Below are 72089 nucleotides of genomic sequence, written 5' to 3' on the forward strand. Positions count from 1 at the left end.
CAATGATATAGAGGAGGGCATATTATTGAGTTGTCATTCCTAATGCGATTAAGATTGATTATAGTCTTCTAGAAGGTTCTTTTGAATCCTAATTTGATTAGCATTGATTAATTGACTTTTAAGAGTTTTAATTAGAATAAAAGAAGTGTTTTTAAGGAAATTACAGTTTTACCCTCTCGTACGCTTAAATTTTATCAAAATATGAAAACGCATGGAAAAACTGATTGCAGCGCCGTACGACACGTCTGTCGCCTGGCGACAGCCCTGTCGTCTGGCGATAGGCGCGTGTTTGGCGACAACGTCGTGTTTTATTCTTTTCGAATGATTCGTTCTTTATCATATCCGGCTGATTTTCTCTATAAATAGCCTCCTAAAACCTCCGTTTTTAATCATCAATTCTTCTCATCAACTATCACCAATTCTCATAAAGAAATTCTTGATATATTCTATCTCTCTTTTCTAAACTAGCCTTTTCTCGAACAAAATTCCGCATTCACAAGATCTAGACACACCTAACCCAATTTGAAGTTATCTTCGCCTTATACGTGAAAGGTTTGATATTTCTGAGGGTTTGGTCCTAAATCTCTATTTCAATTATTTAATTTAATTATTTGATTTTATATTTTCCTTGAAGTTACTAACGTGTGTATTTTGTTATTAGAAAGAGGTACGAGACATCCAAGTAAGTGTTTTAATTGTTTAATTGATATTATGATATAGAAATCATGTTTAGTTTGTTATTTTGATTCCTAGAATCATGTTAGGATGTTTTTCCTAGTATCATGTTAGGATGCTTTTTCTTAGTATCATGTTTAGGGTGACAACAATAAGTTCCTAATACCAATTATGATTTCTACGATACTTCCTACTTTCTTTCTTAATAGCATGTTAGTATCATGTTAGATTAAAGCTTTGATTTTTAATGTTTAGTGACATGTTAGGGTTTGTTATTAATCTTGTTACTATCATACCTATGATCTTGCTATTAATATTATGCTTTATTTTTAACATAAACATGGTTATGATAATCGGGATTATTATTATTTTGATGATGATTAAAGTTATTTTAATTATGATTATAATTGTTATAATTTATGATGATTAAGTTGCTTGATATTTATTGTTATTGCTTGATCACACCTTTTATGCATGTTTAAAGGGAATTAGTACTTGTAATCACGCTTAATAAGATAATTAATAATCTTGTTTGGGTTAATTTGATTATAATTCAAGTGATTGCCAATAATAGTTTTGTTTGTGCATTTAATATTCAACCAACATAGATTAAACAGGTTTAGGGTAAACCTATTAATTGCATGTTAGTCAGAAAGTGCACATGAATACGAGAAGAATAAAGTAGAGGCCTATTATTAGGGCAGGTTCAATCTCTTTTAGGTTGGATTAGTACCTTCATCCCCGAATTTCCAGTCATGGTTCCAGACCTATTGGAGTTAACAATCTCCTGGATCTGTTGATTGGCGACTCTTTTGCTCTAGCTTTCTTCCCTTTGGACGCCACCGTGCTTAATTGTATGATCACAGTGGGGTTTAAGTTTGGGGTAATGCTTGAAATATTCCCTACAGTTATTGAATATTCAATATAAAATATTAAACTGTTGATTTCAAGAGCTATTAAATATTCAAAAAGACTTGCGTGGACCTGATCCACAATAATATTATTGTGGACCCGAGATTTATACACACGCAATTGACATTATATTAAACATAGTGACCCTTATTTTTAACATGGTAACCTTTATTAAAACTTGTATACGTTTAATATTATTGTGAATTTGAATACGATGTTATGACCCTAATTTGAACATAGTGACCTTTATGATTCATATTAACCAGTATATAAAATATTTTATTAAAAAAAATTAACCGACCTTTTTTTTTATTAATAAAACACCCATATTTTCTCTAATACTAGTGGTCCACAATAAATTAATATGAACCAGGTTCATTTAAGGATTTGTGACATTCAGTAACTGATCATTACGTGATTTTGACATATATTTCCAAATTAATGTCATTTTAGAAACCAAAAGGATTATCTAATGCCCGGACGCGTTCGTTAGCAAGATCCTTAAAATATTATAAATTCGATAGAGCCTACAAAATTGTCACTATATGCAATTGAATCAATTGGAGCTGATCGGGGTTTCTCAAGCGACCAAATAGTCATTTGTATTAGCAAGTGAGGCTACTTTTGTGATTAGGTTTGAAGGCTGAAGTTAGCGATAGTTAGCTCCTTCATCCTTCTTTTACTTAGTCCTTCTTCCTTCAACCCCCACAGACCTTCAATTTTGTTTTCCTTTTCCTATCAATATACCCACCGTTGCCCATACCAACACCATTATTTCCGACACCAGCAGCATCTTAGTCTCCACCGACATCGATACCGACATCTTCTTGTGTTTATAGATGTGTGTAAAATCAGGAGGGTTTAAACTAGCTTACTTATGAAACAACTAGCAGAACAAAAATTTGAGTGATTCTTCTTTCTCAAAGGGATGTAAACTTCAATATTCCTTTAGACATGGTATTGGCAGTTGCCTCCAAAACAGAACCTGTAAAAGAAAGTTGTATCTAGTGGTCACTCGCAGATTTGTAGAGGAAGTGTAGCAGGACACAAGGAAGAGCAAATTATGCTGTCATGGAACCTAGGCTTTGGAATAGCAAAAAGACCATACTATTTTTTTTTTTTTGACGGGGACCATACTACTCTTTACTAAGCGGCAAATTAGCAAAAGTTTGCCAAAGTCTAAGGTTCATGACGCTAGTCGATTTAGGGATCTTGAAATTGAATAGGTTAGTCACTTTCCTTCGTAACTCAGCTTGTATAGTGCTATTCCTTCCACTGGGGGAGGCAATTCAACATTGATAAAATACCTTCCGCAATTTAATGTTATTTTTATGATTCCCTTTGAAATCATCATATAAAACCAGACAAATTATACTTACATTAATTCTACACCTTAAATTCAATTCAAGAATCAAATCCTTAAAACAAAAGACACTTCTCCAAATGGTCCTCTCTATAGCTTCTCATCACCTTCTGCTTAAATTATTCGGCACTAAGAAACCTCATGGTTAACCCTTCTTTGTTTCCTGATTTTCTGACTTTTCTCCTAAAATCAGGAAGGGCGGCTGTCACACACTCCCGCCCCAACCCCAAAATGGATTTCACCTTCAACTTTCAGGTACTCCCCAAACAGCAAGATAGCAGTTGAATCAGAAAAGATCACAATATACGATCCACTACAACACCAAGATGAAATATTATTTACGCTCAATCAGGCACAAGCCACCCTTGAAGCACCTGCAGATACAAAATACAACCCACAGTAACACATGCAAAATTTTCACCACACCAGAACAAAATCTAGGAACATTTAGAGTTACCACAATGAAACCTATTAATGATACTTCACGTCTTCAGCAACTGTTTGCAATAAGAATGTTTTCCAAGATAAATCAAGGTTTCACTGCACAACTGAAAGTTATGTACATAGCACAATTATGACCAACACCTGAAAGATATTATCATAACTAAAATCAAATGAATTTTTCAGGTGAAAGCACATGGATTCGGAAAATATTAAAGGACCTAACTTCATATATAGCGACACGGAAGTTGATGCGCAAACCCTGGTGAATGAGTATATTCATTCTAGGGCTTACAGGTTTCTACCACAACGATCACATACATCAGTTTCCATTGAAGTAACATGTTCAGGCTTTTCCTTTTGCATCTTAGGTAGATCAAACTCAAACACTTCAGACAGTGCCTTGGTTCCAAGTTTAAGCTCATCCATGCTGCATGTGTAAATTGTTTATTAGGCAACAGCCTGACAATACCAATATATTGGGAAAAAAACATGCAGATAAACATGTACAAACAAGGATAGCAACCCTAGGCAAAAAAGAGAGCTAAGATAGCAGGGTATGCATAACTACGTAGTATAACAAAATAAAAGATGAATATACATTTTCTATTACAATATACAAAATGAAAATACAAAAATCTATAACAAAAGTCTAAATGGAAGGCTAAACAAATTTCCAATGTAAAGTGTATAAACAATTGAGCACATCAGATAATTAGTTGAAATAGTCTAGCAACCAAACTATTAGAGCATCAACACTCGTGGTATAATTTTATACCACGGTGTAAAAACTCAAAAAATAGGAAAAATTGGCATTTACTACCAGCGAAAACACCCCGTGTCGCATTACAACCACACAAATTCTCAACTGTATATATTGCTACCACTTAACAGATTCCGTTAAGATTTTGTTAAGTGGGCCCCATATTTCATTAAATAATAATTTAAATTATATATAAAAAAAACTTTAAAAAAAAAAAAAATTTCTCAAACAACTCCCCTCCCCTTCCCGGCGTCAGCCACCCTCCCCCCTCCCCTTGCTAGCGGCCAAATGTTTCCTCGAGACCAGCGAACCCCACCTCCTCCATTTCCCCACCTGCTAACCACCCCTAACCTCGTGGTCGGTGCACCGACCCGCTGCTAAACCACCTCCGCCGCGAAACTCCACCAAATTCTTCATCGGCGGCGCTCCGACCTTCCCCCCACCCCTACCTAGCCAACAAACCCCAATGTCCTTCTTGTTGCCCCGACCACCAGCCCCAAACCACCAGCCAATCGAAACCCTAAAATTCGAAATCGAAATCGAATTCGAAATCCTAAACCACCAGCCCCAAACCACCGAAATCGAAACCCTCATTTAGGGTGGTTTGGCGCTGATGGTTTAGAATTAGGGAGGGGGGCGATTTTCGGTGTGGGGAACAGGGAGGGGGGCGATTTTCGGTGGGGGAAAGGGAAAGGGAGTGGTTTCCAGTACGGGGTGGGGGTCGGCAAGCAACAACGGGAAAGGGGGGGGGGTTGTCTGCGTAGGTGGGGGAAAGGGAGGGAGTGGGGTTGCGCGCCGACAAGGGGATGTGGTGGGGTTGCGCCGGCGCCGGCAGGGGGGAGGGGGTGGCAGTTGAGGGGAGGGGCTGCAAGGTGGTTGAACGAAGGGGTGGCTGCCGTTGTTGTGGAGGGGTGGAGGGGTGGCTGCCATTGTTGTGGGCCCCTCAAACAGAAACAGTAATGGAGTTAGTCACTGGTAGTTATTTCTACAGTTACGGAATTATAGCGGTAGTAATATAAAATATTTTTTTAAACAGAAATCTGATACATGGTGCTTTTGTTGGTAGTAAATGTGAATTTTTCCTAAAAAATATGCAATTTTTTACTATATTGGTGGTAAAACTATACCATTTGATGGTACATACCATCCCATGATAAACAATTGCTTTGGTCCCCGTAAAACATGAACCAACCATGTCACGCCATATGGCCTGGTTATCATGTATCTTTTATTTTTTTTTTTCAATTGCATTTTAAGAAAAAATGATAAAAGTAAAAAATTATGAAAAAATTACCATTGTTCATCATTTTTCAAGAGCTATACATAGACACCCATATTGATATAATTTTATATATTTTTTCGAATTCACTTTTTAATACATAAATTGCTTATTTTATTTAATTTAACTTTACAAACATTAATTAGTTATTTCCAATAATAAAATGAAATATAATTATAATTAAATTAAATGTATTATTAATACAAATAGGAGAGAGAAAGTCTGGTGGTAAACTTTTTTTATACCATGGGTGAGATGCTTTTTGGAGAAAGTATATTGTATTGTGGTATAGATGATGTGGAGGAGTGAGAAAGTGGTAGAGAGAGAGGGATAGTATAATTTTTTATACCATGAGTGATGATGGTCTTGGAGCACACAATCCCAAAGGCTGCAGCAAAGTAGCAAATCATAGGTGCATTCTAAAATCTCACTAAGGTTATAGATATCTTTAAGATGTCAGAAATGTGTCAGAAATGACCTGCTCCTTTCTTTCAATTGATAAGTACCAAACGAGCATAGCAAAAATATGTATGGCCATTTCTTTTAGGCTTCTTCTATTCTATTTTAAGCTGCTATTTCCAAATATAGTCTCAAGAATATTTTTATTTATTATTTTTTTTTTTATCTAGGCTATGCTCTAGTTTGACAACAATTATCTTTAATTGTGCGTTGATTATAATCATAAAAAGTTAATATTTTTAAAATAAATATTAGATGTTTCCAACAAGATCTCATTTGAATATATATTTTCTTGTACTCCCTTTGTCCCTATTTTTTGCACCATTTGACTTTTCACGATCTATAAGGCTCATCTTAAAACGTATATATCTTCATTTTCATACACGTAAAAATAATAAAAACGCAATATTAATATATACAATTAGACGATTCTTTAATAAAATCCTACATGACTCTATTATCTCTTAAAAATTAACAGTAATATATGGACAAAATTTTCAAAGTTAAACCCAAAAATGACAATGAGGCAAAAATAAAGGAACAGGGAGAATATGATATTGTAAATCGTGGTTGAAGTTTATAAAGTTTGATGTTTAAAACAGAAATAGTGCATCTTTTGTGTCACTATGAAGTATATAAGAATGAAAAGGTGTGAAAATACGACAACACCACCACCAACAACAATAACAAGCCTTAATTCCAAAATGATTTAGGGTCGGCTGACATATATCGTCATAAGGAACCGTCGGAAAAGGAAAGAGCACAGCAAGATAATTGATAGACTCAAAGAAAAAAGACCAAAATGACTAATGCATAATTAAATAACAGTACAAGGAAACAAGGTATTAGAAAGCAGTTTGTAACAAGCACAATTATACATATAGAACTGCCTTCAAGCCAATGACGATTCTATATATATACATATATATATATATATATATATATATACATATATATATATATATACATATATATATATATATACATATATATATATATATATATATATATATATATACATATATATATATATATATATACATATATATACATATATATATACATATATATACATATATATATATATATATATATATATATATACTAATTTATCCTTTATCTTAGATAGTTTAATCTACTAATTTATCCTTCTATTTGATTCAGCCAACCCCTCATCTCCCCTCGACCATACACCAACCTGAACCCTGCCATGACTAGCCGAACCCGACCCAACAAAAGGGCAAAAACCGCTATCCACCCACCAAAATCCACCACCTAACCACAAAAAACCTCACATCCACTAAAAAAATCCCTCCCCCACCCCCCAAACCCTTTTCCCAACCTTCGAAACCATCACCCATCATTTAAAATACCAATGACACAGAAAAATACCACCTAACCCACCAAAACGAAAGCCTCCTTGACCTTCATTCCCATCTATATTCTCTATCCTTCCTTGAAGGGTGGTTTAGTGGTTAGGCTGCTGGTACGGCCATCCAATGTAGCTGGTGGATGGGGTGGTGGATCTAAATAGAGGGCAACGTGGTTGGTGGTTGTTAGAGAGAAGATTAATCATTTAAGCCTAAGTTAGCCATCTTAATGGCAATTGGCGGGCTCTAGTTAAACATGCAAACTAGTCACTTGAGAAAAGGGCCAAATTATATCCACCAAGAGGAATTTGCAATAACATGAGGCCATTATATTGAATTTCCCCAAAAAAAAAAAAAAAAAAAAAAAAACGAGAAATGCTTAGCTAGGAGGAAAAGGTGGAAATAAAAAATGAAACAATAGAATTGATTATAGTTTCAAGCAAATAAGGATTCCTTGATTATGATTTCACAAACACTACATTCTAGTTTACAATTAGATTCTATGTTACTAAGACTCTACATTTCATCTAAAGTACTCGTGCTCTAGTACCAGTGCTAGACAATTATGGGTATGACACTTGGACACTTCAATTTTAGTTCAAATTCATGAAATTTTTCACAAGATAGCCAAGTCGGACCTGTATATGTATTCGTACCCATCATGGGTACCCATGTCCAAGTAAGATAGATTAGAGTTCACATATTAGACCACTATGAGCATCAATAATGGTTTATAGCTACGAACTTGTTAAATAGCTAACTAATTTCAAAATTTGCTCTAACTAAAATTTCAAATTTCAAAAGACTCTACCTAAAATTCGCTTGGGCAAGTTAATTGCTTGAGAAATTGCCAAAAGATGAGGAACTGGTACATAAATGAAATTTCCTTCTATTAGCTACTTTAAATAGCTAACCATTGGGACACAAACTAGCTACAAAAGAGTTAAGTTAGAAATCTTACGAGGCATGGCAAGCTAATTTAACAATTAGCTTAGCATTGGAAATGCTCTAATATATAAAAAATTCGAGAAGAAGAGAATTGCAAGAATGCACATTTGCATCAAATTATAATCATATGAAGTATAATTAGATCACAAATGAACATAACCAATAATCAGGGAACTCTACCCCCCATTTTCCAACCTGCTGCAGCAAACCAAAGAAAGGAACCATCCCATTGGCCCATTTTCGAGAAAAGTTGACTTCTATGTCAGCTTTACAAAAGACAAAGAATACCCAAACTTTAAACCATATAAATTTTTCGTATCCATATTGTTGGAAAAATATAATTACCTTATTGAGAGTGGAGGAGTTAATCTTATGATTGTGTTGTGGGTAGGCTTAGCAAGAACACCTCTCTCCTTTAATTTGAGGCATATATCATAAGCTGATGCAGGGAACAGAGCTTTGCTATTGAGTTCTACTGCGTTAAAAAGACCTTTTCCACGCACTTTTACAATGAAGTTAGGGTACTGCTGTTGAAGCTTATTTAGCAAATGCCTAAGCTCCTCTCCTAACTCTGCAGACCTGTATCAAGAAAATGTATAATTAAACAATCTACAAATGCTTTAAATGAAAACACCAAGAATAAAACAATTTGTTAAAGACATTAATAACTGCATATTATCTCGACGACTAATTTAGTCCATGTAAAGGATATACATTTTGCCATTTTAAACCACTATGCTGAAATATTTCGCTAATAGCAAGTTTCAAAGTCTTACTATAGGAGTTCATTCGTGTTAGGTGGTCTTTGAAAAATATTCTAAGACATCATGTTGCAGAAATTTCTTAAGTGGACTACCCTAAGAAGTTGCACACTTCAGCAAACCACCTAAATCACAAGTTATAGTTGAATTTATAATGAATACACAACCACCTTCTTATTGTTCAAAGATGGATACATTTTATTTCAGATAACCACCCACAAATGTGTTGAAAGTCACCAAACATTTATTTAGAAAACACTAAAATTAGTTTACTTCTAACTAACGTTTAGTGAGAGGTTGGAAATGAGAAAAATTTTCATCATCAAATTTAGCTAATTCAATAACATATTTGCAATGTATTGTTTTCAATTTATACTGCAGAAGAAAAAGAAGAATAAGAGAGGGATAAAAAAAAGAAAGGAGATATAAGGATTAGAAAGTTATTTGTGAAAAAATTATATAAAAGTGCACTTTTGTGATTTGGGATTGTAACCCATGTTTCTTTCTCCTTGATAATAACACATAAACTATACAACGGTTTTCACTAGTTATTATATTGTATTAGTATTACCTAAATTTAGAGCAAACAATAGACGTTACCATTTCACTAATTATCAGACTTCCAGGAGAATAATTAATTATCTAAGTTACCAATTTGTAAATTGTAACTCCTACATTTGGTATCACAGCCACGTTATTTTCTCAACAAAAATGTCTACTAACTTTATTCAGCCACAAGTGCCCCAATTATCAAAGACGAATTATGAAGATTGGCGCATTAAAACGAAAGCACTACTTAGTTCCAAAATTTGTGAAAACGATGGGTTTGAAAAACCATCATATGAGGCAAAATTGGCATTAACTCAAGAAAAGAAAGATGATTTGTAAGAATATAATAAAGGAGATCAAAGGGCATTACTTTTGATTTACGCAGGTGTAGATCGCGAAACACATGTAAAGATCTCCAATGCAACCAGCAAGTAAGCTAGGGACAATCTTGCAATTATATTAAAGGAGTTGAGAGAGTTCGAAAAATTCATTCACAAGCCTACGAGGTGAGTTTAAGAAAATCACAATGACTATTTTTCTTGCCTACCTACAAATGCTAACCAGCAGAAATTAAATGGAGAAAAGACCGAAGACACAAGGATCGTTGAAAAGTACTTAGATCATCCAGTAAAATATTTAATCATGTATTACATGCAACTGAAGAATCAAAACACATTATCAATAGAACTTATAGAATTCCTTCTAGTGCATGAATAAAGAAGTCTGAAGGATGATGAACCAGGTGTTATGGAGCAAGCTTTTGAATCAAAGTTTTCATATGAACAAAAAGGTGTAAACCAACGAGGCGGTTTTCATGGACAAGGTACAGGTTGTGGTAACTACCCACCAAAGTAATGAGAGATATTTTGGCCATGGAAGAGGGTCAAACAGAAGAGGAATCAGTTTTAATGAACGTAATAAGACAAAAGTCATTCCACGATTTAATTGTAAAAAAATGGACATCGCATCTGAGCAGAAAAACAAAATGATCAAGGATCGATTGAAGTTTGTTGAAGATTCAAGAAATGATTAGGAAAGTCTGACATTGTTGCTAGCCCATGAAGAAGTTATTAATCAACAACACATGTGGTTTTTCGATTCTGAAGCGATTAACCACATGTGCGGAAGAAGAGAATTATTTATTGATCTTCAGAAAATCAAAGGTAATGTAAGTTTGGGAGATACGTCCAAACTATAGGTTGAAGAAAAAGGGAAAATTTAAAATTTTCTCAAGCATGGAAATGAAGAATTAATTTATGATGTTTATTACGTGCCTAATATGAAAGTAACTTTTAGCGTCGGGCAACTTTTGAAAAAAAGGATATATCATTCATTTGGAGAGTAATAATCATCAACTTAAAGATAACATTGGAAGAATTACTGTTCAATAAAAAGTAGAGAAGAATCGCATGTTTCCTCTACAACTTAACACTAAAGTACAAAAGTGCTTCTATATTGTCATAGAGAATGAGTCATGGAAATGACATAAACGTTTGGGGCATTTGCATTTCAAAGGCCTAAAATTGTTACAGTCAAAGAACATGGTGCAAGGGTACATTGAAGATCTTAAACAAGTTTGAAAAATATGTACGATGGAAAACAAGCAAGACTAAGGGATTATCATGGAGAGCGAAAGAACCATTGGAATTGTACACATGGATCATTGGAGCCCGTATAATTGCTACTTTATTATATACATTGATGATTATAGTAGAAAATTATGGGTGCATATGCTAAAGTTGCATTTGATACATTAGTTGAATCTGATCGAGGGGTGAATATACATCAAATATATTAATTTTTTAAAATAAATTTACAGGAATTAGACAACAATATACAGCCCCCTATACACCACAACATAATGGAACTACTTAATGGAAGAATCGAACAGTTTTGGACATGACACAAAAGCATTTTATAAGAAAAAGGATTTCCAACATGGACAACCTGTATACTAAATGATTGTCCTATAAAGTGTAAAGAATATGACTTCACAAGAAGCATGGAGTAGTGAGAAGCCAAATGTTAAACATTTTCGAGTGTTTGGGTGCATTGCATATGCCCAAATACCTGACGCAAAGAGGAAAAACTTAGATGATTGAGGTGAAAAATGTATCTTTATTTGATATAGTTCACAATCAATCAAAAGCTTATAAGTTATACAATCCAATCACTGGAAAGTTGATTGAAAGTAGAGATGTAATCATTAGTGAAGGAAAATTTTGGAAATGGGATAATCAAGAAAGGAAAAAAGGAAAATAAAATTTGTGTTCGAAGAACATACTGATATTTCTAGGATGAGTTCTAAAAAACACATCCAAAAATTCCTAGAAATAACAATAAAGCATCATCATCACCATCATTGGAAAAGTGTCATCATCGAAAACACATATTAAGATGAGTAGCCTAAATGACATCTATGAAAAGACAGCTAAAGTTGAAGACGTTGATTTATTTTATGTATATATAGACCATGAACCCATCAATTTTTAAGAAGTTGTTGGAGAAGTAAAATGGATATCTGCTACGAAAGAGGAAATCCACTAAATAGAGAAAAATGATGCATGGGAGTAGGTTACATTGCCAAAGGGCCATAAATCTATAGGTGCAAAAAAAGATCAAAAGAGGTACATGGTGTTGATTATGATGAAGTATTTGCTCATGTAGCTCGTTTAAACATTATGAGAATGATGATCTCACTTGCCGCACAACATAAATTGAAGATATGTCAACTTAGTGTTGAGTCGATATTTTTAAATGGCATTTTAGAACAAGTTTACATTGAATAACCAAAATGTTTTATGATCAAGGGAGAAGGTAAAGTGCTCCATTTAAAAAAGTCACTTTATGGTTTAATGCAAGCCCCATGAGCTTGGAATACACATATTGATGGATACGAAATAAAAAAATGGTTTTATCAAGTGTCCATACAAACATGTTATGTATGTAAAGAAGAATGGTGATGATGTTCTTATAATAAGCTTATACGTTGACAATCTACTATTCATTAAGAACACCCAAACTATGTTTGATGATTTCAAGGTAGCAATGTTTAAATAATTGAGATGACATATTGTGGTTTAATAAACTTCTTTCTTGGCATAGAGGTGAAGAAATGTGAAAATGGAATGTAAAGAAGATTCTTGAAAAATGTAAAATGGATTCATGCAAACCTATGAACACTTCTATTGCAACAATGTTAAAGTTGACAAAAATAGAAGGGAAATTCATTAATCTAACTTATAAGAGTCTTGTTGGGAATTTAAGATATTTAACCATCATCTATTATATATGGTATCAAGCTTGTTAGTAGATATATGGAAACACCTAAGGAATCTCATTGGTGCATTGTAAAGAGAATAGTAAGTTATATCCAAGATACCTTAGATTATGAAATGTTCTATTCTTATGGAGATGGAACAACATTATTTATTTATTCTAAAAAAGTACAACAGGGTGCGTTTTAACATGGTTCAATTGCTTTTAATCGAGTTCAAAAAAGTAACCAGCAATTGCTTTCCCAAGGTGTGAAGCAAAATAAATAATATCTTCATTTGCAGTATGTGAAGCATGATTGTTTAAGAATTTATCGAAAGAACTTGGACATGTTCAAGAAGGATCTACTATGATCTATGTGGATAACATATCAGCAATAAAACTTGCCAAAAATCCAATACAACATGGGAGAAGCAAGCATATTGATACTCGGTTTCATTTCCTACGAGATCAAGGCAGAAAAGAAAAAAAAAATTAGAGAGAAAAAGAAAGAAAGAGGTGTTAGAGATATGATATATCGGAAAATATGTGTGATATATATTTTCCGTAGATATAATTAGAATAATAATATATTTAGGATTATTTATGTTAAGATATTATTTAGAGAAAATGTCTGTAGGATTTATGGTTATGGTATTATATCTTTTTACAAATATTGTTTCCTATCTTATGATTTTAGGTTTTTTTATAAATACTCAACCTATTGATGAATAATAATCAAGTCATTCTGTAAACTCTTTCCCCCAAATTTATCATGGTATTAAGAGCAAGTTATATTTTGGGATCCTTCACACCAATTTCCCCGTGTTGGTGGGTTGGAAATTAAACCCAACGGTGGGATGAACTTTTAGCTAAGATTACATTTTAAAAAAAATCCGTTGTGCAAGTTTTTAGATATATGATGGTATGTGATTTTGTTGGAGTACGTGAGTGAGTTTTATCCTGTAATGCATCTCCATGGAGATGAAGAAAAACCACGTTTGGCGCAATATTTTTATAAAATAAAAAGGATTTTTGGCTTTCTTGTGTCGTGAGACAAGATATTTTGGTTCTCCTTGTGCCGTGAGACAAGGTTTTATATATGGGTTCCAGGGTTTGGTTCTCCTTGTCCCTTGATGTTGTACCTTGAAACGACCGGAGAAGCATATTGGTTTACCTTGAGACGACAAGGCAAGCATATGACGTCTTTTAAACATTAGGATAAGAATGGACGTGGTTGTAGAAAAGTACGGACAGTAGCAAAGGATGGATGTTACAGAAGACCATAGAATCTAGTAAAGGGACGTGGTAGAAGACCTACACTAGCAAAAAGTTAGTTTATAATCATTTTTATTTAATGAAGATGAGTTCGAAAAAAATGAACGTTCTCATCATTAAAAATAAAAAAAAAAGATTGAAGGCGACATCACCAAAGTAGTGCATTTCGACTTCAACCAAAAGAAGAATCTCCAATCGCAACGTTCGTGTTACTGCCGTTACGAATGCGTGAGGGCGTTAGAGATATGATGTAATGGAAAATATATGTGTGATACATTTTCCGTAGATATAATTAGAATAATAATATATTTAAGATAATTTATGTTAAGATATTATTTAGTGAATATATCTTAAGGATTTATGATTATGGTAGTATATATTTTACGAATATTGTTTCCAATCTTATGATCTTAGGTTTTGTATAAATACTCAACCTATTGATGAATAATAATTGAGCATTAACTTTTTCTCCCAAATTTATCAAAAGGAGATACAAGAATTAGAAATGTCATTTGTGAAAAAATATATAGAAGTGCAAATTTTTTTTTATTGAGGGTTGTAAACCATAACTATTTGCGTTACCAAGTTGTAAATTGTAACTCCTACATTTGGTATCATAGCCACGATATTTTTTTAATAAAAGTGAGTACAACTTTGTTCACACATAAGAGCATATCAAATAGTGTATTTTAAACACCTCTTACAAACCTGTAAAATATTAAAATTGTTGCTTAATCGTTGTAGCACTATTGAAATACAATACTGATGAGTTAAGCAACACTGCATGGAAAATTTATGCAAATGAAAATTATTTTCATAGATTGGGGCGTGGATACACGGTTTTTTTTTATTTTTATTTTTTATCGAACATGAGGTACACTAGGTACACTGTTGCACAAGATAAGAGTAACATCATTTTTAACTTGTTCTAAGGAAAAATAAATTTAATACTTCCTTTGTTTTTAATTATTGCATCACTTGTCTTTTAAAGAAGTTTCACAAATATAGCACCATATTTATTTAAGGAAACAAAATGTTTGTGTTCACACTACAAATACCCAATGTACCAATACTTTTAATACTTAATTCTTTAGTTTATGCTTACATCATATGGTTAATTTTGTACTTCTACCACTCTCTCTCTCTTCCTTTTTTTTTACTACAAAAAAATTGTGCCCAAACCTATATGATCCGATAATAAAAGAAACGAGGAAGTTTATTATATTCAACTTTATACATAGGTGAGATGTTGACTGACATATCATTCCTAGAGCATCTTTATTCATTTATAGGTAGACTTGACTGACATATGACATTCTAGAGGACCTAACGGTGTTGTACACATCATATGTTTTATTTTATTTTTTAATTTTTTTTACAATATTTAAATATAAATTTATTTTATTACTTCATATAATAAAAAACTAGACTTTTTCAACAATGGATTGTACCAAAATTTTTAGCCAACGTAAAGTATTTTGTAGCCGTATTTAGCATTGAGTTATCAAAAAATTATGAGCTAATGTGATTACTTCTTATAACAACAAACTAGAGTTTTTCAACAATGGATTTTGCAAATATTTTAGCCAACGTAAAATATTTTGTAACCGCATTTAGCTTTGAGTTATCAAAAATTTATATGCTAATGTATCTATAAATAACAATCTAAAACTTAAGAATACATCCAACATATTGTCTCATAACAATATAATCTATAAATACTTTCATATCTACGATTAATTCTTCGTAAAAAATTAGAAGGATGATACAAATAATCTATTTAGTTAATATTTTGGTTATTTGGGAATTTCATCAAACACTGACAATTACACCTCCGAATATTCCTACCCTCCAACGCTACTATTGTCCCAAACACTACAATGCCTAATTTGCATGACACTACGTCGAGCTACTATCCTCAACCTCCACTTTCGAGTGAATTTTATGTGGTTCATGATGCTACAAGAAGAGAAAGTGTAGGGGCCTCTAGCATGCATCATGAATCTTCATTTCAAAGGTCTCAAACTATTAATAAGAGATAAATCCATAAGCTATTAATAAGTTCACAGATAAGCTTTCATGGACCCATGGACGAAGATTTTTGCATGAGTTGGTTAGATTACAACTGATTCAATCAAAGGAACCAAGTAAAGTAAGGCGAATTATTGGAAAAATATTATAGAGTATTATAACGAGTAAAAAAAGGGAAGACCGCTTAATAACTCACTGATATAAAATGAATCATGATGTTAGCAAGTTCAATGAGTGATATATACAAGTTAAAAGTGCTCATCCAAGTGGCAATGACGATGACCAAATAATTAGTAATGCCCAAAATCTTTTTACTGGCCAAAGTGAAAACGAAGAGATGAACATTTCAAAATTTTCATTCATGGAAAATTCTTCGAAGTGGAAGCATTATGTTTCTCCACAAAGTAATTCTACAAAAAAGAACAAAGACTTCTACTCCCGGGGATTACATTACCTCTTCCTTAAATCCTGATTTGTGAAATTGATAACGTGGAGCTGAGGAGATAAACGACCAATGGGACCAAAAGCAACTACAGAGGTTGCGAGGAATAAAAGCAAGAAATGGGATAATTATCAAGATATAAATAAATAAATAAATAAAAAAAGACTTACATTGTGCAAAGAACACTTCGACAACAAGATTTTGGGATACTTTGCAAGGACACGTCTAATATGGACGAAAAAACTAGAAAAAAAAAAGAGAAAGTATGCGAAATCATTATGGCCAAGTATGGAATATCATGATCACAAATCCCTTTAATATGATGACTATTAAGTCAAGTATTTTAAGCATTTTTTGTTAGGGGGGAGTAATTTAGGTACTTTTATGTTGAACTTAATAAGCAAGTTATTAGAATTTTTCTTCTCGTGTAATATTCACAATTTTCTTATTGTTATGCATTAAGGTTTATAGCATCATTGCGCTCTTTATTCTTTTTCTATTATTAATGATTAAAGTTACTGTTTAATTTGCTACTTCTCGTTTCCATTTCATTGTTATTCATTTGTATTTTAAAAAACGAGCAAACCATTGTCTTAAAGATTTGTGCCTTCAAAGTACGACAAACAATGAAAGAAACAATATTTGGAGAAAGAAGTTGAATTGTTCATCATGTCATCATCAGAGGAGTTAAGAGAAAAAACTTGGCTTAAGCTAAAAATATGATGGGAGAGAATATAGTTACAACTTTGACTTATCTTCTTTATTATATATGCATTTTTACAAGAACATTTATTATATATGCATTATATATATAGAACTTTACTTGTATATGGTTAGATTATTATATACGTCTTCCATTTTTTTGTCAACACGTTTCTGTTTTTACATTATTTATATTTTATACATGTATATAGTATATGTATAAAGCGACACTTTTATAAGTTGACACGTTTATATTTTTACGAAAGTATTTTACAGGTATATATACAACGATTTACTTTGAATAACTTTTGTAATTTATAGTTGTTTAGGGTAAAAAACCCTCGATATGTGGACCAATGCCATAGCGACACGTGTCCACAAGCTAATTAGAGCATGACATGTGTCATTCAATATTAGAAGGGTAAAAATGGGCTTCGAGAGTACATTAACTCAATATAAGCTTGTTGTGCTTGATTTTCGAGGTCGTAGATATGTAAGGACGCGGAGACCACAAGTGGAGCCAAAGATCAAGTGGTGGAAACTTAAGGGGAAAACCAACAAAAAATAGTAAGAAAGATAGCACTGGATGTGGGGTAAAATGGAGCATAGCATAAACGAAGTGGCGAAAGAAATCCTAGGAGAATCTAAAGGAAACATGCCACTAACTTGGTGAAATGAAGAAGTGCAACATGCAATAAAGAATAAACGAGATTGCTATAAGATGTTGGGTAGATGCAGAAGTGATGAAATTATGAGAAATATAAAGAAGCTAGAGGAGAATGAAGCAAAGAAAGTTGTACGTGATGCGAGAATGAAAGTGAACTGAAACCTTTATGCAAGCTTGGATACAAAGGAAGGAGAAAAAGGCATCTATAGGCTTACTCATATTAGAGATCGAAAGACGCGGAATATTGGAAAGTCAAATAAGTGAAGGAGATTGACCAAAGGTTTCATGTTAGAGACAAGGAGTTAAAGGATGGATGAAGGTCTTACTTGGATAGTTTATTTAATGGAGATCGAACTCAAGATGTTAGTGATACAGTGTCCCTCATGATATGGTTAATCGGGAGTTTATTCGAAGAATTCAAAAAGGAGAAGTCAAAATGGCATTAAAAAAGATGGTATTGAAGAAAGCAGTTGGACCTGATGCCATTCCTTCTGGGGTTTGGAGATGTTTGGGAGAAAGAGGAATTGAACGGTCGACAACTTTTTTGAACAAGATTTGGTGATGTAATAAGATGTTTTTTAAGTGGAGGAGAAGTACTTTGATACCTTTGTATATGAATAAAGGTGATGTCCCGTGCTAGCTATCGAGGGATCGAACAATGAGTTATATTATGAAACTTTAGCAGCGAGTGATTAAACAAAGGTTAAGGAGAAAAGTCAAGATCTCGAAAAACCAATTTGGATTTAGATTTATGCCTAGATGATCGATTGTGGAGGCAATCCATCTTATGAGACAACTAATAGAGATCGGGATAAGAAGAAGGATTTACATATGCTTTTTATTAATTTGGAGAAGGCTTATGATAAGGTACCAAGGGAGATTCTTTGGTGGACTTTAACAAGGAAAGGCGTTTTGCGGAAATATATTGACATCATTAAGGACATGCATACGAGAGCTAGCACAAGTGTGCGGACTGTGAGGAAAACTGGAGAGTTCCCAATTACAATTAGAGTTCATGAAGGTTCCTCACTTAGTCCTTTTCTTTTTGCTATAGTTATGGACGACTTGATGAGTTCAATTCAAGATGATATACCATGGTGCATAATGTTTGCTGATGATATTGTGTTCATTGATGAGACGAATGAAGGCGTAAAAAGTAAGTTGGAACTGTGAAGACGTACTTTGGAGTCCCGTGGCTCGAAGGTGAGCAAAAGTACAGAGTATTTAAAATGTAAGTGTAGCGGTGTGAGAATCAATAAGGCACGGGTAATCACGTGGATGGGAAGAGTTTTTAAAGTTGTGAGGTCTTCCGATATCTGGGATCTATTATTCAAAAGGATAGAAAATTGGATGGAGATGTAGCTCATATGATCAAAGCGGGTTAGTTGAAGTGGAAGAGTGCGACTGAGTTTTTTACAACATTGCCACGTGCATAAGATGAATGTGGCACAGATGCGTACGTTGCGATTGATGTGTGGTCATACAAGAAAGGATCGTGGAATGAGATGATAAGGAAAAGAGTATGGGTTACATTGATTGAATACAAGATGAGGGAGAATCGCACAAGATGGTTTGGCCATGTAAGAAGGAGACCAAGTGACGCTCCAGTAAGGAGGCTTGAAGAATTGCAAAGTGTTGGCCGAGAGGTAGGGGAAGACCTAAGAAAACTTGGAAGTGGGTGACGACATGAGTGTTTTGAGGATTAAGGAAAATATGTTGTTGGATAGGGTGGTGTGAAGGGAGAAAATTCATGTCAGTGACGTGATTATATATACTTTCTAAATTTATTTTCGTATGGAAAAATTGTCAAAAATAATACAACCTTTGAGTGGTCCGCTAAAAACAAGTCAATCTTTTAATTATTTCTGAATAATACAAACTTGGTGAGTTATTCGCTTTAAATAAGTTATTTTATCTACAACTTATTTTGCCGTTTAATTTTTTTATTTATCTTATAAACTTATTTAACAGTTTAAATAAAATTATACAATGCCACTTGTTCCATATAACATTTTCATCGGATAACTAATCGATTTTAACTTGTTTAAAGCGGATACCTCTCAAAGTTTGTATTATTCATAAATAATTAAATGATTGACTTGTTTTTGGCGGACTGCTTAAAGTTTGTATTATTTTTACAATTTTTCCTTTTCATATTTTATTTTATTTTTAGCCCACCAATGTTTTATGAACTGTAATGTTTTCCTTTGTAAAAGTTTTCTCAAATCATTATGTTTTCTACTTCACCGTTTTAACTAGTGTTATTAAAATCACGATTCGGATTGTAGATCTCAATCCACCCAAACGATTTGGTAGAATCGCTCGGCGATAGGATCGCTCATGGAATCAGTAGAATCGGTTAGAATATGTGGAATCGGACCAATTCCATAATTCTAAACCGATTTTAACAATTCCACTCCTGCATAAAGTCTGATTTTCCGAAACCCATAACTTTTGATAGCAAAGTCGAAATAAGGCTTATAATATATTGTTGGGAAGCTCTTGAGGTCTACTTCCTAATAAAATTGGTCCCGCACCCATATCATTTATATATTTTATGTTATACCCTAATGAATGTAAAGGTATCATAGTTGAGCCTAACTTTAATCAATGACTTATATATTATTCAATATAAATCATACTTAAAGCTTATCAAACATTAATATAAAGAAATTTTAAAATTCTATCCAACCATTTAAATATTTTGGGCAAAAGAATATATTCACGAGTCTTATACACTAACTTTGGGCATATATACACTTTTATAATATGAGTTTGTCGTAGTTGTCATTCGATCTTTAGCTATCTCTTTGAAATGAACTAACTTGACACTTAGTATTCTATTGTCAATGCATTTTTTATTAAGGGAAACAATTTTAGGAGTCAAGAACATTATTTTTTTTTCATAAATTTAACAACAATTGTCTCGTACTCTTGTGATAAATATTATATACCAATATTATGACTTGATAGAGTACTGTGTGACTTATCCGCGTGCGAAATTACTTCTAAAACTATTTTATGTTTGTATTGTCGATATTGTGTTATCAACACTATATATTATTATCATTCTCATTGCTTGAAAATTATGTATGTAATCATTTATTACATTTTGAAGCCCAATTTTTCACCTTTGTAGAATCGAATCGTATTATCGATTCGATTCTACCCCACTCATCGATCCAAGGTAGAATCTCGATTCTAATAACTATGGTTCAAACCACTCTTAAAAAAAAATTATTAAATTTTATTCTTGATTCTCTTTTAAAACTCCCCTAATTTTTCTTATATGCTTTGTCGTTTACTCACTTTACTTTCCTTTTTTCAAACTCTTTTAAATGATGATTTTGTTATGTCCTTTTCTTTATATCGTACGATTCCTTATGACGATTCATGTTAGCCAACCCTAAATCTTTTTGGGACTAAGGCTTTGTTGTTGTTGTAGTAGTCTATCTCTCTCAAATAACCCCACATGCACATATGCACTCTCAATTATTAGTTTTAAGGAAGCTACAATCTCCTTAATTCTCGTAAAAAAAAAAAAAAAAAAAAAAAAAAAAAAAAAAAAAAAAAAAAAACCAAAAAGGCTTTGTAGTTTGTACTATATGACCATGACCCAAGAATGCCACATACACCCAAGTCTAAGAATTTTTAAATTCAAAACACCTACTCAAAAGGCCATGCATGATCTGTATCCCTCTAGTTATTGTCTTGACATGCTAGGACAGACAAACTGCATGAGTATTTTAACTTAAGACTTTCACAGTTTCAAGGACAAAATTATGCAAGCAATACATTTAAGTACCTCTCAGCAAGCCCTTCCTCTCTGAGAACATCTAGTGATGCAACAGCAATCGCACTTGCCAATGGATTTCCACCAAAAGTACTGAAAATGAATGATAGTGATAAAGCTTATTAGAAATAAAGAAAATGACATAATCAGCAGATATATACCAAAAAAACCAAATTACATGAGAAATGATTAATTTTTCAGGTCATTAAGCATAGCATTGATCAGAGGGCTTTGACTGCAGTATAAAGTGAACGATGTACCAACAGTCCACTTGTATCCATAGTAAAAGCTAGATAAATCCTAGTAAGCCATATAAATACACATCAACAAATTATAAAGATCACGCTCTACTTGCAAACAAACAATATATTCCATATCAATATATACCAGTGCATTTCAACATTTCAAATATTTTTTCAAAAGGTTTTTTCAAATTTAAAAAAAAAGAAAAAAAAAAACAAAAAACTAAAAGGCAGTAATTATGAGTGTTAATACAGAAAAGGTTAGGGTATATACAAATTAAGCCATGGACAAATGGAACAGAAATCATATTGTATCATAAGCATCATAGAAATACAAACCTCCCATGTTCTCCAGGTCGAAAACACAGCATCACATCTTTGTCAGCAAGAACAGCGCTGACAGGCATTACTCCACCTCCCAAAGCTTTTCCAAGGATCTACAGGCAAATAATAAACAACATTTTAAAGGCATACTTCTGATGATGGTAAGTTGTACTAATTTAACAGTGACAGTAAAATCAAAGTTTGTAGAATCATAATAGGAGAGAGAAGAAAGAATACTCCTTCCAATCCTAAATGTTCATGTCATTTTGACTGTGCATGTTTGTCAATGCATTATTTGGACCATAAACATCTATCTACAGTTGCATAAAAAGAAAAAAATAGTAGTTTAATATTAATAAACTACTCAATAAAATGAATCAAATAAGACCCAACATGACTATGTTATGTTTTATATATTGAGAGTAATTTAGAAGATGTTCTCAACTTATAAATAGTGTCAAGATTCTAAATAGGAAGAACAAAAAGGATCCAATGGAGTATAAAAGGAAAACCAAGAATCATTTCTGTACCAAATTAATGGAAATATCAAGACCAATCATCCTTCTATTAGAGGCCGTCACAAAATTTTCCTAAATCTTCACTCGATCAAATTAATTTTAACTATGGGGCAACCTTTTCAAAACAAAATCTCAACGTTGCTAGAGTGTTGGGCTGGTTAAAAATAATAATAATGTGTCATGAGCTAATTGGCCATCAAAATTTTTGTTTTACTCAGTAATATATTAAGACAATATATTCATACCTCTCGATCTTCACAACCACTTGGTCTAATAATATATACCAAACAGAAGTAGAAGAAACTGCTTACAAAATCATATGATGAAATTTACATTTAAATCATTTTTGTACGCACATAATTCCTCCTTCAATTAATTTTTTCTGCCTAAGGTGCGGAAGGCCGGAAGCTCTAAAATGCCATGTTTGGTATGCTTCATAAACACAAAATGAAAAATACAGATGGATCCTTATTGATGACATTATGATTGATTCTCCCCTCTCCAGACATTCCAATAAAATGCAACAAACATTAAAGATGCTAATGCACACAAAAATAGTCTTACAACAAGATCTGGACGAACACCTTCCCAGTCACAAGCAAGCATTTTTCCAGATCTTCCAAGGCCAGATTGAATTTCATCAGCAATCATCAATATTCCATATTTTGTGCATAGATCCCTGACAGCTTTTAAATAACCTTCTTTAGGAACTATAACCTGCAAAGATGAAAAAGGTTCTGTAAAAAAAGATATGTTAATTAAGAGAAGAAACAAAAAATTAAATAGGATGATGAGTTCCACTCAGGGAGACGTAAATGAGAAAATAAAGAAGTCACTTTCTTTATACTTGCTTTTCTTATATAAGATAAAGTTAGAAAATATTTAAAAACCAGCATGAACACAGAGAAGACTAAGGTCAGCCTTTTCTTTGATAAGGATACAAATTTTATTTAGCAACAGCAACAACAAAAGAGTACCAAAAGTCCACCAAAAATCAGGGCCAAAGAAAAAAAGAGCTCCAAACTCTCAATACATCAGAAAAGGGCACACTGCTATGATCCCCATGTGAGTGCTCCCAAAAAAAACGCTAAATAAACCATTCCTCACATAGAGTAACCAACAAAGGCTCCCGATCTTGGATAATCTTACTAGACCCCTACCACAATATCACCACATAACGGCCAAATGCATCCTGACACAATAACTCTTGTTGCTTTCAACTTCCAAACTTCACATATGGTATCTGAAGATAACTCCGAGTAGAAAAAAACAATTTAAAAAAAATTAAACAAAACTTAGCAATATTATGGAACCATGCAAAAAACAAATGTGCTTTTTCCCTTTTTGCTCTTAGATTTGTTCTGGTAGTTTGGGATTTCTCTTACAGCAAGCATGTATTGGCTAAACAGGAGTTTTTTGATGGCTAAAAAATGCCATGTGACCATGACCATGAAAAAAACATACTTCCTCCGTTCTCTTTTACTCACAACGTTTAACAATTTGCACTATTCACGTTCTCTCATTCGATCACCTTTATTGATATACATATTAGACAACATATAGTAATGTGGGAACTTGTTAGATTGTAACGCCCTTGTTAGCTGTAAATGTAAACTCGAGTATTCAAGCAATAAAGATATGATTTTTTTAGGGAAGAAGGCTGTTGTTTCATTGATTCAAAAATGGAAGCTTTAAACAAAATGGTGACTCGAGGCCACTAGTCTCAAGGGAGTACCTTTAGGGCACCAATCTCCTATCCTAGAATTTACGAATTCACAGCCTACCAACACACTCCCCCCTCCCCTTTGTTATATACACATATCAAGCCAAAAGCAAAAGAGACAAAAATGTAATATGGCAGCTGTCACTGATTGGTGCACTGATTTGATGGCCTTCCCTGCTGTTGTCCTTTCTTGCCCCAACGCTCATAAGTAATCCAATCATTGTGCTTGCTCTTGCTCTTCTCAGCAGTCATTACATCTCCCCCCCCCCCCCCCCCCTCAAGAGTCACCTTGTCCTCAAGGTGAAATGATGGAAATCTCTCTTGAATAGTGCTTGCTTCCTCCCAAGTAGCTTCAATTAAGGGTAACCCTTGCCACTTAATTAGCACCTCTTGAGCCTTGGGGTTACTTGCAGCAGCCCTAATGTCCAGTACACTCTCTGGCTCAGCTCTTAACTCGAGCTCCTCTGTTAGGTGCTGAGGTATCGTGGGGCTTACCAAGTGTTCACCTATTGCGCGTTTGAGTTGAGACACGTGGAATACGGGGTGTACTCTGCAAGTTTGTGGCAGTTCCAGCTTGTATGCTACCTTTCCAATACGTTGAACCACTTTGAAGGGACCGTAAAAGCGCGGTGCTAACTTCACATTGGGAATCCTTGCAAGAGATTTTTGCCTATATGGCTGCAACTTCAAATAGACCCAATCATCAACCTGAAATTCCTCTTCCCTCCTCTTGTCTGCGTGAAACTTCATCTTGTTTTGAGCTCAAATCAGGTTCATGTGCAAGTCATCTATCACCACATCTCTCTTGAAGCCATTCTTCCAGCCTATCAACTGGGGTCTGCCCACGACCTACTTTAATTAGCTTGGGTGGTTCCCTTTGATAAACCACTTGAAAAGGTGTGAACCCCGTAGAAGAATGATAAGAAGTATTATAGGCATACTCCGCCCAATGCAGCCATTTTCCCCATGATTTGGGCTTACCATTCACAAAACAACGCAAATAGGTCTCAAGAATTTTGTTAACGATCTCGGTTTGACCATCGATTTGTGGGTGATATGAAGTGCTTCGCTTGAGGTCCGTCCCTTGTAGCCAAAACAGTTCCTTCCAAAACACACTCATAAAAATGCGATTCCTATCCGAAACAATTGAGGTTGGCATTCCATGGAGCCGTACAATCTCCTTAGTGAACACCTCGGCTACTGTCAAAGCACTATAAGGGTGCTTCAACCCAATAAAATGCACATACTTAGACAACCTGTCAACTACCACCAACACCGAATCCATCCCTTTCGAAAGGGGAAGCCCTTCCACAAAATCCATTGAGATGTCTTCCCATATGGCCTCGGGAATGGGTAAAGATTGCAGCAAACCCAAGGGTTGCAATTGTGAGTGTTCGGCATGTTGACACACGGCACATTGCCTTACATACGCGCCAATTTCTTTTCGCATTCCCAACCAATACCATTCCGAGGCTATCCTCAAATATGTTTTAGTTTCCCCTTGATGTCCTCCAACCGGACTATCGTGGTATTCTGCCAGGTGATTAGGAACGACCCCTTAGGAATCACCACTCTTCCTTTGAATGGCAACCTCTCCCTCTCCAATGTGAAGCCTACATGAGCCTTAGCATGTGCTGCCAGGTCTACTATAATCCGACTTAAGTCTTGGTCAGCCTTGACTTCCTTCTCCAATTCTTCCCAATTGATTCCCACCATTGAAATTAAATTTGCTAACCCCTTCTCGGTTCCTCCCTTTCTAGACAAGGCATCGGCTACCCGGTTACTAGCCCCGGGTTTAAATTGGATCTCAAAATCAAACCCCAACAATTTCCAAACCCATTTTTGATATTCCCCACTTACCTCCCTTTGCTCCATAATCTACTTCAAATTTTGTTGGTCGGTCCTCACAACAAAGTGTTGCCCAAGGAGGTAATGGCGCCATTTAACTACCGCCAAGCAAATTGCCATTAATTCTTTTTCATTAATGGCTTTAGCTTGCGATTTTGGCCCCAATAATTTGCTGGAAAATGCCACAGGCCGAGCCTCCTGCATTAGTACCGCGCCCAGCCCATAGCCTGAAGCGTCAGCTTCAATTATGCTCTTACCGAAGTTTGGCATAATTAAAACAGGGGCCGAAACCATGGCCGATTTCAGCCTCTCAAAAGCTGTTGTAGCTTCACTTGACCACCCAAAATTATCCTTGCGTAATTGTTCGGTCAAGGGCCTTGCAATTTAAGCATACCCTCTTATGAATTTCCGGTAAATCCAAGGAACCCACGCAATTCTTTCAGATTTTGTGGGATAGGCCAATCCACCATGGCCCTTACTTTCTCAAGGTCGACCGCCACTCCATCCTTGGACACTACATGTCCTAAGTAAGCTACCTTAGCTTGGCCGAAATCACACTTCTTGAAATTAGCCACCAAGTTATGCTCCCTTAGTTTGGATAACACCACTTTCATGTGTTCCAAGTGACTATCCTTATCCGGGCTATAGATTAGGATGTCATCGAAAAACACTAGCACGAATTTCCGCAAATATGGTCGAAACACATCGTTCATGAGTGCTTAGAAGGTGGCCGGCGCATTTGTGAGTCCGAAGGGCATCACTAGAAATTCATAATGCCCTTCGTGGGTCCGAAAGGCTGTCTTGTGCGTATCTTCTTCTTTCACTAAAATCTGATGATAACCCGATTTGAGGTCCAATTTCGAAAACACAGCAGCCCCGTGGAGCTCATCAAGTAATTCCTCTATGATAGGAATAGGGTATTTGTCGGGAATTGTTTCCCGGTTCAAGGCCCGGTAGTCTACACAAAACAACCACGAACCATTTTTCTTTTTAACTAACAAAACCGGACTGGAGAAAGGGCTGCCGGAAGGTTTAATTATCCATGCCTCTAGCATCCCTTTGATCAACCTTTCAATTTCATCTTTCTGAAATTGTGGATATCGATAGGGCCTAACGCTCACGGGATCACTCCCCTCCTTCAACACTATAGCATGCTCATGACCAACGTTACAAGGTTCGCGGTAGGTTGCTGCGAATCGCGACCTGATTAGCTCGTACCGGAACACGGTACACGCACGACTCAGTTCGCCGGTGGTCGCGACTCAAGTCGCCGGACTCTGCGACCCAATTTCGTAGCTTTGTAACGTGTAAAAACTCGGCCGTGATTTTGTGAAGACTCCATTGTTAAGCTTGTTGCAGACCCCAAAGAGAGAGAAGGGACAAGGCTACTAGGGTAGGGAGTTGGGTGGGACAGCTGTCCACATTGTGTGGTTTCTTTTATTTTCATCTTTTATTAATTTCTTGACTTTTTGACCCCACTAAAGAAAGTCACGTGATGATTTTGGGGATTTCAATTTTCTTTTTCATTTTTTAAAATTCCACTACTTTTAATTTTCCATTTAAATTTAAATTGTTACATTATTATACTAATATAAAAATAATAAGTACAGTATTAGATTTTTAAACACATCGTACCCATCATACCGGATTCATACATGGTAACGTACCACGTATCGTTTCTGTACCGCGTTTCGAATCGTACCTTGTACCTTGTAACGTTGCTCATGACCACCCTTCAGTGGCAGCCACTAGGGGGACAAACACCCCTCTGAACTGCTCTAAAACCTCGGTCAACCACCCTGGCACATCTGTTTCTTCTGCTTCTGCCACCTGCCCTGCCTTCTCAACACTATTAACTTCCACCCAAAATCCTCCCCGTTCATGTCGTAAATTTCTGATCACGGCCTTGAGGGTGACTCGAGTTCGAGTCAAGGCAGGATTCCCCTCCAAGGTCACCTTCTCTTCACCCACCATAAAACTCATGAGATGAGTTTTCCAATTGTGTACGACCGGCCCAAGCTTCTCCAACCATTCAATTCCCAAGATTAAATCTGCATTACCCAACTTCAATGGCAAGAAGTTTTCGACCACCACAAATCCACCATTAATGACTACCCTCACTCCCTTGCATCTTCCCTTACCAACAATAATGTCCCCATTACCCAAAGAAACCCCAAATTCTTGCATACCTGACACGGGTATTCCCACCTCCGCCACCAAGCCGTCGGAGATGAAGTTATGGGTTGCTCCTGGGTCTACAAGGACCACCACCGACCTTGGCCCCACTCTCCCTTCGAGTTGCATTGTTTTCGGGTTAGAGATACCCACTACCGAGCACAAAGTGACCTTGGGTGATAGTTCTTCTTCGCTGGTGTCGTCGGCGGCGGCCCTCGAAGGACCCACATCGCCGTCGTCTGTTCCCCCTAGAATGAGAACACTCATTTCTCGGTTCTTACACCGATGTCCGACACTCCAGCGCTCATCACAGCAAAAACAAAGGCCTTTCGCCTTTCGATCTTGATGTTCGGCGTCGGTTAACCGTCGTGGTTCACCGGTCTTGACTAAAGTGGTGTTGGTAGACCTTGCAAAATTAACAGCCTGAGATTCAGAAGGGGCTTTTGCCGGCCTTTGAACGTTAAAGCTAGCTGGGTTGGAGTCCCGTAAGCTTGTATGAGTCCAGGCCCACTTGGCCTAACTAAGCTTTTAGGCCCAGATCCGCTACTGCTAGCCATGGAACTACCCGACCCAAAATAACCGGTTCCCTTCTTATACCCACCAACCCGGTTCCTCTCTTCGACCGGACCCGCTATTTCCATAGCTTGTTCCAGATTAAAAGGATTCATCAACCTCACATCTTTGATGTCATCCTTTAGTCCGTTAATAAAGTGCCCCATCATTATCGTCTCCGGTATGTCCTCTAACGGAGCAGACAACTCGATGAACCTCTTGCGATATTCCGTCACCGTCGTCTCCTGAGTCGCCGCCAACCATTGCTTGTGAAGGCTGCCGGCGTAGGTTGGCTGGAACTGGCGCAAAATACGGCTCTTCATGTTGTCCCAGTTAGGTATAGGTCGCCTCCTATTTTCCCATTGGAACCACCTCAAAGCATCGCCTTCCATGGTGGAGATAGCGGCTTGTAGTTTCTGATCCTCCGTGAGTCCAACGGTGGTCGCCGCCGCCGTTTAAATCATTCAAATTCCACATTCCAAAGTTCATCCCCTGTCCTTGGTCGTGGTTTCTCAGATTCACCAAATTTCGCAACTCTTCGAAAAATTGGGTTTGGGTGGTGGTGTTTACCGTCATATGTGCCTCCTGTTGTTGCCAGAACAACTCGAATCGGTGGTCAAGCCGATGTACGGCCTCCTCCATCGATTTCTTCAGGGACTCCTCCTCCTGGGTCTTCAACGCTGTTTCTAACGCTCCTAGTTGAGTTTGAACTCCGGCCATTTGTTCTTCTAAGGTATCACACCTCTGAGTTGCAAAAATAACCATTTTTTCTCTTTTTATTATTATTATTATTTTTTTTTTTAATAATAATGAGAGTTGTGGTGTGGTGTTTTCCGGTGACGGCAGTCGCAGGATCACCACTCTGATACCACTTGTAACGCCCTTGTTAGCTGTAAATGTAAACTCAAGTATTCAAGCAATAAAGATATGATTTTTTTAGGGAAGAAGGTTGTTGTTTCATTGATTCAAAAACGGAAGCTTTAAACAAAATGGTGACTTGAGGCCTGGCCTCAAGGGAGTACCTTTAGGGCACCAATCTCCTATCCTAGAATTTACGAATTCACAGCCTACCAACACACTCCCCCCTCCCCTTTGTTATATACACATATCAAGCCAAAAGCAAAAGAGACAAAAATGTAATATGACAGCTGTCACTGATTGGTGCACTGATTTGGTGGCTTTCCTGCTGCTGTCCTTTCTTGCCCCTGCGCTCATAAGTAATCCAATCATTGTGCTTGCTCTTGCTCTTCTCAGCAGTCGTTACATAGATTTGTCTCAATTTACAATTTTCCCAATATCAATTTTTTATGTTTTTTACTTTTCTATAATTATAAATAAAAAGAAAAAAAATTGGAGGGGGGGTGTTCAATCATGTATTGGAAAACGTGAAAGTCAAAACGTTGTGGGTAAAAATGAACAGAGGAAGTATAATTTTGTTTCATCTCTAGCAAGACTAGGAGTAGTAAAGAGCCTAACCAAATAACTGATTATTCGAGACTGACTCTGCTATATGATGTGTTAAACATGATCCTTTGACGATAAATCTAATTTATTGTTTCAATGACAACAGTCGTGATTATACAAAATTTCGGCTCAATACGAATATTAAAATAAAAAAAAATAAAAAAAAACGAGGAAAAATGTTGTACTTTCCTATATTCCCATTATAATCCTACCAAAAAGCTTAAGAACAAGGAGGTTAATTTTAAAATAAATTTCCTCTTAAAATTATTGGAAAAGAATCAAGCAATGTATCGTGAGGGGCTTGTTATGAACACAGCATGCAAAGTGATTTTGGGAAGGTTTTGGTGCATGGATTATTTATTTTGGTGATGAGGGGCATTGTGTTTATAAATTTATTTTTTAATTATAAAATTTAATATTGAAATTATATACTCCCTTATGTCTTTTAAGGGTTACACCTGGTTATATCATCAGTTTTATTTAAGTGTTACACTTCTATCTAAAGTAAAATACTACATTTATGTATTCTGTCTCACTCTCTCATGATTCCCCCCTGTTACTTAATTTTATTGCTTCTATAATCTTACATTTATCACATTTGAATAACAATTAACTCCCTCTGGTGCTTTGGTTTAACAATGGGTGTCGCATGTCGACATAACACAACTCCACAGCTCTGAAAAATTGTTAATGTCAATGATGTGTATGAAAACAAGTGTCAATATCCTACTATTTGACCCAAATTTCTTCAATGTAACTTTCAGATCTGGGATTCAGATCAAAAACCTATATACCGGTTCATGAGTTGTAGGACACCTACAAACAATAAAACAATATGGCCACCAGTGGATTTCAAAACATGGTATAGATTGCCGATCGGCATGTGCTGGAGGCCCGTTGTGGTGGCCAAGTTTGGGACAGTGGTAAGAACGCGAGAATATAGGGTCTTTAACCCTCTCCTAATCGTCAATGTTTTTAGAAAGTGACGACCCTACTTATGGGATTAAGGCTTTGATTGATTGACTGATTGTTTTTAGAAAGAGGAAATGGAATTAAAAGTTAAACCCCGCTTAAATTCTTCAGTTACCACCTTTCTATCTCTCCAACTTCTGCCACATAGGGTTCACTGCTTAGACCTGAACACCTTCACCTAGATCTTCCTCCCTCCTTGTTTATTATTGGGCTGTTTTTGTTGACTTAGGTTTGAGTAGGTAGTTTTTACCCGAGTGTAAACTGGTATATCCATACCATATTTTATACCCAGATCAGTGTCAGGGTTATCGACCTGGATATGGGGCATTTTTCAGTGTCCGAGTAACACAGCTCGTGACCCACCCAACCCATTAAACCCGTTGAAAAAGGCAACCCACAAATGACCCTACTTGATACAAGTCTGACCCAACCTTCCCAATTGCTAGATCTATTTCACATCAAAGTGATATTCTGGAAATCAAATTCCCAAACCTGAGGTCTCCCTCCACTTCAGGTCTACAAAACACAATTGAGGTCTCCCTCCACTTCAGGTCTACAAAACACAATTCCATCTTACACAGGAATCCCTCTTCTCCTTACCAAAATCAAGCCCAGACTACATCCCTTAGAAGTCTCTCCAATCTCTTGGAGAGTAAAAGAGCATGGGAATGCACCTGAAGCTTATAAAGATGAAGAAGAAGAAGATTAATACCACAAAAGAAATTAAGAAAATAAAAAAAATCTAAAATAAAAAAGCTTCCTCAAAAGTCCGATGAAAACCACATTCAGATTAATACAAAAATAAGCACTCAAACAACTACAGCAATCTTGAGAATCAAAGCAATCTTGAGAATCAAACCCAGTAAATAAATGGGAGATCTTAGTATCTTACCCCTGCCTCCCCTTGAATGGGTTCAAATAAGAATCCAGCAATATTATCTCCATGCTCTGTGGTCCACATAACAAGAAAGATTCAGACAAGATATAACATTGAAAAAGTCATCTGATTCTCGATCCCAGTAAACAAGAATATCAACTTTAAGATTTATATTCAACAATCAGACTTTCAAGGTAAAGTGTGACATGCTCATAAAATATGTAGCATATAAATGATGCAAAAAGGTTGTAAAATCCTCAGCTGGTACTTGACTTACTCCACTCACAATCAACAGAATTGACTCGGGTGAGACAAGTTAATGAAGTTGACCCATCAAGCAGGGCCACCTAAAATGCTTTCAGACTTTATCAAAAACGGGGTCAAGAAATATTGCTTCACAATGAAGAATGTTCGGCGGCTTCATCCTTGACTTGAAACTCTATCGTTAAACAAATTAATCACATAAGTCAATAGCACCTTTCCATTACTTTTCTTCAACAACTTGAATGATACTTGAAACAACTATTACACAGTTGTACATGATTACAATTTTTTAATTATACTCTACAAATAACAATCGAAAAAAGTGAACCTGCTATGGAAAACATTAAAATGATAATAAACTTGTCATTTAATGGATTAAAGATACAAATTTGAGCCAAGTTTTTGGGTCACAACGATATGACAAGTCTAAACACAAACCCTAATATAGATAGAAATTATTGCACATTTCTTAGTTGAGGCACAGGTTCAGATTCCTCCAAATTCAAAGACAGATCAAGAATCTATAAGACTATCCAGATTAAACAAAAAAATTGAAACCATATCTGAGTGTACTATATTCCGGCAACATGGGCAAGCTTTAATTAAATGCATTCATACATTTAGAATAAAAATACTTCAGACCTTCAAATATTTTTTCAAGGGCAACTTCATCTCCAAAATCAACTTTGAGATGACCCGGCAACAAAGGACCGAAACCACGGGTCGCTTCATTGTCACAGCTCATTGAGATGACAGCTAGAGTGCGACCATGAAAGCAACCGCAACAAGAAACAATAATGGCCTGCGATTTTAAAAAAGTAAATTGATCTATAAACAATACAATAAAACAATAATCCAAGAATGCAACATGACTAGGTTGGTTGGATAACAAATGAGTTGTAAGCTACAATTTCTCATGCTCAATTACATAGGATGATTGATAAACATAAATGAGAGAATGAGACTTCCCAAATAAACCATACTCATCTAAACCATGCAGCTCAAGCTTCAATCACAGGCAATACCCAGAGTTGAAATCCTCAACCAAATAAAATACAAAAAACACATACACCATGAATATAAGATTAATCCCACCTCATTATTAGGAATCTTTTTTTTTTCATAACCCCACTTTCTTGCAAGCTTGAGAGCAGTTTCTACCCCTTCGGCCCCAGTATTCATTGGAAGCACCATATCATATCCAAACATACTAGTTATCATCTCGGCAAATACGGGAAACCTGTCATTGTAGAAAGCTCTAGAACTGAGAGTGAGCTTTTCTGCCTGCTCAATTAATGCCTTCATAATCTTAGGGTGACAATGTCCCTACATGAAGAAAGGAAAAGTCAATCAACTTCATAAACAGTTTCCCTACTATTCAATTACCAAAAATATCAAAGAGATGGGGAAAACAAGTAACATAAAAATTAAAGTTTTGACAAGCTTAAATATCAGGGATAATCATACTCCGGGCACTGGAATACACAAGTGAGTAGATTGTTTGGTAGATATGCCAAAACCAGGGATGGGCAGCGGCTCAAAATATACCTGGTTAACAGCAGAGTATGCAGACAGAAAGTCAAGATACTTGTTCCCCTCTGGATCCCATATTGAAGATCCTCTTGCTTGAGAAAAAACCATGGGAATTGGATGGTAACTGCATGTGAACAATAAAAACCTGTCAACAACAAAGCGTACCACTCTAGTATACAAAGTAAGCATAATTTGCATTCCCTCTACATTATTCCCTTACAACAAAAGTGTCAAGTGGGAGGGAAAAAAAAAAGGTGTGCACCTATACCACCACCCTCCCATGTCATTGCGCAACTCTATACTTTTCATTCTTTCATACTACATATACATAGATGAGAATGTGAATAGGATTGGCTCTGGCATATTTAAAATCGCTGGTATTTTACGAGTTTACTGTTAGGTTTGGAATGTATGAACAGTTGTCCAAGGCATAAGGATGCATAGCTTTGGAGTTAAGCTACAGGTTGACTGCTTGGTACGAAGCAATGATGGATGGCAATGGGCTAACTTCAAATGAGCATATATCAAAATCTAGAAATAATATTGAGATTATTCAAGTTGGAGGTGATAGCTTGTCTAGAGAGCTTTCCAATGACCTAGTCATAAGCTCGTTTTGGACAAGAAACAAGGAAGTTATGGCCGTTTTACAAAGAATTGTCTGCACTATGAGAAAGTTCGCCCGAACCTAGAAAAGGTTTGCCCGAATTTAAAGGGAAAACTGACCCAAAGTCCGAACCATGGCTTGGTTCACCCAACATCTTGCCCCTGTTTTCTATGGTTTAGCATTTTAAGTAGCGTGGCTTATTTATGGCAGTAGGATTGTTTTATTACGCCTTCCACTATGTATACTCATATTTAGTCTGTAATAGTCAAAGAGCCTCAAATGTAAAAGTCCCAACACTTAATATTTATGGCCGTGGGAATGTTTAGTCTGTCAGGTGGGAGCTTTCATGGTGCTTTGAAAGCTTTCAAACTATATTATTCTTCATCTCTATAGTGAATTGGTGGGTTTTTATCCTGATTCTCTGGCTTCTCATGGTGAATTTTCTTTTGTCTTGTTGTTTACTTGTTTTTTGTCTTCGTTATTGTTAATTATCATTTATCGTGTACAAGCTAGCACAATTTGTTCTCACTTTCATTTATAGCTATCATGACAAAGAATTGACTAAACAAAGAATTTTCAAATACACAATGTAGTAAATAAGGAAACTTATTTTAAAATTACACTTGAACATGTACTTTGTATCTCTAAACCATGTCCATTGTGAAGAAATCTTTGGCTATAAAAATTTGTAATAACTAAAATATGAATTTAAAATTCTACTATGCTCTATGTGTTGAGTAAACTTTGTTATAATATAAATGCAACACTTTTGTCTGGGGAAAGTTTTAAAATTCTAAACAAAGTTACCTTTTTGCATGTGGGTTCTCATATGTCTCACTTCCTCAATCTATCTCTTTAACATATGGGCCTTTTTTTTTCTCACTATATTGGCTCCCGTCATCACACGGACTCCTTGACCACTATGCTTCGCCCCCACCCCCCATGTTAAATTTATTTCAATATGAATTTCCAAACAAAGGCGGTATGTGAGCTTCAAAAGGAGATAATAATGGTGAAATGATTGATGTGAAATGTTTATAAACATGTTACAAAATGACATTTTGCAAAAGAACAAGCTGAAAATCCTATGCATACCTACATTTAGATAACAGCACATTGTTAATGGGTAGGATAAGAAATCATAGGATTTTGTGCAATGTTTCCTCATGAGTGAATTTCCTCATTTCTCTTTGCCTCCTAATTAATGTAGTGTGGTGGTTGTCCTCACGTTTAACAATAGATGATGCAAGCATAGTTTGCATGCAACATTTCCCATTCAAATTCTAGAGAATAATTGTTCGGGGTGTAGATTTTCTCAAAAAAAAAAAAAAAAAAAAAAAAAAAAAAAAGAATTGTTAAGGGTGTGTTTGGCATCATTGCTGTTTTTGGTTTTTTTGTTTTTTACCCCAAAAATAAAACAAAACAGTGTTTGGTAAAATTGCTTAAAAAAACAACTTTACAACTATTTTATAAAAAATTAAACAGTAAACCTAAAACACCTAAAAGGAGTTTTTGAGGTTTTGTTTTATTTTTTACAAATAATAAACCCTATCAAGCGTATTATCATTGTACGTATCTCCTCCAAATTCAATATTTCATCTTTCTTCCTCAAGCAATAATCATTCTCAAGATTCAAGGAGCAATTACAGGCATGGAGCGTTCTCCATTCTCGTTTTTTTTTTTTTTTTTTTTTTTTTTTTTTTTTTTTTTTTTTTTTTTTTTTTTTTTTTTTTTTTTTTTTTTTAATTTTGTTTGTAATCACCATGTTTCTTCTGATTGTTCTTTCTTAATTTATAAAGTTATTGATGTTTTTGTTATTAAATTTGGTTGTATTCAATTTCGTTGATCAAATTGATGATCTTTGTTCTTTATTTTTCTGAATTTTAATTGTTCTTTGTCTAATTTGTATATGATTTAATTTGGGTTTTATATTTAGAGATTTTTTCTCCTGAAGTAATACGATTGTTGATTAATTGTTAGTGTAATTGAATAATTATATCATGTTGTAAATTGAATTTATTGAATTTATGGGCAGAATATCATGTAATTCATGTCAATTCTATAAGTTAATTACAGTATCTACTATCTACTATGTGAACTGGTTGTGCGAGTATAGTAAGGTTATATGGGGGCTGATGTAGGTTTATATGGGATCGCCTACCTAAAGCTAGTATATGGGAACTGGGATGGTTCAATTCTCTTGTGATACGATCTTGTATCAGAAAAGCTCCTAAAGTGATTGTGATCTCATACTCTTTATTTTTCCCCTGATACTTTGGTTGGCTGGCCTACTTTTGCTACTGGTTGATTTTTGTATGATGTACAAAATTATGCTTTATTATTCACTATTCTCTTGCATTTTTCCCTTTTACTTGAGCTGCCTTCTTTAACATCGAGTCAATGAAAAGTATTGATATAACTTCCTCAGTCAAAAATAAAAAAAAAAAAAGAACTGGTTGTGTGAGTTGGGGTAGCTCGTCGATTTTAATCTTCTAAGTGTTTTTGTTGCTAATAAGTCTAGGCCATAGACATGTCGTTTAAAGTAATATGATTTATACATATTGGAGAAAAACTAGTATTAATTTTGTAGTACACTTTATGTGAGCTATATGCCAAGTTAGCTTAAATAATAGGATCAATTACTTTGATAAAGTTTGTATGTTTAATAAACTGGTAATGGCAGACAAATGGTTCTGCTTTCTAAGGACCTAAAATGGAATTAGGTAACTCTTAATAATTTTTTATCTCTAATTCTCTATCACACATTTGTGACATCAGCAATAATAAAATTTTTAATCTTTGTCCTTAAAACGTTCATTGTTAGTCTACTAATAATGGCGTAATGGAGTGTGTTGGATGTGTTGTGCTCTTTTTTTTCTTTCTCTTCTTGCTTTATCTTGTTGCTAGTATGATATTGGTGAAGTTTACATATGCTATTGTTTTTCTAGTTGCTGCACATTGGTTGTTTAGTTGAATTAGATGATTATTATGTCTAATAGTGAATTACTTTATAGATGTCAAATTTGAAAAATGATGAGTGCGAAGATGAAATTGTTGAGATTGAATCATTGAATCTACTGGAGTAGTTGGAGTATGGAATGAAAATATTGAATCTTACCTTATAAGCTTGATAGAGGAGGAGGTAAAAAAAGGAAATAGACCAACAACCACTCTAACCAAGCAAGCTTGGAGGTTTATCAAGCAAAAACTAAAGGAGAAGACAAAAAAGGATTATAGTCAAGAACAACTTAAGAACAAATATAACCAACTAAGAGAAAGATGGAAGGAATTTAGTAAACTAGTACAAGAAACTGGAATGGGATACAATGCTATGACTTATCAACTTTCTGTTGAGGATGCTGTATGGAAAAAGTTGTATGAGGTAATTGTCAATAAGTTTATTTTGATATTCTTTTATGGATCAAGTAGGGACATTTTTAAACTAATACGATTTTATTTTTGTGATATTTGATGTGAATGTATGGTTGTTACAGAAACATAAGTCTGCCAAAACTTTTAGAAAGAAGGGATGTAAGCATTATGATAAATTATGCACAATTTATGGGGATACAACCGCTCCTGGTGCTAGTTCACATCCTTCTACTAAAAGCCCTTTTGAGAGTGAGGATGAAGATGACACAGATGGAGAAGGGGGTGACTCAAGAAAACAATGTGAAGAGGGTCCTAAAAACAAAAAAATCAAGCCTAATGTCAATCGTATGAAACTTAGGGAAAGTGTTAATGTAGCAATGGCGGATGCCTTGGTTACAATGAGTGAAAATTCCAAGAAAAAACTTGAACTTATCGAGAGAAAATTTAATGGCAATGATGAAGGTGGGCATCAGTCCAAGGAGGATCATGATTTGCTCATGGAATGTGTAGATGCACTGAGTGCTCTTGAGGGAATTGATGGAGCTTCATTTGCAAAGACAACTAAACTAATACATGATGATCCATTGTAGAGGAAATTGTTTCTTAGATTTCCAAATGATAGGAAGATAGATTTTGTGCTCAACCTTTAAGCATTGTCTCGTTAGTACAATTTTTATTTCCCTTAAATAAGGCATGTTTGAGTGTTTAAACTCAATTTAGATCTTGTCGTAAGTATGATTTTTTTTTTTTTTTTTTTTTTTCTGAATTTTGTATTTGGGTTTGATTTAATAAAAATAATAATGGAGATAATATTCTATATGCTTGCTTATAACATTTATATGTACTGATAATATACTATATGCTTGCTGATAACATTTATATGTAAAAAATGCAGATAGTTATGGATTTTGACATTGAAGATATCTTATCGGATTCTAATGAGGAAGATTTTCAACAAATATTGACAATTTATATTAACTTACAAAATAACGGGTTCCTTAAAAAGAAACTCCGTTTGCAAAGAATTTCAAAGTTAACAGGTCACCAATATGTCCTTGAATTGCTTAACGGTCATCCAATGACATGTTATGATTTGCTTCGAATGACTCCTCAGATCTTTATTAGCTTGTGTGAAGAATTGAAAAAAAGGGAAAAGTTGCGAGATTCCAAATTTATATCAATTCAAGAACAAGTTGCAATGTTTCTTCTTATTATTTCTCATAATTCGAGGCACAGACTTATAGCGGATAGATTTTAACATTCCTTAGAATCTAATCACCGCCATTTTCGAAAGGTTTTGTATGCCATTGCATCTTTATCGAAGCATTGGATTGTTCCTCCGGCATTTAACGAAACACCTCCAGAAATAAAAAATAACCCAAGATACTAACCGATTTTCAAGGTAATTTTTTGTCATTAATGTTTAATTTTTACATATTATCTATGTATTAATTCATTAAATATGTAGTTTGAATTTAACGATTTATTATAGAATTGCATGGGAGCTATTGATGGAACTCATGTATCAGCACGTGTGCCACAAGATGATCAAATTCCCTATCGTGGAAAAGAAAAAAAGCCTACAATGAATGTAATGTGCGCTTGCTCATTTGATATGAAATTTACATTTGTGATGGCTGGGTGGGAAGGTTCGGCAAATGATTTAAGAATTTTTTGGGAAACAATTACAAATGTAGAAGAAACCAAGTTTCCTATGCCTCCTACTAGAAAGTATTATCTTGTAGACTCGGGCTATACAAATATGCCAGGATTTCTTTCACCGTATCGTGGAGAACGATATCATTTGCGTGATTATAGAGGAGCAACGAGCCCACAAAGTCCTGAAGAAATATTTAATTATACACATTCTTCTTTGCGAAATGTTATTGAAAGATGTTTTGGGGTATTAAAAGCTAGATTTCCCATTCTCAAAGATATGCCTTCATATGACTTAAAACGACAAAAATATATAATTTTGTTGTGTTGTGTTATCCACAATTTTATAAAAATGTGCAAGGACGGAGATCCTTTGTTCATACAGTATGCGGATGAAAATGTCGAACTAGAAGATGATGCAATCAACAATAATGGATCCGAGGACCTAGTGACTCCTTCTGTAAGTCAACAAGAACTTCACAGAATGGCTCAATTTCGAGATCGTTTGGCAACAAGATTGTGGGAAAGACAAAATTCACAATGAAAGTCTTCAACGAGGAATAAATATTACATTGCATTTGACTATTTTATTGTTACCTTTTTTTTTCCGTAGTTGTTCCTTTAAATTTTGTTATAACCTTATTCAATCAATAAATTTATTATTGAAATATATATATATTTTTGTGAAAATAAATAAGCTGCTATTAAAAAAAAAAATAATAATAATAAATAATTATCGGTAGTATAATAGTTGATTAAAGCTATAAATGATTTGGTTGTACTTTGAGAGTTGATTGTAAACTCAAAACTGAAAAATGAAAACAGTTTTTAAAAACAAAGAGTAAAAAACTGAAATCAGTTTTCAGTTTTGAAAAAACAAAAAACTGAAAACGATGTCAAACGAGCCCTTAAGTTTTAATCCTAATAGGATAGGGATTTTAACAGTGATCATCAACAAAATACTCTCCCTCCTTTCACTTCTATCGGATGTTATATTCTTCTGTATACAAATTCCTTCATAAAAATGGAAAAATGGAAATAATAATCCCACTTTTGCTCCATCTTCCCTAAACAATCCCACCTTTTGATTATTCCAAAACAATCCCACCTTTCACCCTAATCTTCTTATAACAGTCCTTTTGACCTTTAACCGGTTAAACCGGGTCTTTTTTTTTTTTTTTTTTCTTACGAGACTCTCTCCTCTCACCATGGCCTCCCGTCCACCACCTACACATCTTACCACCACCTCCATCCTCTGCCGCCTGAACCACCCAACCTCAAAAATGCCTGCTTGGCTACTCCTTGCTGCCCGAATCCCCACTCCCAACTCCTCCTCGATTCCCTACCCCTACCTCACACAAATCACCACACACCTCACGCAACTCACCCCAACCACACAAATAAACACTCGCCACCATTACCACCGAGATCCAGCCTCCCAAGCATTGCCACCGCCTACAACCACCTTACAGCAACCCACACGATTTCATTTCACCCTCCAACTGCAATCCGCAACCCCACACTGAAGTGTAATACCAATTTGTCTTTTTTAATAACCCAATTGTTGTATTTACTTGTTTAGTGGCGGAATTGAAGCCGACTAATTTATGTTTTTGGTTTCATTTAGAGTATTTGGGTTGTTTGTGATGTTTACAGAACAAATACAAAGTTGAAATAGTATTATTTCAAAAATCGTATACTTTAAGCTAATAAATTAATGTCATAATATACCAAATGTGTAGGTGTTGGTGATGAATTTGATATTGATCCTGCAATTGAATTTTGATTGATTCTTAATGGTAGTGATTGTGATAGTGTACTTATTGCTAGTCAATTACATTATTAGATGATTTTTCCTATCAAAATGAACGAACTTTTATGTTAAAGTAAAATGAAAAGAAGTTAGAGGTGAGGATTGGGGTGGGGCTTGCTGCCGGCGAGGAAGGGGAAACAGGGCTGGCTATGGGGAGGGAAAGGGGGTGGCCATTCATCCCACGGCAGCACAAGGGGTGGGGGCACGGTGGTTGATTGGTCATTCAGACTATGGTGGGACCTGGGGTTGTTTTTTTTGTTTTTTTTTACAAAAAATGAAATAGACTTGTTAAATAGCAACACGTGACAACTAACCTAGGAAAATAGGTTACCAAAACAATTTAACACGTCGGGGATTGTTAGAAGAAGATTAAGATAAAAGGTGGGATTATTTTGGAATAATCAAAAGGTGGGATTGTTAAAAAAAGATAAAGCAAAGGTGAGATTATTAGTTTCCATTTTTCCTAAAAAAATCTCCATCCCTTTCTCTATAAGGACCCATTTGGAGGTACCAACAAGCCCCAAAACTCCCATGCTTTCCGATTCCGGTTTATTGATCTTGGCTTCCATCAACTTATTCTAAAATCTCCATAATCTTAAAGCTCCGTCTTTCCTTGCCAAAGTATATAGTTACAATCATCAATATCATAATGTTTCAATAACAGCTCAGGTTTATTATTTATCAACCAGTAGCTCACTTTTTCAAATTAATAGGGTAGATGAAAATACATTCACATGAAAACTTACTGAGACAAACAAGGAGGGTGTCAGTGGGATGAAAATTGTAGGGCCATATTGAATACGAGGAACTAGAAATGGAGGAAAGTTAGGCATTTCCAAATGCATAACAAGGGGTATTCATGTAATTATACATATGTATAAACGAATGCATATTCTGGTGTCATTGGATGATCAAATGGTACTACTGAATATACACTGATACTATATATGCACATAATGGTATTATATATGCATTTAGTTGTACAAAATTTATGCATAAATAGTACCACTGAGGATTCAATGGTACCATATAAACTTTCAGTGGAACAATCAATATGTGGTCCTCCATCACGTAATACAATCCGACCAAAAAATAGGTGGGGTCCACCTACAGACCTCTCTCTTCCATCTCTCTCCTCTTTTCTCTCTCTATCATGTGTTTTAATAATATTTTAATCAATGTTATGCAGTTACAAATGTCTAACTTTCCTCCCTTTAAAATTTATCTATCGAATACGAACTAATTTCACATCAAAAGACAGCAAAAACACTCCATCCAAACGATGATCTAATAAGTAGCCTAATTCCAATCATTTGACAACTATAACAAGTAAACAACTAACAAAACAAATTGTATGCCCAGTGAGATTGCAGTGTGCTAAGCTTGACCAGAAATATGGAAATTGCATAATACAAATATATTTTCTGATATTGATTATATCTCATGTCTCATAACTCTATCAATGTTTAAGGGAATACTAAGCTAACTTAATTACCATCAATAATCTCCACCCACAAAAAATAAATAAATAAAATAAAAATAAAAATAAATAAATAATAATAATAATAATAATAATAATACTGAGGCGGAAGTTACTTTTACGCGTATGGGGATTTGGTTTTGTGGGGTTTGTTACAAAACTCATACGCTTCGTTCTTGGTGTCGTCATGAGAGGGGTGAGGATGTATCACCCCCTGATGAAGGAGATGGTATTATTCGTTTTGTGCTTCATAATTTCTCCAAGCCACAAGCTCCCTCTTCTTTGACTCGTATTGGACTTGTGGATGGTTTGGCGCGAGATCAGTTTTGTGGTTTTGACGTGGCTCTCATTAATGCTTTGCTCTCAAAGGGGTTTCGTACTGTGAAATCTATCCCTCCCAAGTGTCGTTTGGGGTTTTCTCGGATTCTGAAAAGTGCTCTAGATAAGGTGATCTCTAACCCTAATGACATTTCTAGTTGGGTATCGTTGTTAGTGTTACCTCTTTGCACCCTTAAAACCTTTCGGCCGCGGAGTAGTCGTGAGTCAAGGTCTTCCGTAAAGCGTCGGCATCAAGAAGAAAGTATTTCCCGGGCTATTTGTTCTTGGGGTGCACCAGGTGGTAGTGTGCAGCTTGTGAGGGAAACTTTGGCTGAGGATGCTCCTACTATGTCGGTGGTTGATGATGAGGACCTTGATTTGGAAGAGCGTAATATCAAGCAGTGTCGTAGGAAGATTTGTGATGGTCATTACACCGCTGCAGTCCGAGTTCTTTCTTCTTCAGGTGTTGCTCCGTATAATGATGTCACTCTTGCGGATTTGCTTTCAAAACACCCTTCTTCTTCACCTCCTTCCTTGCCTGCTGATATTCCTGTTGATCAACTTCATCTCATTGCTTCCTCTGCTGTTGTTTTAGATCGGATTCAGAGTTTCCCGCGTGGCACATCGTGTGGTAGGGATGGGTTACGTGCTCAACACCTTATGGATTGCTTGAGTGGTGCAGCTGTGGCTGTCTCAGACGAGTTGGTTGACTCTATTACCGGGGTGGTTAATCTGTTTCTAGCTGGTAGATGTCCTATGGAACTAGGAGAGTATATTTCTAGTGCTCCTCTCACACCCCTTGTCAAGCCCGGTGGTGGAATTCGTCCTATAGCTGTGGGTACCGTTTGGCGGCGTCTGGTTTCGAAAGTCGGTGCTGTTATGGTTGGGCAGTCTTTGGGAAGTTACTTTGATGGTCTTCAATTTGGCGTTGGGGTTTCTTCAGGCGGTGAGGCCATTCTTCATGCTGTGAATCGATTACTTGAGGTTCGTGGATCTGATGTTGGTCTTTCAATGTTGTTGGTGGATTTTCGTAATGCCTTCAATCTAGTTGATCGTGCGGTCATGTTACGTGAGGTCCGTCGTCGTTGTCCGGGTATTTCGCGGTGGGTTGAATTCTGCTACTCTAATCCAGCTAGATTGTATTATGGGGACCACACCTTATGGTCGTCTCAGGGGGTGCAGCAGGGTGATCCCCTTGGTCCTCTGCTTTTTGCTTTGGTTTTACAACCCTTAGTGTGTAAAATCAGAGATACTTTTGATGTATGTCTTCAGGCTTGGTATTTAGATGATGGCACTATTATTGGTGACACGTTGGTGGTGGGGAAAATTTTGCAGCTGATTATGGAGGAAGGGCCTCTTTTTGGGTTACATCTTAACGTGGACAAAACTGAAGTTTTCTGGCCTACAGAAGACCCCCGAAGCAGACTTTTGGGTGTCTTTCCACCAAACATTGCTCGACCTTCGCGTGGTGTTAAGTTGCTTGGTGGTCCTGCTAGTTCTGATTCTGGTTTTAGTAGTGAGCTTGTGATGCATAGGGTGACCAAGACCATTGCGCTTATGGATAAGGTTGCTACGCTGGATGATCCTCAGTGTGAGCTATTGTTACTTAGGGCTTGTACCGGAGTTTCTAAACTCTACTTTGCGTTGCGTACTTGTCCCCCTAGTACTTTTGAGGCGGCTCAGCGCACTTTTGACGAGGCTCTTCGATCTTCTTTGGAGCGTATTGTTACTGCTTCAGGACCTGGGTTTGGCGATTGGCAGTGGCGGCTTGCCACTTTACCATTTGCGTTTGGAGGGCTTGGTGTTTATTCTGCAGGTGATGTTCGGCATTATGCTTTTCTTGCTTCTCGGTTGCAGTCTACTGGGTTGCAAACAAAGCTTCTTCGACATGCTGACATTGTTGGTCATGGTCGAGCTTTTGAAGACGCCTTGGGTTTGTTTAATGGCGTGGTGGAGTCTGATTTTTTAAGTAATCCTAGTGAGGTCGCTGCCCCAAAACTTATGAAGAAATTGGCAGATATATATTTCACGAAGGTTACCGAATCTGCAGAATCCACCTTTTCATTATCCCCTCGTCTATCAGCATTGTGGAAATCTCAGCAGGGAGATCACACGTCTGCTTGGCTTCGGGCCGTTCCTATTTCAGGATTGGGTCAGATTATGAATGCAAAGACTTATCGATGTGTATTATGCTACCGATTGGGTGTTCCGTTGTTCTCTGCCTCGACACCGTGCTCTGCTTGTTCAAGGGTTTTTCCAGGGGATATTTTTGGCGATCACGCGGTGTCGTGTGCTGGTATCGTGGGTATTAAACATAGACATAATGTTGTTCGGGATACCCTAGTTGATGTTTGCTATCGTTCTGGGATTTCAGCAAGGAAAGAGGTTGATATTGGGTTGTCTGGAGGGAACGGTGATGCCCTCAGACCTGCTGATGTGTTACTTTATTCTTGGGATCGTGGTCGCGATGTCTGTGATGATTTGACAGGATCTTCTCCTTTGACTCAGTCAAGGTTATCTGACTTTATTCCTGGACGGGTTGTGGCTGATGCAGCTCAGCGGAAGCGGGATAAGTATGAGGCTCGTTGTCAGGCGATTGGATATGGGTTCATTCCCTTCTCCTTTTCTTCGTTTGGTGAATTAGAGAAGGAGGCTATTGCGTTGCTTAAGCGAATTCAGAGGTTCTCGACGACGCAAGACATTGGAGCACGTGCTGCAGCTCATATTTTTACTAGGGTAGGCTTTGCTATAGCTAGAGGAGTGGGGGCCCAGATTGTATCTCGGCTTCCCACTAATTTATTGTAGGTTGTATGACTTTTTGTTTTTGAGATAATAATAATAATAATAATAATAATAATAATAATAATAATAATAATAATAATAATAATAATCATTTTTTTTTAATCATCAATAAGAATACTGAAAATACGGAACATCAATCAGAAAAGGCAATACCCAGAAAAAAAAAATTAAATTAAATTAAATTAAAAAGATAAATTGAAGAAATTGTGAGGAAGAATAGCTTACTTATGAGCACTAAATTGATCCTCTAGATTGATGAGTTTTTGTGAAAATGAAGGAATTTTGGAATCAGGAACTGCAGCAAAACACCTAATTCCAAAACCATTTCCAGTTGTTCGTCGAATTGCATGCTGCAAAAGTCTTTTGCTCGCCAATGAAAACATTCGATAATTCAAACAAGCAGTAGATTATACTTGTTAATTGATCAGAGTAAGAATTTCAATGATTATGGAGAATTTAGAAGAACATTATTTGCAATTAATTGAATGAATTTTAGGTGGAAATTGATGGTTTAGTTGTTTTTCTGGGAGAACATTTGATACACGAAATGTTATTTTGTTTTTGTTAATGTTAAAATGTGCCGCGGTTTCTTATTTGTTACAAAATGTGGTGACTGGTGACACGCATAATTGTCAGCATGTGTGCATTCCAATTTATGGTTATCTATCTCTGTAGTATTCCTTCCGTCTTATAAAATGGCCGTTACTAATTTTCGCACAAGCCAAAAAAATTGTGAAATTAAAAGGTTATATAATATATTCTACAACAAAATAATTAATATGGAGTAAGAGTGTAATAATTTTATTAATTAAATTTTTAATTTGGTAAGGGGCGTGAGGCTACCCTTAGCAAGTCAACAACATTAATAACAACCAACAGCATAGGCCAATAGTACTTACGGAATACTCGCTTTTTTACTCATGCTTTCTTTTTTGGTATTCCAAAATTACATTCCTCTTTTCTTTTTTAGTAAGGGTCTGTTCTCTTACGTTGAAATTCAATTCAGTTCAGTTCAGTTCAGCTTCTAATTTCCTTCTCTTATAAAATATTCATTTCAGTTTAGTTCAATTCAGTTCAGTTCATGTCATCTCAGCTCAGTTCAGTTCAGTCCAGTTCAGTTCAGTTCAGTTCAGTTCAGCTCAGCTCAGTTCAGTTCAGTTCAGTTCAGTTCAATTCAGCTGAGTTCAGTCAATGAAAACAGGCCCTAAGTATTTTTTTTTTTTTTTCCAAACTATCTCTCTTTTTCTGTTATGTAATTAATGTTCACTCTTTTTCTCATTCTTATTTTTTCACTCTTACTTTCCTATTCTCACTGCTAAATTTAGATGAATATAATTGGTTCTTAATTTTCTAATAAGAGCATATTATTGGTCCTTTTTTTTTTGCAAAGGTTTGATGACATGGCATCATTTAATATTAATTTATCTTTGTTTTACTCAAAGACATGATTTAATGTTTTATACTTCCCATTGTGTTTTGTTTATTGTTATTTGTTTTATTCTTATTTATTTAATTCCCGTGTAATTTTACAAACAGGAATATAAAAAAGGGACGGAGGGAGTAACAATTAATAACTCCGTACTTATTTTCTAAGGAAAGAAAAAAGATATATGTATACAATTAGGTTCGTCTTCTCTTAAAACTACAACCTAATCTATCAAAGTTAAGAAAGTAGGAAAATTTAGATGGGAATCTGCCATTTATTAGCCCAAATAGATTTTAAAATTTTAGAATCAGTTTCGTTGCATTATTCACATGTACCTTTAGCGTGATCGATCGAGAAGGTTTTCCTTTGCAAAGGAGTCGAGATGAACTTTGAATTTGCCTAATTACGAAACAACACAACTCTTATTACAATAAATTAATAAGAAAATACACCCTAAAAGAAACATAGATGTGTGTGTCTGTGAGGTAGAGGGTAAAGTTGCATGGTAAATATGAAACTAGCCTTTATGGCAAATTTGGTCCTTTTAACACAACATACGTGAAATTATCCAAGAACAAACTCGCATTATATACCACAATACTGTTAATAAAATAAATGGTAAAAAGAACTTGGACCTATGACTTGTACGGTCTTGCTAGTCCAGTATTTTCAAGCCATGCACATGAGACAATATATGAGAGTAAAGGGAAAGTAAAGAAGTCTCTACCCCAAATACCTTTACTTGCAAGATTCCAGCTCCAAACCTCTAGGATTTGAGGTAAGAACTTACCAAGTGAGCCGACACATTATTGCTAATTGCAAAGAAAACATACTCAATTCTATACATTATTCATTGGACCATTGGAGTAACTATGATGCTTGGGTAGAAAATACCAACATTGATGTGTATAAAGCAAAAAGAGCGCATTCAAATCATTCATGATTTTCAGCTGACTGTTAAACACAAGGTTGTGAACTTTTCATTTTACTTGTATTTGCTACTAAGGCTAAAAAAGCTTTGGTTTTATTGCTTTTGCTAGTACAGTTTTACAAAGTACAAGAATGCACACTACTCATTTACATCATAAAATGAAATTTTACTTACAGTTGCATTAAAGAATCGATGGATATAGTCAATTTTGTGACCACAATCTATCAAAAATCTACAAGCACAATCTACCAAAATTTACACACTTTTTAGTATTCACACTATTATTCTGGAGTCAAATCTCGGAACACCTCAAGTCTGTTCTTAGTTTTCAATGAGTCTTGCTGAGTATCTACTGAGTATTGATGCATCTGCAACATCTCCTGTTCCTCTTCATCAGCCATATCAGCCCAGCTCTTCTGAGATTTAAAGCTTGAGAAATCCCACAAACCACTGTAAGAATCCCTACCCTCATTTTCAGGACCAGAAGTTTTTGTTACTGACAAATGCTCTTTCCTGTCCACATCAGCTGTCATGTCCGAAACTTTTCTGTTTGGAGTAGAATCGATTGGCATATTTATTGTATTCTCAGTCCCCTTCTGGTCAGTTTCCGAGTATTCGCTTCTCAAATCTTTGGTAGATTGAAAACCTGAATCTGCAGGGTTTTCAAATTGGAGTCTGCGAGGCAAGCAGCTTACTGGTTCATTACTGTATGTTCCTTTTCTCCAATTCCCGCTGTCATGGCTTAAACTTTTTCGGGGCTGTGTGAAAGGACTCTTAGGGATTCCTCTTGCTGGAACCGATGGTGTGTACGCTCTCTTACAATTGAAACTAGCATCAAATGCAGCTGTGTTATAAACTGAACTTCCAATATTGCTTGTGGCAAAAGAATCCCTGGATTTAGCTCCATCTTTCAGATCAAGTTCATTATCAGAACCTCTTCTATTGCTGTTTCGGACAGATTCATATGGCTTTTTGTGAGGGCTAAAAGCAAAGAATCTGGCATTTCCATAACAATTTTCTTTTTCTGCTTCACATGAAGATTCATCTGGTTGATTTTCTATTTCAGCCAACAGTTCGGATGCTCGTTCAAAGGACTTGGCATAGGACTCATCCATCAGCCCTTCAGGAGCTGAAGCACGGATGACTTGAAGAAGAAACTTAGCTTCAGCTATCCTGTTCATGCGCATCAAGCAGATGGCAAGATTGCACTGTTTGTTCCTGTCTGGCTCAATTGATAGAGCTTTCCTGGACAAGGTATATAAAATGTATTTAGGTACACCCAAACAAAAACAAACTATGCCAAAGGCAGATGCAGAAGTCCATATGCAATACTTTGCAGAAGCGCGAACCTGTAATACTCCTCAGCAGTTTCATAGTTATTTTGTTGTAAGTATGCCCAAGCCAAGTTCCCTAAAAACCTGTATAAAAATGTCAAGGCATATGGTCAGAAAATGTATTGGTGAAATTGATAAAGATATGACATGCAATTGTTATAATAATCTATTGCATCTCACCTTGCATATTCCTGCTCAACTGTAATTTGAACCTTCTTGCCCTGAGATTTTCCAACTTTAACTCTCCTTCCCACAAAACGAAAGCCTTCTTCGACTCGCTTTAACTTTTGCTGAAGAACCTCAATCTGCTCTTCTAGCCTTCCTGAGCGCTAAACATGTGGAATTCAAGCAGGCAATTTTAAAATTAAAACATTAAAACATTAGCTGAGCTGAGGTCTCAAACAAATTAGAACTATATCATCATCAGTGTCAAACAAAATCTATGTCCTTTGGCTCAATTATAATTCTAGGATGCTGTTATGCTAAACATTCTTACCACATCAGTATTACTATTATCATCATCTGATATGTTACACTAGACTATGGAGAATCATGTTGCACTTAAATGCAATGTTCTGTTGATGTAATTCTAAGTACATTTCTATCAATAAAAGATTATGCGACGGACAAAAATACCAACAGCCTCTCATCCCAAGATACAATTAATAAAAATCTTATGGAAAGTAGCAGTTGATCTCTAGCTAATTTAAGGAAAACAAGCAAGATAGGCAGTACAAGCAGTTAACCAAACTGATAAACTCCTCCTTAACCCTTCATATATAGCTACCTAGCAATATAACACTATGTTACTCTACACTTATATTCAATCAAAGACTAAAGTTGGATCATCAAGTATGTTCAGTGTTTGAAAAGAATTCAGTAATCGAAATAACATAGGTATTACTTCAATAATGAGCACAAACATCATCCAAATTCCAAACAGACTAGCAACCAGAAGACACATTGATCAACGCAAAGCAAGGTATTACCTTGTAGAGCTCCACTAGAACATTGTCTAGTGATTCTTGAGAATCTGATGAACAGAGATGGCGAAATGATTTGATCGCCTCGATGGCCTCATCCGACCTATCTAATTGCTTCATCACCACAGCCATATCCTTCAAAGCACTATCTACACGATCACCAGCATTTATGGCATTCCAAAACATGGCTACTGCTCTACTTGGATCCTTCTCAATCAACTTTGCGACAAAAAACACAGGATAGATTGATCAAATCGCTTAATTCACTCACAACCACAATTTAGAACACTTCTAATGCATTAATCAAACTTGCATTTTTATATAAAGTTTTAAAAATTAATGAATAAATCCAGAATATCAATTTAACTCAAATTAAGAAATACTCATTCAGAATTTCAGATTATACCTTTTTAGTAAATTCAATAAAGAAGCACAGATTCAGATAATAACCCAATTTAGTAATTTCAATAAATAACCACAATTCCAGGAAATATCCCAAGAAAATGGGGTTTTTTTTTCGTTTGGGGCAAAAAAACTAAAAAATAAAAACACTAGTAAAATCAAATCAATAGCATGAATTCACAAGAAAAACGCAATTCCAAAAAACCCAGAAGCAAATTCTTAAAAAAAACACAGAAATTAAGAGGCGGTAATTCTCAATTAACCCTGAATCATCAAGAAACAGCAAGAAAAACTGAGAAAATCAAAATTCAACAAAAATAACAAATAAATTATGATTATAATCAAATCTTTCATCTCAATTAGTTAACTAGCAGTATTATACAAAGTAATTCCAACAATTAATTACCCCACAAATACCCGTATCGGATTCTGGACACTTCGAAGAAATACCTGAACGTGTTTGGCCTTGACATAAGGAGAATGACCAGAAGGGACTTTGTGAATGACATGAAAAATATCAGAATTCTTCTTGGTTTGTTCTGACATCCATGATTTTGAAGATATTGAACTGCGTTTTGGAGGAGGAGTGTAAAATCCCAGTAATTTTTCGTCGCTATTATTTCTGTCTTTCCACATTTTTTTGTTATTTTATTGAAAGTGTCAATTTCTTTGAGGAAGAATTGTTGAATTTGCAGAGAAACTGGGTTGTTTCTGGGAAAATGGAAGGGAATTTGGGGAAATGTAAGAGGAAGAAGATGATGACTAGCCGTTAATATTTGAAATTTTTAGTACATGGGAGCTTTATACTTTTTTTTTTTTTGGAAATTTTATTTGGTAAACTTCAATTTTATAAAATTCTAAGTGGTAAACAAAGTTTTTTAAAATTATCTTTGATACTCATAAATTTTTTATAATTATTAGTGGTGCCATTAATTATTATATTTTATAAAAATTTTAACCATAGTTAGGTTTTTTTTTTTTAACAAAAACATTTAACTATAGTTAGGTTTTTAATTATTTTTTTAATAATTTAATAATTATACTAAATTTTTTTTTTTTTTAAAAAAAAATCAACCACCCCTTCCCCCCACCCACTGCCAGCTCCCCCTCCCCTGCACCCACCCACGCCGTCGCACCGACCGCCCAACCTTCATCAGTGCGCCGTCCTCCCCAACCCCTAGAAACGTCGACTTCCCCCAACCTCTGTTCGCCGCCCTAGAAACACTAAACCCAACCCAAAAACACCAAAAAAATCCAAACCCGTTTAGGGTTTTTAAACCAAACCCGGAAATTAGGTTTGAGTTTTTAGGTTGTTTAGGGGGCTAGTTTTCGGGGAGGCGAAGAGGATAGGGGTCGAATCGGGGTGGGGGTCAGGGGAGGAGGGCCGATTCCGACAGGGAGAGGGTCGCGGTGTAGGGGAAACGAGTTTGGGTTTTGTGGTGGTGAGAGGTTATTTTCGAGGGAGAGTGGGTAATTTTTGGGGTTGGAGTGGGTCAGTTAGGGGTAGTTTTTGGGGTTAGGAGTGGCTGGTCGGCCATTTTCGGGGGATAAGGGAGACGGCCGACCATTTGCCGACGAGATGGGGGTTGGTCATGGGGTTTTGCGGTGGCGGGAGGGGAGGGGAGGGGGGCCAATTCCGACGGGGAGAGTGGAGGTGTTGTAGGTGGAGGAAATTAAAGGGAGGAAAGGGAGGAGGTAGAGGTCGCCGGCGTTAGGGGAGGTCGGCGTTTTCCGCCCTCCGGGAGGGGGCTGGGTTGGGGGAGGGGCTCGACAGTGGGTTGGGGGAGGGATTGGTTTTTTTTTTTTTTTTTTTATAATTTCAATATAATTAAAAAAAAAAAAAAAAAAAAAAAAAAAAAAAAAAAAAAAAACCTAACTATAGTTAAGGAAATAACACTTATCAATGGTAATCAATAATTTAGGTTTACCATTGATAATAAAATTTAAGAATTTTTACCACTTAGAAAATGGAAAAGTTGGAGTTCACCAAAGAGAATTTCCCTTTTTGGGCAATGTGAGTCTTTTATATTTTTACCCTTTTGTTTGACAAAGGATTAAACAAAATCACGCTTTTGTTTGACAAAGGATTAAACAAAACCACACTTTTGTTTGGTGAGCCAAATCTATCTATATCTAGCATAACATATGCCACCTTTATTACTTACTCGGTGATACATCATACATGTGTGCCATGTGTATTCTATGTGTATCACCCTTCTCTCACTGCATTAAATCATAGAAATATATACTTTAATTTGAAAAACTCTTTATTGGTCTAACTGTAATTCTCTATAATAATGTTTAGCTTGCTTGAAGAACTCTTCATCTTTGTTGAAAAAAAAAAAAAAAAAAAAAAAAAAAAAAAAAAAAAAAACTCTTCATATGTATGTATAACCTCTATATTTAAATTTGTCATATTTTATACATAAATTAATGAAAAATAATATAAATTTAATTATTATAACCTCTATATTATATTACTCACTCACTTATTAATATTGTTCAACATTAATCTTTTTTTGTTGATTTTGATCAAAGTTATAAAATTACGATGTATTGGGGCATTGCCTGGGCCAATAACTAGTTAGTAGTAAAACAACAGCAATATTATTATTGTTTTATTTCTAGCTAGTTTTTATTGTTTGTTTTGTTGGGGCTTGCCTCTTAATAACCAAAAATAAAAAATTGCATTGATTAGAATAGACTTTGAAAAGATTAAAGAATGTGCCAGCTAGTTTGTAATTAATGACAATTAACAACAACAAAGACGGAAAAAGGAGCTATAAACGAGACAAGGAGAAGTTACCGTGGAAACTTAAGAACCGGGAGAAAAATCCACCAATCCACTATGGAGTAATACTTTGATGAAGAATAATGTAAATTACAAGCTTTCAATTCACCATGAAAGCTCCTACCCCAATCTCAGCATCTCAAACACTCAAACCCTAAGTGTTTGAGTTTACATTGAGACTCTCTCTCTCTCTCTACATCTTTCCCTTCATCATATTTTTCTCTATCATTGACAAAAAAATGAGTATATATAGTGTACAGGCCCGACCCTTGTCCTATGCAGCATGTGCGGCCACACAGGGCCCAAATTCAGCTTGGGCCTCAAATGTAAAAATGTAAGTAATATATACTACAATTATTATGAATGCATGCATGCTAACTTTAGCCTAGAGGTTTAGTGAATTCAACTATTCAAGCTTGTTGTGGGAAGTTAGTGGTTCAATTCCCACTACCAAGTACCAACCTTTCCAAAAAAAAAAAATAAGTGTTCCCACTAACAGTTTTAATGTTCACTATTTTGGTAAAACGTAATCAACGTGTAACACCCCCAATAATAATTATTATAAAACATGATTTAAAGAGTAACTTCGGGATATTACCACCACGTGATTACGTAAGGCTTAACAGAGACTTGCATCGGAAGAAAAATACTTGTCATTTATTAATAATAATAATAATAATAATAATAATAATAATAATAATAATAATAATTTTGAAACACTTTCAAAGTAACTACAACACTGATACTATGTTTACTAAATTAAACTAGGTGATCACCGCTCATCATTCCCAATGCAGCATATAATTCACGTTGTCTGGTCACCATCACCTATCTACTCTTCATTAATGATGAGTAGAGCCAAGCCAAAACAAATAGAGAAATATGTATTACCAAAATGCTTAAGGAATGAATTTGTAGTTTGACCCGAAAACAAAGTTTCTTGACTCAGGAATCAATTTAAAATCCGATTTTCGAGTAAGAAAATTTAACTCAACTCGTTTAATTAAAATCTTTATAAAGTATAAATACAAAATTATCTTCGTAAAATCATATAAATATTTTTATATAATAAAATATTTCGGAAAAATCCATAGTAATTAGTAAGCGGCTTAAAAAAAGTACGCGGTATTACACAACGCCTATTGAATTTTCACAACCATTATGTGTTTCTTTTTCTGTCGTAGTAAATAACTAAACCCTTACAACATTTATAAACTTGTTTTTTTAAGGGCGGGAAAAAACAATGATTTACTTTTTGGTATAAAAGTAAACCTAATAGAGAAAATTCATGTACCAATTTTAAACTCTATTCTCGCACAGGGCCTCCGAAAAGGTTGTGTAATCCCCCGTATTTTTAAATATGTTATAAAAGAAATTAAATTTTATTTATAATACTGAAATTTCACCATATACCACTGAGTTTAAGCTTAATTCACCGTATACCACCAAAAACTTTCAAATACACCAAATACCATTCAATTACTGTACATTAACACAAAATGCCTTTTTGGCTAACTGCCGTTAGTAAGCCGTTTGGGGTAATTTACCATTTCACCGTGTACCATTTATGCAAAAGTTTTTTCACCATATACCATGCTTTAAAAGATATTTTATCATTTACCCATTTTTTGAAAGCGGTAAATTTTTTCAAAAAACTAGCCGTTGAACACTTCCCTAATGATTGTGCAATAAGTATCATGATTGTATCATTGCAAAAAGTAATATGCATTATAATTCATAGCTTTTGTGCTAAAAAAAATTATGCCTACATGATTGTGCAATAGTTGTAGTACATTTCCCTGAAATGTAATAAACAAGTTTGTGCCAATTAAACCAAGTACTTACACCAAGTACTTTACAATTTGTCCAAACAAAACATGACACTTAACACATTAGTTATAAAAATTTTCCCCAAAAAATTATACATCATTTCTGGCAGCTTCAATTCAAGGTTTCTAATTTGCAGCCTTTCTCTTCTTTCCCCTTCCTTTGCCTTGCTGTGAACTGGATGCTGCATTTTCTGCTTGTCTTGCTGCTTCCTTTCTTGCTTTACAGGTTAAGGCATTGTGTCCCAACTCCTTGCACAGACTGCATTTGTTGTTCTTGTGCCTCTTTCCTTTTCTGGCTTCATGAGATGCTCTCCTTCTCTGCTTAGCTGGTCTGCCTGCAGCTCTTTTGACAGTTGGTGGTGCTATCTCAGCCTCTCAGGCACATCAAGTGCTGGCCAGTGACTTGGATCAGCCATGGGATGGATGTGGTCTGCATAAGTGAGCTTGTAAGCAACCCCCTTGAAGTATGGTGACACAAAATCTCTGGCTTGAAGTCTTTGGCTGTAAATGACCCTTAGACCATGCTTGCATGGTATCCCTTACCCTTGCCACTTCCCACACTGTAATCCCCCGTATTTTTAAATATTTTATAAATGAAAATTTATTTTGTTTATAATATTTATTTGTTATTTTTCATAATTTAATTTCAAAAGTTTCAAATTATTAATCTGGGTCGAAAATTATTTGAACAAATTATTTTATGCACCTTTATTCTACAATTTATGTCCAATCACACAAGCCTAACCCATTTGTTTACTTAATCGAACCATTATTTTTATGAGGCCCAATATTTCTTTTTACCCTACAATAATTCTCTCCTATAAATACCCCACAAATCTCCAAAAATTTCCCACACAAAAAGGTTAGTCTTATTTTCATCCTCCTTTGTTTCATTATTTTGCTTAATGTTAATTTAATTGTTTTGGGTTTTGATTTTAGTATAAAGATTATATTTTTAGTGTCAAATTATATTTAAATGGTATAAAGATTATAAATTTCAGATTATATTTATGTTATAAATTTCATATTTTATGAATTATAAACCTAGGGTTTCAATTTATTGAAAATCATGATTTTAGGGTTTTTATGAACAATTGATTTAGGGCTTTTATAGTAATGATGTTTTGAAATTTTGGTGATTATAACTACTGATTAGTTTAACTTAATTCCAAATTATTTTGAACACGTAGATTCGTGTTTTAATTTTTAGATTTTCGTTCGTTAATATTAATCCCGTTTTAATCCCGATCAGATTCTGAACTCATCCGATTTTGATGAAAAAGTAGTGTTTTCCATGTGGAAACAATGTTTTAAAAAAGACTTACTACCTTTGGTATTAAGAACCACCCTATCGTGGCCAAATTCAGCCTCTAAATATGATTTTCGGGCAGTTTTTGATTTTAACGAAGTTTTTTTTATACTTAAAATATTATCCTTGAGTTTGATTAATAAAATTAATTATGTTTAAAGTTAATTAAGCATAAATATATGTTTTTATTGAAGTTTTAAGTGTTGGAAATAGTTTCTAAGTACTACTTTTGATGTTTTATAAAGAGGGTTTAATCACCCATTAAAAAGGGAGATTTTTAGGGGTTTTTATATAATTTTCAGATTTTTTTTTAGACTTTGAACTTGCTGTAATTTCATGTATAAGAGTGTATTTTAAGGTTTTTATGAAGAAAATTTAAAGAACTATACATAAGCCTTTAATTTTAACTAAAGGGAAGGTTTTAAAGTGTTGTTTGATTTGGATTTTGAAGGTTTTAAAGTAAGTTAGTATTGCTGTAAATTTGATTGATTGGGTATTGATTGAGATGTTATTATTTGGCTTAGGAGAGGAGTTTATTGAAGGTGATTTCTAGTTAGTAAAGTGGCATACCAATTCATTTGCTCAAGGTACGTACAAGTTACGAAACCTTTCTTTTAGGTGCATGTTTAAGGACGACGGATCGAGAACTTAGTATCATGTATAGGGATGACTGAGTTAAATTGTTTGGTTATACATTGTGAATTTCGTATGACGTGCACTATTTTATATTGCAAGTATTATTTGTGCTCTAATTATGCAAGGTGCGCTTAGAGGCAAAGGTATATGATTGGTGTAATGATTAATTTATTACTCATTCATGATTATGCAAGCAGGATGAGTAAAGGAAGAATTTAAGTCTTCTAAGACGAGGTTATGGTTTTGGGGTGCCTTATGCACTCAAGGTGTTTATACACCGAGGTAGTAAAGGAATAAATAATAAATGTTGCTTGCCACTAATAAATCAAGAATTGAAATTGAAAAGTTGTTTTACTTGATTGAATTGATATTGGATTGATTGTATTGTTATGCATATGAGTCATCACCAAGTCTAAACCTGTAAATCACGTAAAGTGCAAGATGGATTAGCAATAAAACTCTGGATTGGTGCACTTCTGGAGTAATGACAATCAGGGGCTGGGGTACATGGGGTATTAGCCGTGTACTTTTCTCGAGGTCGTCTGATCTACGAGTCTCTTATTTCAAATATTTTTCAAAACTAGGAGTTAGGTGAGATCTCATACTAACTACGGTCACGAAGTCGCGCCCGTGGTCGTTGGATGTTTATTGATGTCTCCGAAAAGAGGCATGGGGTTTTTCTTTTATTGATGTTCCAAATGGAGCATGGGTTGGACAACCTTGTCTATTGTGTAATCCAATGAATAAAAATAATGATTTACCTATTATTAATTAATGGAGTCTTAGTAATATAAATAGTTGAGTCGTATGTTGAGCCTATAATTTAATGATGCATGATGATTGATTATTAGTAGCATGTTATGGATTTCTTAATTTATTTCGCAGCTTGTATGTACTCAGCTTTGCTGATTGCGTGCTTTGTGTGTCTTTCTTTGGTCATGGCCTTCGCCTTTCAATGACCCTGTGACGATCCAATTTTTACACTTGTAATATTGGGGAGCAGAATTACCACAGGTTCTTACACATGCAGCATTCATCAGGGTTGTGGGATCTTGAGTAAGAGTTGGTTGTTTGCATTTTATTTCTTTTGCAAGTTTGAATTTATTTTAATTCAATTTTATTCGACACTATTTCTTTTGGGTTTAAATTTATTTGAACACTGAATTTAATCACTTACTACTTTTATTGGGTTTTGAATAAGGGCCTTAATGGTTCCAAGTTGTATGACTTAATTTGGTTTCATTCGTTGGTTTTGAAACTTATTTATAACTGATTTAGTTTTTCCGCTGCTATTTTCTGATAAAGCCTTAACGTTTGAACACGTGGCGGTAGGACGCCAATAATTATCTTGAATATTGTTCAGGGTCCTCACAGGTTTAAAGAGAGAATTATTGGGGTGTTACACACACCCACAGGTCATAGTCTGTAGTGTGACAAGGAACTTCACATGCCCATCCCTCACCTCAAACTCCCCATCACCAGCTGATGTCACATGACAGAACCTGGACTCCTCACTTCTTGTTTCCAAAACCCCTTTAGCATACTCTGTTAGCTCATTAGGGTCCATATCTATTGTTGTGTCAAACCTGGAACCTATCCTTTTCATGCACCAATTCCTTATATTACAGCTGGTTGAAGTGAAAAATAATAATAAAAAAAAACACCACACATCAGAATATGTTCCTTATCAATTGTATCCATATAAAAAAAAGGGTTAGATGTTACCTTCCAGTAAAGTCAAGATAGGCAAATCTCTCTTGTCCTTTGTGCATGAGTTTAATGACTCAACAGAGTTTGTTGTGTTATGATCACATCAAACTGTTGTGTCAAACTTGTGCCTACTCCACTGTTCTTCAATGTCTGTCAGGTACTGAAATGCTTTTGCATCACACTTCTTTATCTTTGACATTGCTTTGTCATACACGTATGCATTGGCAGCAATCCAAAAAAGTTTATGGAACTCTGTTCCACTCCATCCAGCAATCTTGCAGTTAGAGTACACATGCTGACAGCATACCCTCCTAGTTTCCCTTGGGAACACCTCAAAGAGGGCTGATTCAACACCCTTGAATGAACAACACAAAATTAGTAAATGGAAATTAACATATCAAACAAAAGCATAGAAAATTGTAAAACAGTAAGTCACTAACCTTCATCTTGTCACTTATAAAAGTCCAGCCATCCCTCTCAGATCCATATTGGGCAAATAGGATCCTTAGGTTTTTAAAGAAGTAAGTCCAGTTTTCTACACTCTCTATATCAAACAGATCATAAGCTATTACAAAAATCTCATTATTACCATCAATTGCAACTGCAGTGAGCATAATTCCCTTGTAATAGCCACTGAGATGTGCACCATCAATGCCTATAATGGGTCTGCAACCCCCTAAGAAGCCTTTCACCTGAGCTGCAAAGGAGATGAAACATGCCTTGAACTTCTCACCATTAACCCCACTGTCATTTCCAGGTGATGAGAGCATATGAGCCAGGATTTGTGGCCTTAATTATCTCAGCATATTTTGGTAAGAGAGCATAAGACTGGGCAAAACCACCATGTATTTTCTCCCTGGCTAAACACTTCACTTTGTAAAACAGCCTGAGTTTCACTTGGATCCTATACCTTTCCAGACACATTCTTTGCAATGAATCAACAGGGATCTCTGGATTTGCCTCCAGGTCTTGCATCAAATGTCTACAGAGCCATGCTGAAGAAACCATAGGGTTCTCTTCCAGCCTCCCACAAGTTGTATGCTCCCCTTCTAGCTTCTTTATTGCCCAGCTGACTTTATCAACAAGGACTGTTGCATGAATCCTCCAATTGCAGTCATTGATCAGACACTTTGCAATATATCTATAGTTGTCAACATAGTCAACTGTCATAGCAAAGCCTTCTTGTATGCAAAAATCTCTAAACACCTCATGAAATTGTTGCTTATTTTCAAATATTAACCAAGGTTCAAGTTGAATTGAACCAAATGGTAAGTTAGACCAAACCTTGCCATTTTTGTACATCTTGTCTAACACATGAGACCCATCCAGGTAATCTTCAAATGTCTTCTCTAGAATATTATCAGCTAGGTCTTCCTCTTCCACAATATACTGATCATCAAGGTTCAACTCCATATCCAAATCATCTTCTGCTTCAGAAACTTCATAGTCATCATCTTCTGTATCATCAGAAGGCCATGCATCAGACTCACCATCACTCTCCTCAACAGTCACAAGTCTTTTGCTCCTGGTATTCCCTTCCCTTCCTCCTCTTTTATTTTTGCCAACCTCAAGACCATACTTGTTTGCTGTGCTTCTTGGCACCCTCTACTCTTTTGGTTTAAGTCTAGTCTTCTCTTTTGGTTTACCAGCAGAACTAGATGCTGCTGAGTTTGGTTGAGGTGGTGGTGGGGGTGGTGGTGTTAGCTGCCTTAGTTGAGGTGCCGGTGGTGGTGGTGTTGGCTGCCTAGGTTGGGGTGGTGATTTATGCATATGTGGGTTTCTTGGTGAAGCATGGTGTGTTGGTGTTGGTGGTGGAGAATGGTGTTCTTGGGAAACATTTGGTGTTGGAGATGTAGGCTTATTTGGTTGAGTGGACTGTGATTGTTGGGTTTTTTTCTTCCTTGGAGTTACTTTTTTCCTTCTTGGAGATTTTTATTTGGGTGCTGATGGTTCATTTTGTGAAGGTTGAGGTTGAGTTGGTTCATTTTGAGAGGGTTCAGGTTGAGAATCTCCTGGAAATGACTCATCAGCTGTTGCACTGTTGAATACCCTGACATATTCAAGCTTATCCTCATCTGCATTCACAACAGGGACCTCTACAGCCACTGTAAATGGTTCTTGGGCCTTAAGGTCCTCCTCAGCTTCAACTACCTCTGCATTTCTCCTATTCTCTTCCTCCCTCTGCTTAATTTTGTCAGCCCTCAACTTCAAAGTTCTTGCCCAACTAGCTTCTGCAGACTGAAACACTACAGATGGTTTTTCAGTCTCTTCAATTAACACTTCTATTTCATCCTTCCCTTCATTCCACTCCCACATTTTCAACATTGCCCCATCATTAACTAACTCTAACTTACGATTAGTTCTGGGTTTACTCACAAACAAAGTGAAGTATTTAGGGAGGAAAACATTCTGCTTCACTGAATCCTCGAACATATACTCAAACAACTTCATCAAATTAGTCTTATCAGTGTCATCCACCCTAACATCAAAAGTACCACTTGGGGAATGAACTAATAACCACACTGTACTCATCCTAAAAATGAATTATAAACAACAACAATTAACATCACACTCCAAACAATTCACATGCAACAAATCATACTTAATCTAACCTAAATTAATCAACAATTCAGACATTTTAACAACACATTCAAACTAACATAATCATTGTAGAATAAACCCTAACCCTAACTAAATTTCGCAAAAAAACAACAAAATCAGAGCTCGAAAAACAAATCGATGAGAACAACATTACCTTAAGAAAGCTTATTCGAGCCCAGGTAAGAATGAGGAGCGAAATTCACTCACGAACAACTTCCTCTCTCTCAAAACGCACCAACCAGCGTCTGTGTTCAAACGAAAAAAACCTGTAATTACTGTCTTACTAGAAACATCTACCTTTGATCGTAGAAAGTGTAAAGCTTTTTGATTGATTTTTTGAGGTTCAACTGTAATGGAGAAGAACAGAGAGACGCTTCAATGGAAAGAGAGAATGGGGGGTCAAATTTTTTCGAATCACAATTGTGATGTTTGGGGGAGTCAACCCTATTGATGGCGCCACTTTGATGTATAAGGGCATAATGGTAAATTACCCCAAACGGCTCACTAACGGCAGTTAGCCCAAAAGGCATTTTGTGTTAATGTACAATAATTGAGTGGTATTTGGTGTATTTGAAAGTTTTTGGTGGTATACGGTGAATTAAGCTTAAACTCAGTGGTATATGGTGAAATTTCCATTTATAATATTGATCTTTATTTTTCTGTAATTTAATTTCAAAATATTCAAATTATTATTTTGGGTCAAAAATTATTTTGGTACAAATTATTTATGAACCTTCATTCTATAATTTAATTCAATACAACTAAAGCGTAGTCCATTTCAATCATTTGGCCCATTAATTTTATGAGGCTCAATCTTTCTATTTACCTACAACATTCTCCCCTATAAATACCCCATGAATCCCCAAAAATTCCCACACAAAAAGGTTAGTCTTATTTTCATTCTTTTTTGTTTTATTAATTTGTGTAATTATAATAATTGATTTATGGGTTTTGATTTTATTGTTTGAAATTAATTTAATTAGTATCAAATTGTATTTTGATGATTAAACTTTATAATTTCAAATTTAATAAATGTCATAATTTTCAGATTTTGTAAATTTTATAACCTAGGGTTTTTAATTATTGAAAATCATGATTTTAGGGTTTTTATGAACAATTGATTTGGGGCTTTTATAGTAATTTTGGTGATTATAACTACTGATTAGTTTAACTTAATTCCAGATTATTTTGAACACGTAAATTCGTGTTTTAATTTTTAGATTTCCGTTCGTTAATATTAATCCCGTTTTAATCCCGATCAGGTTTTGAACTCATCCGATTTTGATAAAAAAATGTAGTGTTTTCCATGTGTAAACAACTTTTTAAGAAAGACTCACTACCTTTGGTAGTGTACACCACCCTCTCGTGGCAAAATTCAAACTCTAAATATGATTTTCGGGCAGTTTTTGAGTTTTTAACGAAGTTTTTTTTTATGCTTAAAACTTTATCCTTGAGTTTGATTAATAAAATTAATTATGTTTAAAGTAAATTAAGCATAAATATATGTTTTTATTGAAGTTTTAAGATGTTTTTCATCATGATATATTGTTGAAAATTACTTAATTGTTGGTTGTTTTTTTTAGGAAGTGATTATTTCCTAGGTGACTTTTAATTGAGTATAAAAGTGATGTGTTGATAAAGTTTTGAAGGGTTTTTAATTAATCTAAAATGCTGGAAATAGATTCTAAGTACTAGTTTTGATGTTTTATAAAGAGGGTTTAATCACCCATTAAAAAGGGAGATTATTTGGGGTTTTTAAAATAATTTTTAGATTTTTATTAAACTTTAAACTTGCTGTAAATTCATTTATAAGAGTGTATTTTAAGGTTTTTATGAAGAAAATTTAAAGAACTATATATAAGCCTTTAATTTTAACTAAAGGGAAGGTTTTACAGTGTTGTTTGATTTAGATGAAGGTATTAAAGTAAGTTAGTATTGCTGTAAATTTGATTGATTGGGTATTGATTGAGATGTTATTGTTTGGTTTAGGAGAGGAGTTTATTAAAGGTGATTTCTAGATAGTAAAGTGGCATACCAATTCGTTTATTCAAGGTACGTACGAGTTACGAAACCTTGCTTTTAGGTGCATGTTTAAGGACATGTCGAGAACTTAGTAGCATGTATAGGGATGACTGGGTTAAATTGTTTGGTTATACATTGTGAATTTCGTATGACGTGCACTATTCTATATTGCAAGTATTATTTATGCTCTAATTATGCAATGTGCGCTTAGAGGCAAAGGTATGTGATTGGTAAAATGATTAATTTATTACTCATTCATGATTATGGAAACAAAATGAGTAAATGATGAATTTATGTCTTATATGACGAGGTTAAGTTTGTGTGATGCCTTATGCACTCAAGGTGTTTATACACCGAGGTAGCTAAAGGATTAAATAATAAATGTTGTTTGTCACTAATAAATCAGGAATTGAAATTGGAAACTTGCTTTGCTTTATTGAATTGATATTGGAATGTTTGTATTGTTATGCATATGAGTCATCACCAAGTCTAAACTTTTAAATCACGTAAAGTGCAAGATGGATGAGCAATAAAACTCTAGATTGGTGCACATCTGGAGTAATGACAATCAGGGGTTGGGGTACACGGGGTATTAGCCGTGCACTTTTCATCTACGAGTCTCTTAATTTAAATACTTTTCAAAACTAGGAGTTAGATGAGATATCGTACTAACTACGGTAACGGAGTCGCGCCCGTGGTCGTTGGATGTTTATTGATGTTTCCGAAAGGAGGCATGGGGTTTTCTTTATTGATGTTCCAAATGGAGCATGGGTTGGACAACCTTGTCTATTTCTTAATCCAAAGAAATAAATAAAATGAGTTTTCTACTATTAACTAGTGAAATCTTAATAAAATTGATAATTGAGTCGTTATTGAGTCTATAATTTAATGATGCATGATGATTGATTATTAGTAGCATGTTATGGATTTCTTATTTGTTTCGCAGCTTGTATGTACCCAGCTTTGCTGATTGCGTGCTTTTGTGTGTGTCTTTCTTTAGTCATGGCCTTCGCCTTTCAATGACCCTGTGACGATCCAATTTTTACACTTGTAATATTGGGGAGAAGATTAACCACGGGTTCTTACACATGCAGCATCCGCATCAGGGATTTTGAGTGGAAAGTTAGTTATTGTTTGCAGTTTATTTTCTATTGCAAGTTGAGATTTATTTAAACTCGGTTTTATTTTTATACTATTTCTTCTAGTTTGGATTTTGAATAAGGGCCTTAATGGTTCCAGCTTGTATCACTTAATTTGGTTTTATTTGTTGGTTTTGAAACTTATTTATAACTGATTTAGTTTTTCCGCTGCTAATTTTTGATATAGCCTTAACGTTTGAACACGTGGAGGTAGCACGCCAGTAATTCTCTTTAATTTTGTTCAGGTTATTCACATGTTTAAAGAGAGAATTATTGGGGTGTTACAGGTTGGGACGGCCCTAATAGTGCAAGATTACAAGGAAGATCAACGGCTAAGATTACATCCCGAAGGAAATAAAAGAAATCGCATAGCTGGAACATGGGCAACCAATTCGACCGAATTCAGTCAAACCGGGGGTGGTTCAATCGAACCTCCAAGAGGTTCAGTCGAACATCCAATTAAGTCAGTGGATGCACTCTATTTTCTTCAAGGACAAGTTCGGCCGAACTTTTCAACTGTTTGATCAAACTCTCGCACAACGCGATCAACTCTTTGTAAAACGACCATGACTCCCTCGATTCTTACCCAAATTAAGCTTATGACCAGTTTTTGGAAAGCTCTTGAGACGAGTTATCACCTCCAAATTGAATCATCTCAATGTCATTTTTAGATCTTGAGATATTACATTTGAAGTTAACTTCTACTTTTCATTATTGTTACTTTGCACCAAGCAATCAATCCATAGCTTAACTCCAAAGCTATGCACCCCCTTATCCTTCTTGAACCGTTCTCCACACTTCTCAAACCCAACAATCTCCCACCTAGAGAGAGGTTCAAGTGTGAGAACAAACACACTACACATATACTCTCATGGCTTCTCCATTATGATGTAACATCTCTACACAAGCCCAACAATCTCTCAACTCGGAAATCAACTTATCATCACAAGATGACACCAACACAATGAGCCAACCATTGTCATCAACATCTTTGCTAATCACCATAGCAAAGATCCGCTTTCTCTACACCAAGAAAACAAACCCACTTTCTCTTAGCTAAGGAAGTGACATCAAGGTCTTCACCAACCTTGACAAGAAAATCATCACACAACCGAGGGACGTTGCATTATTCCGCAAGCACTTTCACCGTGCTCTAAACCAAACACAACGCCTTCCAAAGCAACACACAAGTCAAAGGAATTCATCTTTGCTCTTGAAACAACTCACTATGCTCCCACACAAAAAAAAACATCCTTTGCTCCATTTGCATTCCACACACAATGCTCATGTGTGCAATACAAGTCCTCTTTATCAAGGAACACCAACGAAGTCTACATCAAGTTCGACACAGCTGTTTCCTCCTCACCAAGGAAATATCATTTCCTCTTCACCAAGGATACTAATCATCAAGATTAAAATCTTGATAATACAACTTTCTCTCAACCAAGAAAGCACCACTTCCTTTACACCAAGTAAGCAAAACCTGGAGTCTACTCCAATTCAAACTCACCACCGTCTACACATTAAGAAGGCAATGCAAACATCAAGATCTCAACCAACTCCGACAACACACCCATTTCTTCTACACCAAGGAAATGACGCCTCCTCTCAACCAAGGAAGCAAACATCAAAGTCTACACCAACTTTGATAAACATCATGTTATCCAAGGGATTTTCCTAGTTCTCCAAGCACTCCAACCGCACTCAACAATAACTCACCCTCCGTGACAAACACAAGCCCTTAGGCCTTTTCCTTTTGCTGATGGAACACTCTTACCATGCTTCTGTTATGGGTCCAGCCCAATTGAAGTAAAATGTATCTTTTTTTTTCCATTTACTTGGTCCATTTTTATTACATTTTACTAGCTTGAATTAAGTCCAATCTAGGGACTTAAGTTGTGGCTTCTCTTATAAGCTTTTGGGATGACTTTTTGTGGCTTCTCTTGGAAGTTTTAGATGAGATATCTTGTGGCTAACAACAAGTGCCCAAGTAAGCAACAAGTAGTTGAGCATACACTCACAAAAGTAGAGAGAGAGAGATAGAGAGAGAACGAGAGAGTTAGGGTTCTTTTACAAGAGCTTCCTCCTTCGGATCTTTTTGGATAGCTTTCAATACATCGTTTATTTCCAGAGATTCCACCGTTGGATCATGCTCAAATTTTGATAGCTTACTCTTGACATCAAGTGCTTCATTTTGGACAGTTAGATCGTCGTTTTAATCTCTAATTTGGTCATAATTATTTTCGGGCAGAACTGCTGTCTTTTTGGTGAATTCTACACTTTTGCTCTCTAATTTTCGATCTCTTATAGTTTGTTGTCGTTTGTGGGTTGTTAAATCTTGTTTAGACTGATTTGGGTTTATTTTACCATCAATTATCAATAAGAGAAGCTAGGGTGGACTCTTGAAGCAGTCCCGCGGTTTTTATCCTTCACATCGAAGGGATTTTCCACGTATAATCTGTATGTGTTGATTATTGTTGTTTCTTCTAATTATTGTTGGTGTTATTATACTTTTACTACTGCTTAATTGCTATTTTGGTTGTGCTATTTTGGTTATCTGAGAAATTGATTTAATTTGATTGATTTTTAGTTGATTATCTTGTGTGTGACAAAGTGGGTGTTGTAGTGACCCCTTTCAGATCCCTACAACTTGGTATCAAAGCCGGAATTTAATTTGTCACCGTATGGAGTCAACTAGTGGTAGTTCAATTGTTAAATTGACATCAAATAATTATTCAATTTGGATACCTGTGATGGAAGAATTGTTGTATTGTAAAGACTTACATGAACCAATAGAAACAACCACAAAGACTAAGGCCCTGATCTTTAGAGCTGCTCTACTCTGCTCTGTTGAGCCCTGCATTCTCTACTCAGATAAAATCTGCTCCGCTCTGCTCAAAAGAATTCTACTCTGCTCTATTTTCAAATAATATTTAATATTAACAATAACAATAATAATTAATATTCAATAATAATAATCAATATTATAGTGATGATAATAATTTATTATTAAATACTACCTTCGTTTCTTATCAGTTGCAACTTTGGCAACTTCACGGACTCCTAGACAAAATTTGGTAAGCTAAAATTAAGTGAGTAAATGCAAGCAATTAAACATTGAGGAGAGAGAAAGTGGGGACCAGATTTTCATTAACTGGGGGAGGGAAATCTGTAAAGATTTTTTAGGGGGAAAGTTTCCCTCCAGAATTTTTAGGAGAGAGATTGTTTCCCTCTGTCAAATATATTCATCAAATTTAAACAGCAATCCCTTCAATTTTACCACTTAATTTAAGGAGACCATATAAATACACAAGTACAGAACTACAGACCCCTTCATTCAATGAAGTTCACAAAATTCTAACTCCCTCCATTAAACATAATGTCCTTGAAATTATTACAGACCCACTAGAAAAAAAAAAAACAAAAAATTCTTGCAACTCCAGCCTTTAATCATATTCCCTTCAGCAAATCCAGCATCTTCAAAGTTTCACTTCATTTTTTCTGCATTTGTAAGGAAAACACAAGCATAGCAACAATGGATGATGATGATTTTTACAACCTTAATCAGATTTTAATGGAAGAAGAGTTTATGTCAGAGATGTTTTCAGAAGCAGAAGCAGAGACAGATAATCAATAACATCAACAACATCAAATTGTGAACAAAAGGAAGAGGCCAGAGCTTACTCTTACAGAAAAAAGAATGATTGTTGATGCCATGTTAGAAAAACAAACAGATGGTGCATTACCAAGAGGATATAAAACAAAACTTACAATAGAATATGGTGTGCACAAGTCAACAATCACTCGAATTTTTCAGGACTTTCTCAAACAAAGACAAGAAGGGGGTGTGGTTGATGTCAGAACAAAAAAATTTGGGAGAACATGGCCTAAACCAAGAGTGTACTCAATTAAATTACTCCAATCAGTCCCTTTGTATTTGAGGACAACTGAAAGAAGCTATGCAAGTGCCTTAAAAAATCAGTCATGTCACAGTGCATAGGCTGAAAAAAAGGGGGATATTAAGAACTCACACAGCTACTCACCGTCCAAAGACGATAGACAATCACAAGGTGCAAAGAATTAGGTGGGTTCTTTCACATATTCAACCAGCAATTCCACCTAGAGACCCAACATTTGATTCAATGGAACATGCTGTTCATATAGACGAAAAATGGTTTTATCTCAGTCCAGAGACAAGGAGGTTCTACTTATTGGCAAAAGAAGATGAACCTTACATGTGCCAAGTGTCAAGGAGATTCAAGATAAAGGCCATGTTTATGGGACTCATTTCGAAACCATTATTTCATCGAAATGGTGAAATGCTCCATGATGGTAAGTATGGAATTTTTCCATTTACTTACCAACAAAAGGCAAAAAAAAAAAAAAAAACAAACAGCAAGAACAGAGCAGCAGGTACATGGGAAACAAAAGCACACCAGCATGTAACTAAGGAAGTCATAAGGGACATGCTTCTTTACAAGGTTATTCCAGCAATAGTTCAAAATTGGCCACCACAAAAAAGCAAGAACATAACCATTCAATGGGACAATGCCCGACCTCACCAAATCCCAACTGATGATGAGTTTCAGGCTGCATTAACTCAGAATGGGTTCAACATCAAGCTAGTATACCAACTACCACAATCTTCTGATCTGAATGTGTTTGATTTAGGCCTATTTTGGGCTATTCAATCTCTTCAATACCATTCATTCCCAAAAAACATTGATGAATTAATTGAAAGAGTTGAAGAGGCTTATGAATTCTTTGATCCAATGGTGAACAAGTATACTTGGATCACTTTATAGTCATGTATGGTGGAAATTCTAAAGAAAGAAGGGGGCAACAATTACAAGATACCACATATGAAGAAACAAAGGCTTGAGAATCTAGGGTCATTACCAGATATTTTAAATGTCAGTCAGGAATTAGTGGAGCAGGGAGTGAAGTTCCTTAATGACATATTCAGACCAGCAAGAAATGAGGGACAAGGAGATGAAGACAACCATCTTGAGGTGGATGCAGACTAAGGTAAGTAACTTACAAACAGGCTGCCACACCTAACCACCCTTTTGTGTAAATATTGGTATGAAAAATGCAAAATCTAGTTGGTTATGTGTAAACTTTTGCTTGTTATGAACAAGGCAACCTATTAATTAGTGAAATGCTATTGCTTATTATGTACTGGGAAGCCTATGAATTAGGGGAACACTTTTGCTAAACCTTGATGTAATGAATTAGTGGAACACTTTCGCTAAATCTTGATGTAATGAACCTTATGGGTTTAATGAATTAAATGACTTTTGGGTACGTAGAACGCATTGTGTATTTTGTTGTTTCTTTTATAGAGTATTTACACATTCAGAACAAAAGATTGTAATTATCCATCAGAGGGTCAATATTTTAATCACATAATATGGCATCATGTAAGTTACCTCAACAACTATTGCATTAAAAACAATTGGAGCAATTCTTACATGCCATAAATAAATCAATTGATTCCCTTCATCATATGGATTTAGGGCATGGTAGGTAGTCATGTTTACATGGGACTCTAGAAACAACAATTAAGGGACTCAAGTTAACAACAATTAAGGCACTCTAGTTTCAGTGGTCTCTCATCTAAAATTATCATTGAGACCATGGCCCAAACATGATAGAAAATAGCATTTGTCATCATCCATCAACCACATTACACCCCCATATCAAAAGTATTACACCCCCACAAGCAACAAGGCAACAACAAAAAAGGGACTACAACAACAAATAGGCAACCAGAGGCAACATTATAAGAACATGCAACATAATATGGCATCATGTAAGTTACCTCAACAACTATTGCATTAAAAACAATTGGAGCAATTCTTACATGCCGTACATAAATCAATTGAGTCCCTTGTTCATATGGATTTAGGGCATGGTAGCTAGTCACATTTACATGGGACTCTACAAACAACAATTAATGGACTCAAGTTAACAACAATTAAGGCACTCTAGTTTCAGTGGTCTCTCATCTAAAATTATCATTGAGACCATGGCCCAAACATGATAGAAAAGAGTATTTGTCATCATCCATCAACCACATTAATCCCCCACATCAACCACATTACACCCCCACAGGCAACAAGGTAACAAAGAAATAGGGACTACAACAACAAATAGGCAACCAGAGGCATCATTACAAGAACATGCAACATAAAGAGGGACTACATAACAGGGACTACCATCTTCAGCAAACCAGACAACATTTCGAGGCAAAGAACAAGCATCATATTCAACATACACAAACAACCAGCAAACAACAACCAACACCCCCGGCCAGCAACGTGAAGCCGCTGGCAACCATATTCAACATACACAAACAACCTCCAACACACAACCATCCAACAATATAACCAGCAATAATGATAGGAATGCTTATGATTAAGAAGAAAAATGAAACAAAAAGATAAGGTTATAGAAATTGTTACAGTGGTAGATAGTTGAACCCCGTCCTCATTCACAACTAGGCCCGATCCAACTATTTCCTTCTCAGAATTCAGACCAGCAGAGGCAGGAGGAGAAGGCAAAGCCGCAGCTTCTTCTTTATCGGGGTCACATATTTTAGCCCTCTTAGGACGTAGTCTAGCCCTTCGAGGCCACGACTACCTTCGTTTACTGGAACCGCTCCCCTCAGTTTTTTTATCCTTCATCGAGGAGCAATTCCTACCATCAACAACACGACCATCAGTCACCTTTTCTGCCCCAACTGCAA

At 35.5% G+C, this 72089-nt stretch overlaps 3 protein-coding genes across 3 annotated transcripts; 1 reads left to right on the top strand and 2 right to left on the bottom strand.

Moving 5' to 3' along the window:
* Positions 1-3450: 3450 nt before the first annotated feature.
* Positions 3451-46846, bottom strand: LOC145634895 (ornithine aminotransferase, mitochondrial-like). Its single transcript, XM_081686227.1, has 10 exons — positions 46451-46846; positions 34196-34304; positions 33743-33973; positions 33290-33449; positions 32399-32454; positions 23337-23489; positions 22270-22367; positions 21701-21781; positions 8556-8789; positions 3451-3821 (listed from the first exon to the last, which is right to left on the bottom strand). The coding sequence occupies exons 1-10, from the start codon at positions 46606-46608 to the stop codon at positions 3683-3685; spliced, it is 1419 nt and encodes a 472-aa protein (XP_081542353.1). The 5' UTR covers positions 46609-46846; the 3' UTR covers positions 3451-3682.
* A 1874-nt stretch (positions 46847-48720) lies between these two features.
* LOC145636954 (uncharacterized) lies at positions 48721-51937 on the bottom strand. The gene is made up of 5 exons (XM_081688484.1): positions 51752-51937; positions 50906-51118; positions 50097-50245; positions 49932-50000; positions 48721-49827 (listed from the first exon to the last, which is right to left on the bottom strand). The coding sequence occupies exons 1-5, from the start codon at positions 51935-51937 to the stop codon at positions 48864-48866; spliced, it is 1581 nt and encodes a 526-aa protein (XP_081544610.1). The 3' UTR covers positions 48721-48863.
* Positions 51938-69480: 17543 nt separating this feature from the next.
* Positions 69481-70365, top strand: LOC145636955 (uncharacterized). Its single transcript, XM_081688485.1, has 2 exons — positions 69481-70121; positions 70257-70365. The coding sequence occupies exons 1-2, from the start codon at positions 69481-69483 to the stop codon at positions 70363-70365; spliced, it is 750 nt and encodes a 249-aa protein (XP_081544611.1).
* Positions 70366-72089: the final 1724 nt, after the last annotated feature.

Source organism: Chenopodium album, chromosome 6, assembly GCF_948465745.1.
Source record: "Chenopodium album chromosome 6, dcCheAlbu1.1, whole genome shotgun sequence".
In the NCBI taxonomy this organism is placed as follows: Eukaryota; Viridiplantae; Streptophyta; class Magnoliopsida; order Caryophyllales; family Amaranthaceae; genus Chenopodium; species Chenopodium album.

Bases quoted from the DNA above. Each gene is read 5' to 3' on its own strand.
- LOC145634895 (XM_081686227.1), bottom strand. From the start codon at position 46,608: ATGTTTTCATTGGCGAGCAAAAGACTTTTGCAGCATGCAATTCGACGA. The intron at 34,305-46,450 runs GTAAGCTATTCT...GTTCACATGCAG, and splicing joins GATCAATTTAGTGCTCATAA to TTACCATCCAATTCCCATGG. The intron at 21,782-22,269 runs GTTTGTATTTCT...ATTCATTTTCAG, and splicing joins CGACCTGGAGAACATGGGAG to TACTTTTGGTGGAAATCCAT.
- LOC145636954 (XM_081688484.1), bottom strand. From the start codon at position 51,937: ATGTGGAAAGACAGAAATAATAGCGACGAAAAATTACTGGGATTTTAC. The intron at 51,119-51,751 runs GTATTTCTTCGA...TTTGTCGCAAAG, and splicing joins TCAAGGCCAAACACGTTCAG to TTGATTGAGAAGGATCCAAG. The intron at 50,001-50,096 runs GTGAGATGCAAT...ATTTTTATACAG, and splicing joins GTTGAGCAGGAATATGCAAG to GTTTTTAGGGAACTTGGCTT.
- LOC145636955 (XM_081688485.1), top strand. From the start codon at position 69,481: ATGGAACATGCTGTTCATATAGACGAAAAATGGTTTTATCTCAGTCCA. The intron at 70,122-70,256 runs GTATACTTGGAT...TTTAAATGTCAG, and splicing joins TTTGATCCAATGGTGAACAA to TCAGGAATTAGTGGAGCAGG.